General features: G+C 33.8%; 3 protein-coding genes and 1 pseudogene across 3 annotated transcripts in view; 3 read left to right on the plus strand and 1 right to left on the minus strand.

Annotated features, from left to right (window-relative positions):
• Positions 1 to 9,945: 9,945 nt before the first annotated feature.
• On the plus strand, positions 9,946 to 34,789 carry LOC134237655 (uncharacterized; annotated as a pseudogene).
• An 8,384-nt stretch (positions 34,790 to 43,173) lies between these two features.
• On the plus strand, positions 43,174 to 46,137 carry LOC134237656 (uncharacterized). Its single transcript, XM_062719791.1, has 2 exons — positions 43,174 to 43,504; positions 43,826 to 46,137. Exons 1-2 carry the CDS (start codon positions 43,283 to 43,285, stop codon positions 45,407 to 45,409), a joined length of 1,806 nt encoding a protein of 601 aa, XP_062575775.1. The 5' UTR covers positions 43,174 to 43,282; the 3' UTR covers positions 45,410 to 46,137.
• Positions 46,138 to 54,483: 8,346 nt separating this feature from the next.
• LOC134237627 (cohesin subunit SA-1-like) overlaps positions 54,484 to 72,089 on the minus strand; it is a 54,636-nt gene continuing 37,030 nt past the window's right edge. Inside the window, exon 32 of the mRNA XM_062719754.1 lies at positions 54,484 to 54,659. Coding sequence (XP_062575738.1) covers positions 54,633 to 54,659 — 27 coding nt within the window. The 3' untranslated portion in view covers positions 54,484 to 54,632. The remainder of the gene's footprint in view (positions 54,660 to 72,089) is intronic.
• LOC134237625 (uncharacterized) lies at positions 61,449 to 64,100 on the plus strand. Its single transcript, XM_062719751.1, has 2 exons — positions 61,449 to 61,569; positions 61,899 to 64,100. The coding sequence occupies exons 1-2, from the start codon at positions 61,567 to 61,569 to the stop codon at positions 63,870 to 63,872; spliced, it is 1,977 nt and encodes a 658-aa protein (XP_062575735.1). The 5' UTR covers positions 61,449 to 61,566; the 3' UTR covers positions 63,873 to 64,100.

A 72,089-nucleotide genomic window follows, 5' to 3' on the forward strand; every position in this document is an offset into this window, starting at 1 on the left:
CGCAGAACTTATGCGCGCTAGGTTCACTGTAATATGTATTTGTATAAAACATTCAGTATGATATAATAAATATTGCATGCAGTTGAGTGGAACATTGAAAATTTCCACCCATAGAAAACCAATGTCAATCTTGGCTGCGCCTTGGCTGGCAATGGTTACACTCAACTACATGCAATATTTATATAATAGCTCCCAGCTGATAAAGTATGTAAGAATATGCTCTGGGTACGACTGAAATCGGTTACTGAAGGATAATTTATATAGCAGGATTTTCGAGAATCTTATTGTACAGTATGTGGTCGTGATCTTGCCTGGAAAATAAATCTTCTGGGTCTACAGAGGATGTTCATTCTATGAGGCGCCATTTTTGTATTTACTGCCAAAAAGTGATACCTATTTGAATAGGCGATATCACTTATCCGAATAGTGATATCACCTATTGGAATTAGTGATATCACCTATTCATTTTCAATTGGTGATATCACCTATTCGAAAAGGGGATATGTATGATATGGTATCTCTTTAATTTGAATCGGTGATATCACCAATTTAAATAGGTGATATCACCTATTTGAATTTCTAACAACAATAAATAATGAATGCTCCCTATAATATATAGATTACCACTGAAACCAAGAAAATTCGGACTGGTTTTTTTTTCAATTTTTCCTAAAATTTATATTATAGATAAGTGAAATAAATTAATTTGTGAGCAAAACAAACTACAAATTCTATTGGGGTTGATTAAAATTAAATTCAAAACTGTAATCTATTGTCTGCTAAGAATGATTAATAATAAAACGAAAGTGAAAGTAAATAAGATTTAGGGACCTATAGTCTTGTGATATGTTGTTATTTCATAAATAATTTGAATAGGTATAACATCTATTCGAATACGTGATATCTTTTCAAAATTATATGGTGATATCACCTATTCGAAAAGGTGATATCACCTATTCGATTGAATAGGTGATATCACTTATTCGAAAAAGTGATATATACACCTATTCGAATGGAGTAGGTGATATCACCTATTTGAATTAGTGTTATCACCTATTCAAATAAGTTATTTTACCTTTTCGAAGGTGATATCACCAATTCAAATCAATAAGGTGATATCATTTATTTTAATAGGTGATATCACTTATTCAAAATCTGAATAGGTTATATCACTTATTCGAATAGGTGATATCACCAACTGAATAAGTGATATAACCTTTTCAAATAGGTGATATCACCTTTTCAAATAGTTGATATCACTTTTTGGCAGTAAATACCAAAACTGTGTTCCATATCATTCACTTAAGCAGATATTCAAATAATATCTAGGTTTTTGTGTTACAACATACTCTAAAGTTGTGTTTTATAAATCCTAAAAGAACTTAGAAAATTTGAATTAAGCATTTTTTTTTTGAAAAACCTACAACATCAAAATGTACACTTTTTACAACCAATATTAAAATATGGGCTTTTTGAAATCATATAGACAACTGCTTCTTCTTTTAAAATGTAACTGTGAAATGTTCACATTTGGTGATTGGTCATCAACAAAATTACTTCTTTTAAAATCACTCTGATTCTACACAACATTAGTACATATTCTGAAGTTCCTTTACGAAATGCTACCTTTAAAAGATGTTGAAACCCATGTAGCTTTAACTTATATGTAAATGTCACAGGTAACAATGACTTGTGTTTAGCTCTACTGGTCAGAGACCAGAAGAGCTTATGCGATAGTAATTTAAGATGTCTGTCATCCGTATGTCTGTCTAGCTGTCTGTCTGTCCGTTTGTCTGTAATCAATTTTTCAAAATGCTACTCCTCCTACAGTTTTGGTCTGATTTCAATATAACATGGCACACAAGTAGACTACACAAAGATACATAATTTAGTGCTTGGGTTTTGATTACGATGAACAGTTTTGCCATAGTTACTAAAAATGGAAATTTCTCTGAAATTCCTTTAAAACGCTACTTCTCCTACAATTTTGGTCTGATTTCAATATAACTTAGGAAACAATTAAACTACACCCTGTAAAATAAATTAAGTTTTTAATTTTGAGGGACGGTCTTGCCATGGTTACTAAAAATAGAAATTTCTGTGAAATTCCTTTAAAATGCTACTCCTCCTACAGTTTTGGTCTGATTTCAATATAACTTAGTACAAATGTAGACTACAATAAGATACATAATTTAGTGCATCGGTTTTTGATTTTAATAGACGATGTTGTCATGCTTATTAAAAATAAAAAAAAAATGTGTGAAATTCCTTTAAAATGCTACTCCTCCTACAGTTTGGGTCTGATTTCAATATAACATGGCACACAAGTAAACTACACTAAGATACATACTTTAGTGCATCAATTTTTGATTTCGCTGGTTATTAAAATAGAAAAATCTGTGATATTCCTTTAAAATGCTACTCCCCCTACAGTTTTTGATTGATTTCAATGTAACTCGGCATACAAGTGTACTACACTAAGATATATAATTTAAGGCATCGGTTTTTAATTTTGATGAATGGTGAATGGTCACTAAAAAGTGGAATATCACTACTTAAATAAGACAAAAAATGACGATCGAAAAGCTGAAGACATAAAAATGAGTTGTTGATTGAACTTGACGTCTATAGTCAGAAAATCATCTAAATATGAAACAGATTCTGAGCTCTCTTTTATTTCATATCTTTTATATCAAGTCGAAATATAAATAGAAAAAAACAATTGTGAATTAATAATGCGTTGTCGACATATATGAATATATTTCCATATTTATATGTTTTCTCTGAAGACATACAACCCAATGTAAGATTATATATTTGCTCATCATAACAATCTTTGAATACACGAAATGCTGAATTAACGAGACATTTGTATTCCCTGCAGCATTAACTTATCTGTTCGTCGACTGCCTCGGATTCAAAATTGAGAATACTGAGAGCAAGGTTTTGGATATCGAGTCAATTGGGAGACATAAACACCGTTATATCACTGCATAAATAAAGTTGACAAGAGAAGCAGTCATCGCGTTTGTTAAACAGTTTAGTTGTCCAATGGCCGTCATCGTCTAAAGTCAGTAAATCATCCGAATATAAAACTGATATGACAAATTCTGTGGTGTCGATTAATTCAAGTTCATTGGGACGAATCGAATCATTGGGACGAATCGAATCGATATATTTATGGAAGTAACTTAGGCTAATTGATTTAACTTTGTCAATTTATCTGAATGTCGGATTGAATTTTCTTCTCTTACAGAAGTTTCTGAATAAATTCTGCTTCATATAGGAATATAAAAACATGTCAACCAAAAAAGGAACATAAATAGTGTCCCTCGAAGTTCGAACAGTTTATACAGGTAACTCAGGTCAAAAGGATGCAAATCTGAACCATGTTCATCTTTCTTATTTTCAGTGCCTTTATTTCAGTTGAAAAGGTATCACCGGAAAAAAAAACATTACAATGTACGAGGGCTTTATATTATAAAAACAGATTTTGAAGTTTTGATTGATTTTATATGAATACAAACTTGAGTTCTGGTCTGTGGATTTAAAGAAATTAAAGTTTGTTTTATTAGTTTTCTTTTTTTTTTTTTTTGAGTAATTTAAAATTAATTCACCTCGCGAGTTTTTCAGTCAGTATTTAATTGGTTGACGATCTCATTCTAAATTCAGAAGAAGCAGTCATTTCAAAAATAAGTTGACAAAATATCATTTTCAATCGTTTGATTTTATCTTACTGTACATTACTTTCTGTTTGTTGACAACAGGCAAAATCATTGTTCATTTATTTGAAAATTTTGGAAGATTTACTTACTTTGCATGCATTTGGTATTGTATTTTGTATCATTCATCCTTCTGCTGTTCTTTTGGTTAGTTGTACCCATCATGGCTGAGAAGGTAATATTGATCACGTTAAAGAACCTACCCAATCTAGGAATTGGAGCTAAGCTGAAGACTCCTGCACCTACAGCAGAGGAAATATATTCAACTATGGAGACGCTTAACAAGTTACCAGCAGATTGAAGAAGTGGATGAAAGACTATTTAAAGTCACAAGGAGAGTCAGATGAGAATTTAGTAGCATCAGTTTCAAGTTCTTCAACCGGTACTACACAAGTAACAAAAATGCTAATGAATCATCCACCTAAAGTAACTTGGTTTTCAGGAACAGAACATAAATCAGGTGATACAACTTATGAATTGTGGCGTCAAGAAGTTCAGTGTCTGTTGGGACAAAACTATGACAGTGATGCGGTTCTCAATGCAGTGAGAAGATCATTACGCGGAGAAGCTGGACTTGTGGCCATGCGTGTAGATCTGAACGCCACTGTTAATGATATTGTTAAAAAACTAGACAGTATATATATACGAGGGTTGATCCAAAAGTAATGTCAGTGTCCATATCTTTTATGTTTGGCGTCATATTATCAAATACAATACACCAAAAGATGCACAAATATAAATCTAATTAACATTGAAAGTTTAATTAAATAATGTTTATTTGAATTTATTTTATAGATGTTTAAAACATAGAGCATAGGGGATGTCGCCGCGTCACAACGAAACGTCACGTTTTAAAGTGTATATATTTTCTGAGAATGAAAAAGACAAACATTAAAAAGATTCTAAAAAAGCACCTTATCTCCAAAATTTTTTTAAAGACACACTTCTCGTCATTTTCTAGTCTTTCATTGAAAATTAAATGACGGCATTGGTATTTGTAATCATAAAAATATTGTTTTACTCTGTTGAATTGAACAAAGGGATTGTCGAAATTGGGAAAAAAGGCTCGACGAGTTGTAATGCATTTTTGCTTCAAAATATGGGAATCATCACTAGCAACATTTTCGTTATTCAGTCAGACTTACAGAATAAAGAATGTAAATAAGAGCGACTTAATAGATGGTTTCAGCAATTTTGGGCGGGTGATTGGTCACTGAATGATTTGTAGAGGACAAGAAGACCGAAAGATAGGAGATCGGACGGACACGTTCAATGGTGTCTGGCGTTGTTAAAAGTGACAGACGTATAGAGTGACTTGTGAATTTTTAAATTTGTCTTATGCTATTGTTCAAAAAAATTTGACAGATGGCTTAATTATGAAAAGAGTGAGTGTATAATAGAACCAAGAATTCTTAAAGAAAGTGAAATTGGTGAAAGTGTTTGCGAATTACAAATATTGTTTAATGAAACGAAGAGGAAACGCTTAAAAGTATGACGGTGTGTATCCGTCATATGACGTTATATTTAGGTTCGGCGACTACCATAAACGTGCATTGATTAAAATCCGATATTTTGAAAATTATACATCATATTCCTGTGAATTTTTCAGGTCTGATTTGAAATAATTAACGCTTCCATCATGTATAATTTTGTTGCTTTACATCGATTTATAGCAATTTTATCGAAGTTGTGACATTACTTTTGGATCAACCCTCGTAGTAATGTACATGTAGACAAGAAGGAAAAATTGATGGCTGAATTATATGGAACAAGACAAAAGTCGGATTAAATTGTTACAGCATGGAGCTGCAGACTGGAGGGCATATTGTTTTTTAAGCGGTTGACCAGGAGATTTTTCAACGTAGAGAAGAGATGCAATGTTACATGCTATGTTGTGGACCGGGTTAAAACAATCACTGCAAAAACATTGCTAGACACAAATACGACACTATAAAAGACTTTGATGGACTTCGTGTGGCACTGCGACAAATTGAATATGACCAAAAACAATCAGGACAGTGTTAAGAAGGATTCAAGCCTATGCCTTTGTGTTGACTACCGGCAGCAGAACAATGTGACAAAGAAGGATAGTTATGCTCTGTCCAGAATAGAGGACTGGTTATGAAAGCTGATTATCAGATTGAAATAAAGGAATAACAAAAGGACGCGTACTGCTTTTACGGTCGGAAAACTTGGTTTCTTCGAATATAATCGTATGCCCTTTGGACTTACCAACAGCCCAGCGACCTATCAGAGAATGATGGAAGATGTATTAGGAGACTACCATCTGAACATTTGCTGTGTCTTTATAGATGATGTTATTGTGTTTGGTAGGACATTCGAAGAACACCTGACCAATCTCCAACTTGTATTAGAAAGAATAAGATAAACAAGAGGCCCAGGGGCCACATCGCTCACCTGAGCAAATCGGCTGGGAAAAACACAAATCAGATCAGAACTGAAAAGTTTACTGAAGGGGGGGGGGGGGGCTTGATTTTAATACTACTTTAGAATGCCTTCATATTTATACAGCATATGACTTTGCTGTTTTGATAAAAAAGATTTTTTAAAATCATTTTCTTCCTATACTATCACTAATCATTGCTTTGAAGTACTTGAGAAGAAGATTTTCCTATAAATTCCTGTGTAAAACTTTGAACAGCCATTGTGGCCCCATCCTACCCCCGGGGGTCATGATTTGAACAAACAATCTACACTACCTGAGGATGCTTCCACATGAGTTTCATTTTTTTTGGCCCAGTGGTTTTTCAGAAGAAGATTTTTTAAGATTTCCCCTATATACTCCTATATAAAACTTTGATCGGCCATTGTGGCCCCACCCTACCCCGTGGGTCATGATTTGAACAAACTTGAATCTACACTACCTGAGGATGCTTCCACATGAGTTTCATCTTTCCTGGCCCAGTGGTTTTTGAGAAGAAGATTTTTAAAGATTTTCTCTATATACTCCCATGTAAAACTTTGATCGGCCATTGTGGCCCCAACCTACCAGCGGGGGTCATGATTTGAACATATTTGAATCTACACTACCTGAGGATGCTTCCACATGAGTTTCATTTTTTTTTTTGGCTCAGTGGTTCTTGAGAAGAAGATTTTTTTAAAATGTCATTAATTTTTCACTAATTCATAATTATCTCCCCTTGGAAAAGGGCGTGGCCCATCATTTGAACAAACTTGAATCCCCTTCACCTAAGGATACTTTGTGGCAAGTTTGGTTGAAATTGGCCCAGCGGTTCTTGAGAAGAAGATGAAAATATGAAAAGTTAACGACAACAACTACAACGACAGACAACGGACAAATTTTGATCAGAAAAGCTAAAAAGTGTTCATTCTTCAAGAGACGCATAAAATTTGTAGGCCACATTGTATCAGAGAAGGGTAAAGAGATCGACCCAGAAAAGACGAGCAAAGTTACTTCCTGGCCAGTTCCATCTTTGCCAGACGAAATGAGACGATTTATTGCATTTGTGGGATATTATCGACGGTTTATACGCAACTTCAGCCAAATTAGTCGACCCCTCACGGACTTGATGCCAACACCAACAGGACATAAAGGAAAATCGAAGGAAAAGAGAACATGGATTTGGGGAGATGAGCAGCAAAAGGCCTTCGAGAATCTCAAGGACAAATTAACATCAGCTCCTATCCTTGGATATCCCAATTCTGGAGATCCCTATGAGCTCAAAATTCGGGAGCGTTCATAAGTCAACATCAGCAAGGGGGAAAAGAGCAGCGTATTGACAAAAGCCGAGAAAAACTACGCATCACATAAGATGGAGTTTCTCCCTCTAAAGTGGGCAATAAATGACAAATTTCGAGATTACCTTCTAGGGCAGAAATTCACATTCTTGACAGACAATAACCCACTCACTTATGTCCTCACCACCGCGAAATTAGATGCTACAGGTCATCGCTGGTTAGCTGATCTTGCCAGTTTTGATTTCGATATAAAGTATCGTCCTGGAAAAGCAAATGCAGATGCCGACGGTTTGAGTCGCCTGCCAGACATTAATGCTGATTCAGTTCGTGCCATTTGCAGCACCACTGCAGTACCATATGCTGAATCCTTAGCTATTTCACCAGATATTGGCAACAATGACTTACAACAACCGATTTAATTTTGCGAAATTTCAACAAATTATCACTGATTATCTTTTATTGACTTTAAGACACATAGCAAAATGATAAAAATCATTTTGGGGACGGTTCATACTGTTTTGAAGAAATATTTTATAGTATAAAAGAGTTTAATACTCATAGGTCACCCTATATTTTGAAAAATGAGTGAAAACAACAGCGTGTAGGAATATCCAAACAATTATTTTAAAAAATCAAAAATTGTACTTATCCACGTTTGTATGAAATTCTAACAGATAATGTAACTTAAATCCATTTTGATTTAAGCCCTCAAAACAAATTTACAATAAGATGCACTTGACAAAACTGTAAAGACCTAAGAAGAGCAAAAGAATTGCAAAAGCATAAAACCGTTTTATATGGTATTTTCTTAGATATAAGTGAACTTATTGTTCAAATTCATATTCGGGGAGGAAGTTCAATTTCTGGAGGAGTCTAGAAAACAATTTTTTACAAAAAAATGAATGGTTTATGAGAGGAAGGAAACAGAATAAGGAATTCACTACATTAAAATGTCTTCATGATGGCGTCCAAACCCACAGGCAATAAAGAGTAAATGAGTTTTGGGAATAAATAGAAAGTTAATGTTTTGTCACACCAACAAAATTTGCCTCTTTCAACAAGATCTTTCAACCTTTGACTTGTTTTATTACCTAAACTTAGAAAAACGTCTATCAGAAAGAAAAAAAAACAAGAACAACAAATCATAGGATCTGCCATATTCCAGTATTCGAAGGGTCATACTCAGAAATGTTTTCGAAAAACAATTAGAAATTGAGTGAAAATGTTACGGATATGCATTTTAATTGAAAGAGAATATTTTAAATCATTAAGACTAAGTCATAGAAAAGATTTTTTTTGTTTCTTTCCGAGCCCTAATGACATTATTTATTGAACGCCCCTAGTATTAACAATCAAACAACTTCACCCTTAGAGCTTGTATGTATAGATTACCTGACTCTGGAACAATCTTAAGGAGGACATCAATATATTAATAATAACAGATCACTTTACTAGATTTCCACAACCGATACCCACTAGAAACCAAACTGCTCGAACAAATACAGAAGCACTTTATATAATTAGTTATCGTAAATATTGTACAAATCATTTACTAGTATAACTGAAAGAAACTATCTTAAAACTAAAGATTGTTGTATTATTGTTGTATTATGTGTATTAAGAAGTTGCTCAATTTTTTTTTCTACAGAACTACAGAAAACTAGTGTTATTTATCCGGAAGAGTATCTTTGTGTACCTCATTTGAATCTTTTCATTATTTCATGAAACCCTAGAGGTGTTTTTGCATAATAATAAACAGTGATAAAATGACACTTAGGGGTTAAGGTATTGAATCTGTCACATTTACATTTACCTAATCAATTAATATATCACCTGTCTGAAATCTTTAAACGCTTTAAAAAACCAAAGAGGTAGGGGCTCCATGTGCGAAAATCGGCCCCAAATTTTTCGAATTTTCAAAGCTAGTTAATAAAATCGACTTTACTTATATTTCACAGTTTACCATCATTGCATTCCACAAATAGCAAAAGTTCGGGAGATTGACTACTTATGACGTCATATTTGTGACGTAAACCTGACGTAATTTGGCAAAAATCATCAAAATCTCATAATTTTTGCCATAAATTGATTAAAAAAAATACCTCCGCACACACCCACCAAAACAAAATTTCTTGTAAATGTTCATTATTAACAAATTAACGTAATGACGCTACTTTTTAACGTAGACGTTAACTATTAACGGCGGTCAATCAATGCCTTAATTTTCTCCTTAAATTAAGTTTTTCGGACAAATTGGTGTTATTTTTAAAAAATAGACATCCACAACATATAATCAAAAAAATAAAATTTATTTTTGAGCTGGGGCCGATTTTCGCCAATGGAGCCCCTACCTCTTTGTTGTGCTTCTCTGCTCCAAACTTTAAAACCCAGTTTTTCTTTCCCTGTTGCTTCATTCCTACTACATTGTGCGTTCAAAAATCATAGAGGCGTTGTCAAGATATTAAAATCGCGCATATCAAACAGATAAGGCCAGTCTTTTAAAATGGCGACTAACATACCATTGCATCGACTGGGCTCTCCTCAACAACATATTCCTATGTGTGACGAACACAATTATTTCCTTGATATCCAATGTGAAGACTGTGATTTATTTATTTGTTCTTCCTGTGCCAAATCGGAAAATCGGACCATAAGGAACACAACTGGGTCACGAATGCCACGGCAGCCAGTGAAAGAAGAAAAAGTATACGGGTATCTAGAGACGATAAAGAAGTAGTTCTGTCTGGAATCGATCAAGAAATTGATGAGGCACTGGCACATGTTACGGAAAATGAAAATCATTGTGATCTACAGGTACAAAAGCTACAAAAACATTATGATAAAATAATTATGAGACTGACAGTACTCAAGCACTTTCAGGAAAAACAACTGAAAGACAATATGATTCAGAAGAACAACAAATAAATCTCATGAAATCTGAATTAGAGAAGCATAAAGAAGACATTTTGGAACTTGTGAAATTTTTACAGGAGAATAATAGCACTATGTCTGATTATAGTCCGGTTGACAACCATAGAGAACTAAACAAGAGACTCTCTGACGTCAGAGTCGATATGAAGATCGGTAAAATGTCTGTGAGTTACAACACTGGGAAAATAAGTGAAGAAGTATTAGAGTCTCTGATTGGACAGGTATTGAATTCTCATTCAGCTGATTGGTCAGTTAAAATCATGCTGGTTCCTCTTTTGCTAATCTAACGCCAAAAAATAGTCCCGGTTCCCATGCAAAAATATTTGTCCAAAAAGAAATTTTAATTCATGACTGCAGAAAATTGTATCATAGAGAATACTTATTTAAGTTTGAATGAATGTAAAAGAGATCGTTTGATTGAAGTACATTTCTACAGACATTATCAGTTGATTCTAGGGTGGTATAAACTGAAACGCAACATAACTTTTCTGTTTACCATGCCTCCACGTGCCAGTCACTTCCTAGCCACATTCCCGTGAATAATTTACCCTATCTCGCTGAAGTCTCGCTAACTCTCGCCAGAGCCACTGCCAAAGCTACTCTGAACTCATTGGGTTTTATAATTTGCAGAACACCGAAAAATAAAAGGTTCCGAACACATTAGCAGGGGTGTGTTTGTTATTTAAAGGGCATTTTACAATGAAGCGCATTGAAGTGGTAAAACTTTCCGCTCGAATGGAACATTTTGAGCTATCTTAAGAACGTTTACTGTCGTCTTATGACACGCCCATTTCTTTAGAAATGGATAAAACGGTCAATTTGTTTATTCGAATACCTGTAGAACAGGTTTTCCATAAATATAATAGCGAATGAAATTGACGGTCTAAATAAATACCGAGTAAACACGTGTTCGACCGAAACATGTGTTGTGGTAGACTTCAATAGACATGATAAGTTAAAAAATATGTACATATTCGTTGCAATTTGTGTTTTACAGAAGCGAAGAGTCTCTAACTCCCTTTTTTTTTTAAAGATCCATTTCAGTGTAACTCATATTGCTTGTCGTGAAGAATGGGGTGTCCTAAAACATTACGACGAATATTTTTTTTCTCGTTTCAAAAAATATAGGCGTGTCATTATGTTGTAATTGACGTTCAAAACAGTATTTTTTAACATGTGCTGCTTTTCATACTGCGTTTTAATAGTTCTATCAAATATGTTTTGGGAGGTGGGAGATAGTATGAAGATGTTCAAAACATTACTCAGAACGTTTCATCCAAACGGAAAATTTTACCACTTCAATGTGCTTCATTGTATGTGCGACTTCGTATATATCATATAAATATAAAACAAGTTTTCAAGACGTAGAACATTTTGAATGCATTCAGTTCAAGGCTACATTACACGATTAAAATGTAAACAATCATAATTAGACCAGCACGATATTGCTGTTCTGTATGCAAAAACAGTTAACCCCTTCCATGGCAAAGAACTACAGCTCAAAACTAAAACAAACATCATCAAGTGTTAAAAACAGTTTTTACATTACACAGAAGATAATGTTAATTAATTTGTCTCTTGCGAATGATGACTGGACATGCATCCAGTTAAAGATGAATTAATGAGTTTCGTATGGGAATTTGTTAAGGCATCTCTTATTAACATGTGCTATCTATATCTCCAGGGATTAGAGATCTTTCGTCTCTAATTCTCTTGATTATAATTTATTGTCTGTCAAAGCACTTAATTACTCAATTCAATTCAATTTATTCACTCAAAACCATGTAAATGGTACATGAGGTACAAAAACATATATAACATCTCAACATATAATACAGTGGGTCTAACAGAAGGTGATAACTAAGGAGAATAGACAATATTATTAATTTTAGAAAAAATGTACATATTTTTTTTCTCAAAGAATCAACATCATTTTGGCACATGACTTCACAAAACTTGATAATATTTGGATTGAAGCAAAATTTTTGATTCAAATAAACTTTCCTCAGTTGGTTTAAAACACTACATTCTAAGATATAATAATATTTATCCCCTATCTGGTAACTACTGCATAAGCTACAATCTCTTTCATTTCTCTGAGAACCATTCCATCTACCTGTTTCAATTGGAAGTTGGTGATTTGTGGTTCTAAACTTAACAAAAGTTTTTCTGAATTTAAATGTTAAGGATGACCAGCTCTTTATTTTCAAAATGAATTTGATATAAAGTTATCAAGATTAATTTGATTTTGTACAATATGATTTATTTTTCAACAATCAGTTTACAGAGTGGCATGACACATAGTTGCAATATATTTTTTCATTTAAATAAAAACAAGAGGCCCATGGTCCACATCGCTCACCCGAGTCCTGGGGGGACACAATTTTAACAATTTAGAATAGACACTACTTCAGGATGGTTCCATGTAAGTTTCAGCTTTTATGACCCAGTTGTGTTTGAGAAGAAGATTTTTAAACTTTAATTGTTCCTATATATTTCTATGTAAAACTTGGATTTCTATTGTGGCCCCACCCAACCCCTGGGGGATCATGATTTAAACAATTTAGTATCTACACTACCCCAGTATGCTTCCACCTATGTTTCAGCTTTCTGGCTCAGTGGTTCTTGAGAAGAAGATTTTTTAATGACCCCATCCTATTTTTGTATTTTTTTTTATTATCTCCCCTTGGGAGGGGTCTTGGCCCTTTATTTTAACAATTTGAAATCCCCTTTACATAAGATGCTTTGTACTACGTTTGGTTAAAATTGACCCAGTGATTCTTGAGAAGAAGTCAAAAATGTGAAATGTTAACAGACGGACGAACGGACGGACAGACAGACAGACGGACGGATGACGGACAAAATGTGATCAGAAAAGCTCTCTTGAGCCTTTGGCTCAGGTGAGCAAAAAATGAATCCCACCATATGGCATGCCTCAACAAAGAGTGTGTTGAAATTTCAAGCATCTGCAACAAGTTGTTGCTGAGAAAACTTCGGAAAAAAAATTGTCACATATTAGATCATAATGAGTTGATGTCAGATTCAAACAGAAATGAATCCCACCTTAAGGCATGATGGTTAAACAAAAAAACTGTGTAAATTACACACTAAACTCTGATGCATCTGTTATAAGTAGTTGCTGAGAAAACTGCAACAAAAAATTGTTATACATGGTTATGCATGGTACACACAGACGCATGTTGAATTAATCTGTTAAAAAGAAAATGACAGTCCATGCTTTAAAGATTTAAAATAAGAAGTTCAGCACTAATTGTAAGTTAGGATTCAGCTGCCTGTAACTGCAATTTTCCTTGTGTAACAGTAGCAATAGCTTCAAGGTCAACTGAATAAGTTTCCTAAGCAATCTTGTAAATGTGCAAAATCTGGCCTCTTGTAGATCAAGGGGTCATAATCATGAAAATATTAATTTTGTATTTAATGCCTTAAAAACAATCTTCTAAAGAAAAGCCCAGATATATTTTTTCAGTCATATTTGAGTTCTAGATGAGATTTGACAGAATCTGAATACATTATATCTATCTATAGCTATGTTGTTTCCCTGTTTTTTATTTTTATTTTTAGGAAAGCTTTCAAACCAAATCTGACTTTGAATTAGTATTCTGAATTCAGTAATATTAAAAAGACTCATATTTTCTAGTTCTTATAGGTTTTGCTTCCTACAGCTTATTAATTTACTAAATTTTCTTGATAAAAATGATATTTCACATTTACATTCATAAATGCAATCGATGCTGAATAAAGAACACAGTGAACAAACAGAATACAATATGCACTAGTAGCTATCAAATGCACCTAGCTTCATATTTAAAATGCAGGCAAAACAAAGATGTATAAACCTAAGATTTACAACAAAGTCCTTTACCTCTGCAATTTTCTCTCGAATCTACAAAAAGAATGAATTATGTATGTATCAACAGGTACGTGGGACATGGGAGATAATACCTGGAGATCACACAACCAACACCAGGTGAAAACGTTACTATGGCAACAATCCTCACCACTGGTTTCATCCTCCTCTTCCAAATCATCGCACGTCTCATCTGCCAGAAGATCATTCAGGGGAACTAACTCCTCCTTCATCAAAACCAAGAAAATAATTTCAAGATTTGAAGAATTATCATAAAATATTTTTATTAAATACCAGGAAGTCAAATTATACAAAACCTAATCAATTCTATTATAAAATTGATGGGACACTACTCCACCTACAAGTTTGAATCTAAAAGGTATTAACTAGCTCTTATCTATTGCAACAGAATCTATATTTCCCTTTAGTCTTTAACATGTGATTCTAAGGAGGAGAACTGTTCACTCACAATCATCAAGGGGAGCTAACTCTTATATCTGTAATATATTAACTTCTCTACATCAACAGGTATATTTAAATCACATGACTTGGTAACAGGTTAACATCTAGAATGAAGATCATGAAGTAAATTGGAATATACGAGGGCCGTTCAAAAATTACGCGGACTTGTTGCATAGAAGAAATATTTGACGACATAATCGGGCAAAATTTCACAAATAATATAAAAAAAAAATCTTTACTTATATGGTCTTCAAAATTTCATGTTAAAATGTTGTAAATTGGTATTAATTTTGAGTGATTTTTTAGGACATACCATTAAGTCACGGCGCAGCAAAATCTTCGACGTCACAAGCATTAAAAAAAATATGTGATTGAGCTTTCATTTTCTCAACATTTTCACTTTAGTACCTGTATACAGTGTATAGTTACTTAAAACACCATTTCTTGTCAAGATTAAAATCTATTAAACCAGCAAAGAGTATTTTTTTAAAACCCAAAACTACTTATGAGATATAGTGTGATATTGGTGACTCTCAATCACGTTCTTTACAGTCCGGATACAGTTAACGTTTCGTCTATAATCTTCTTCCCGTCCTCCCATATAGCCTTTACAGAGGTCTAACTGTCTAAAATTTTCTATTTGCTATTTGTAGGCGAATGTCACGAGTAGCCTAGTTTACTACATGTTTTTATTATGCATATTTTGGATCTATGTTGCCGATATCTCGAGCTTTACACATATTTTAACAAAAGTGTTGTGCGCCGTCAATTCAGGAGACGTCATTTTCACAGTCGTTTTCAAGGAAATTGCATCAGAGAAAAATCACTATATTTCTGTTAGTACTTCAAATATTACGTCCGAAATCTAAATAGATAATAATAGAACAATTTAAAGTAACATTTGAGAAAATTGTTGAAAAATATCGCGAATTTTAGAAAATCAACGAGTTAAATTTTTGAAACCGCATGCTTTTGCTTCAATTTTTTTGTCGTGCGCGGTACCTCTCCATCAACGATATCAACATACCGATAATTTTTAGTAGAATTTTTTTAAAATACAGAGATTTTGCCCAAAATTTATTGGAATCTTTAAGATATATATTTCTGTGAAATTTTATAACTATATGACGCCTGTAAGAGTAAATAATAGCACAGTCCGCGTAATTTTTGAAAGGCCCTCGTACAGGATGATCTCAAATGTAGTAAAATATACCGGTATTGCTTGAAATGCTTTGGTACAAATGTACTGCAGATTACCTTGATATTAATTAAAACAAAATATAAATTAATGTCATTTTTCTTCCTAATAAAATTTTTCAAACAAGATATAAAGAGTATTTGTTTAATTGTAAACGACTGATCAATTTATATTTTCCAACTTTCATTTTCAAACTGTATGTTTAAATGTCTCAGAATTTCAAACACAAAACTTCTCTTGTTTTTGTTCAGAATTGCTTCAAGTCCCTTTAATCATGTGATCTAAGTCTCATTCTACTTTTAATTACAGGGTCATGTAATTTATTTAACCAAAACCCCAGTGATGGACCCCCTGGACAGATCTTAAGAAATCCTCCTCTGTGACCTGTGTCAAAAAGCAGCATTACAGAGTCATTGTGTATTTTGTCAGATTAACCTGTGTAAGGTCTGTGTAGGGGAGCATCTCTCTGATGCATCTAAAAGACACAATGTTGTACCATACAAACACAGAACTTCTATTCTAGACTACCCAAAATGTCCAAACCATGCCCAGAAATATTGTGAACTTTACTGTGAGAAATGTGACATTCCTGTCTGTTCTATCTGCCTCTCCTCTGGGAAACATAAAGGACACGATTTATCAGATGCTCTACAGAAACTAAGTTCAAAAACAAGTAATGATTTACAAAAAAAATTAAAAGAACTAGAGGAAAAAAATTATCCTACATTCAAAGAAATTACATTAGATTTAAACTCTGAAAAAGTCAACTTGGAAAAACATTATGAGAAACTGACAACAGCTGTCACCAAACAAGGAGAAGACTGGCACAGAGAAATTGACCTCATTGTCAACAAATAGAAATCTGAAATTGATGAGATGAAATCTAAACACCTGGTTACTCTAAATAAACAGGAAAATGAAATCAAACAGATTATTTCTAATGTAAAACAGAGCATACATGATCTGAAGAAAATACTGGACTTTAATGATGTCTCGCTAACCTCGGCATATAAATCCAGGAATGCCAAATTCAGAAGTTTGCCTCCTAGAGTCAATGTTACATTTTAATTTTTTCTCTGCATCAAATCAACAGAGAAAAGCTCAATCAAATGTTGGGTTCTCTGTCAGCATTATCCATTACAATGGAAGAAAATGGTTACATAATAAAGACATTAGAAGCTGCATCCTGTCCTCCAGTCAAACCACTGCTTGATGAACCAGAGCTCATCACCACCATAAACACCGGGTATAATCTATACAGTGTTACCTGTCACAGTGATGAAGAAATTTGGACAACTGGAAATGACAAGGTCATGAAACTGTATAACCCCCAGGGCAAACTACTGAAGTCAATTAAAACCAAGTCAGGAAACATACCAAGTGACATAGCAGTGACAAGGAGTGGAGATCTAGTTTATACTGACCTTGGTACAATAACCGTAAACATAATGAAGAAAAAACAGATACAGGTTTGACAGTGATGACAAACAATCAAAAGTTGTCCGCTAATCTGGCTCTACAGAGAAACAAATCATTCAGTTTGATAGTGAAGGTAATCCCCTGTATATATCTAGTTACTTCATCAGTGAGAACAGAAACCTGGATATCTGTGTAGGAAAAACCCCTACATAAATAAATACATGGGCGCAGACATTTTGGACAATCAAAGTTGTGCGGAGGAGAAAATGCTAGCTGGCGCGTGATTGGTCAATAAGAGAAAAGACTTGTTATGTATTTGACAAGTGAAATAAAGTTGATAAAAATCTCATATCAAGACTTGGGTTTCTTTGAGGTATATAGGAGTTACAGGTAAAAATTTGAAGGGAGGGATGCACTTTGGTTAGAGATTTTCATTTGGTGTCAAACGCACCTAGTTGTAAACAAATGGAAATTGAAAGTAAAAGTGCAGCGGCACGGTATATTTTTTCTGGCATTTTTTGTTTTCCAATATCTCGAACTTTCACGACAAAAAGGTCATTTGCCCGAAATTCAATACATGTATCAGTGAGAGGGGCTAAAGTTTGTATGGAAGTCTATGGGAAAACATTTGGTGGTGTTTCTCCTATAGAAAAGGTATGATTTCATGGATAAAAATTGATAACAGCCAAAAAATCAACCAGTTCCTATTTTTTTGGCATTGGGATTATATTTTAGTTAGTTTTGACTATTTGTTTAAAAATAAGAGGGTTTGGGTAAATTGAGGTTTACAATGGGGACTGCACATAGTGAAAAAATGCCAAAATTTTTGCCCTAGCTCTCATATTTTCAATAAAAATTCATGTAAATAATTTTAAATAAATATTTATACCGATATTTACTGTGAATATTGTAAATAATACAATATCAATATTTATGGGCATCATCAATACACAAAACATATGAATATCCCCCTCGCAGTTTGAGAAATTCATTTAAATCCATGTATTTTATGAGTGTAGACATTGGAACAGATTGAGTAATCCTCTTTCAAATTTGTGTTAATCAGAGTTGATTTAATAATTTATAACAAAATTTGACTGCTGTTAACTGATTATGTTATTTTGTTTTTACATAAGGGGCATAATCCAGCAGAAAAGCCAGTTTCAGTCATGTAATCAGTGCTGGCTTGAAATAAAAGTTATACTTTTGGTGAAACTTGGAGATTACTTGTAGGAAATTTAATTGAAATTACAGTACAATATATTTTTGCAGAAAATACATTGAAAATGCAATAAATATGCAAAATTATAACTGAAAAAAATTATGAAAAAGGTGTCTAAATATCCCTCCTCCTTGCCATATCCAATCTTGATATTCTGCTGCAAAGGGGGGGGGGGGGGGTAATTTTGTGCTCTATTCATGCTGAAAAATGAAGGAATTTTGTTTAAATTTGGTTTATTTGAATAACAATAGTCATGTTTATCTGCAGTTATTTTTTTTTCAATTTCTTTGATATATTTTAAAATAATTATCTGAGTAAATTCTATTTTAACATGATTATTTTAAAGGTATTACATCACAAATGCTTTAAAAAAATTCAAAAGATGGTGTAAATAATAATAAATTATTATATAAGCTACTAGATGCATTTATCAGTATGTTTTAATAAAATAAAATGTATTTCAGCAATGCATTATCAAGAAGGAAGAGATTAATGAACCCTACCCTCTTACAATGAACAACACATGGACACTCTCGGGATATTTCCTTTGCTTTCATTAAGAGTTCCAAGGTATGGTTTTCTTAGAAAATCTAGTTAATCTCTTAATATTTAAGTTATTTAAAACTTTTTATAGATTATCAGAAAGTAAATTTCCAGAACTGCAGTTATTTAAACACTTTGCGTACAATGGAGCATTGTATTCAGTCAGACAACATGATTTATCTGCCCTTGGCATTCAATCAATTTATTAATTATGTCAATAATAAGAAATGATATGCAAATAAATATATTTGCCTTTTATGAGAATATACATATTCAACATCAATTACATGAATTGTTCATGAAAACTGGCTAAAATGTAGGTCACCCCCCTTCAAAATTACAAAATTTTCAGTGGGGATGTATTTGATTCTCTGATGCCAGCAACCCACTGCTGATAGAATTTGTTTTAATCTTAAGTACATTTGAACTAGATATAATTCTCTTTCTTTCCATTGATTATTTCATCTACATTAGTTTTCACTCTTTCCATAACCCAGCTTTTTCTTACAAAAACCTGCTGATTTTCTTCATTTTTCATTAATAACGGGTACCTGCTACCCTGAATGATTAACATAATCTACCTTGAGAAATTATTAGAGATAATAAGAAAAACAAGCAGAACATATGCTAGATTAATCATTTTATTTTAAAAGTTTGAAAGAAAAATAGAAAAATGCTTCAATTTATAGACATCTTTTCTGTTTCACAGATGTTGGTCTGATTGACTGGGGTGTGAAATGTAACAGCCAATGGTGTACTTAAGCAAAGATTGCCAGTCCCAATATTCAAGAGGTGAGATAAGCAATGGATATGTGTTCTAAATTTACTAAATTGACCACTTTTTATAAATGTTTCTTTTACTCTATAGGAAAAACCCCTACATAAATAAATACATGGGCGCAGACATGTTGGACAACCAAAGTTGTGCGGAGGAGAAAATGCTAGCTGGCGCGTGATTGGTCAATAAGAGAAAAGACTTGTTATGTATTTGACAAGTGAAATAAAGTTGATAAAAATCTCATATCAAGACTTGGGTTTCTTTGAGGTATATAGGAGTTACAGGTAAAAATTTGAAGGGAGGGATGCACTTTGGTTAGAGATTTTCATTTGGTGTCAAACGCACCTAGTTGTAAACAAATGGAAATTGAAAGTAAAAGTGCAACGGCACGGTATATTTTTTCTGGCATTTTTTGTTTTCCAATATCTCGAACTTTTACGACAAAAAGGTCATTTGCCCGAAATTCAATACATGTATCAGTGAGAGGGGCTAAAGTTTGTATGGAAGTCTATGGGAAAACATTTGGTGGTGTTTCTCCTGTAGCTGACTACAGAGAAAGTGCAGTAGTGGTGGTTAATCAGGCAGGAAAACTCCGATTTAGATACACTGGTCCTACCTTTCCTACCAAGGAATCATTCTATCCATGCGGCATCACCACAGACAGCCAGAGCCAGATCCTGACAGCAGACTGTAACAACCAATGTATCCTAATCCTAGATCAGGACGGACAGTTCCTCTGTTACATTGATAACTGTTATCTTCAGTTTTCGTTGGGTTTATGTGTGGACACCAGAGACAACCTCTTTGTAGCTGAGCGTGACAGAGGTGTGAAGAAAATCAAATACATGTAAACAAAGTGTAAACATAAACTGTTTGTAATTGAAATAATCTCACTTTAGCTGAGTAAATTAAAATTGTGAAGATCTTCCAGTAATTGTAAACTGAATTATGAAAAAGGTATATCTTGTTACACATGAGCTAAAACTTAAAGCTGATCACGACTCGTAAAAAGGCATACGTCATTTTTGATATCATTATCTACGATACATGAAAACCAGTTGTATACGCTTCAGATTCGTCACACCTGACTGCTTTATTGTCACAAGTATTGGTGTGGAATGGTGACCCGTGTTCCTGCTGGTTATGTTGCAGTACTTTTGTTTATATATTATTGCAGTTAAGTGTATCTGTGTGTGTTTGTATACTGCACTGACCTGTACAACTATAATTGTAAGTTTCTTTAATTTGGTATCTTTACTTTCCTGCATTAGACGCAGTATTACGTTGTTATTGTCATATCAAGTGCTGTATAACATATATCCGTCTTTACTGGGGTCAACTGATTACAATGAACAGTGACAAAGTCCTGCCCTTTATATAGGGGTCTGCAGGTATGGCGATTCTCCGACCAAAATGGCGGATATATTCCTTTTACGAGTCGTGTTAAGTTTTAAATTCATTAATGTCTCAATCAACAGATAACAAGACTTAAAACTGCATGAAGTATAATCAGATGATGTTGAAAATAAAAAAAAAACACAGCAGCCGAGTAGAAAGCACTCCGAAATTGGTCAGTGACATTTACAGGTTCTGCCTCCACAGGGAATGAGTCATATCAGGAGCTATACAAGGCTCTCTGGATAATGCTAAAACACTGTAGCACAGCCAATATTGTGTTTCAACCTCTGTGTTTCTATCTCCCTGGTATCTTTAGATAAATAAAACTTTCTTGGTACCTGTATAATAGCAAATCTAGAAAGGAACCATCTCCATGAAATGCAGCAATGTATATTTGAGAATTGATATAAAATTGTAATACATTGTATACAGTAGGAGCAAGTCATGTACAAATACTGAAGACCATACAAGAGAATAAGCTAGAAATGTAAGAAATGCAAACTTTTACAGCTGATTTTTGAAGTGGACTTATTAAATTGTAAATATTACCTGGTATTGTTAAGAGTTCAAATATGCTTTGTTTCACTATACTGTGCTAAATATAGCTGAAAGAACCCCTAGTCAGCAACCTTATGCAGATTTTTGTCTTGTTATGATTGCCAGATACTTCCACATTGACTTCTTAAAGAATATACCACAGAAATTCATATTGTATAGCAATTCAGAGCCTATATTATATGTTTAAGACAACTATTAACATTTGTTTTTTTTTCAAAATATGAGACTATAAATGTCAAACGTTATGAAGCAAACCATTGTCACATATTATTATTATGACCATTCTATGTAACTTAATTGACTATGCAAAATATCCTTATAATAAATACCTTAGACTCAATACTGAATTTGTAAGCACATAATCATTACTGAGTATGAATGTTCTACTAAATAACAACATTATCAGATGCCTGCGACAACAGACAAAGTTCTGTTTCTATTCTCTGGAGAGTTATAAATGACAGAGCTACAAGCAACGTGTCTCCATTTTATCACCCTGTGTCATCAATGATGTAGTCAGCAGATATTTCCCTAAAGTTATTTTCCTTGAAAACAGATAACCAACACAAATTTTATCTCTTCGATCCAATTTAGTAATTTTATTGTAAACAAGACCATGTTCTACATGAAATACATTTACTATATTGAAGACATTCATGCTTTTTCAATTAGAATTTATAAGTTTAATGACTAAGGTTATACCAGAAAACATTTTCCCCTAATAAGTCCCCATAGCTAAGGAAAATTTTCCTCAGGGACCCAATGGTTGTGTAGTACTTTGACATGGTCAGTACCTAGCTTCTTTCTGAAACTGATGCTATAACTGGCAGCATTGTGATTCTGTAGATTTCTAACAGCTATCCACTGCCATCGAAACAAATCTCTTTTGAGCAAATAGCCTAAACATCCAAGTTTCTTCATTTGTTTGCTTCTTTATCACCCCTTTGAGAATTTTTCAGTCATATTGAGACCACCATTACTTGCCAGTGGAAGGCTGCATGCAAATTTAGACCTGCACTCATAGACTTGCAGCCTTTAAGCAGTAATGGATCTTTTTCCAACCAGCATTTACTGCCACACTGGACCTCTGTTTATATGGTCTCATCCAAAAGACCAATTCTTACTCTGTGACTCTAACAGGTCGAAGAGAATACTCGAAATCGGGTATTATCCGTGAAATCACGTATAATACCCGATATTAGGGTACGTATCGCTGAATCCGCGAAATCGGGTATTCCGTGCAACTTTCTATGAAAACTAAAGAATAAAGCAACGGCGCATTATGCCAGTTACTGTTACTTGTACATCAGTATCTTTTGGATTTATTTTTATTAAACTTAATTTACATGGTTGTCAAATAAGTTTAAAATCACACGACAAACACTGCTGGGGTAACAAAGAGGAAACAATGGCGTTATTATTTTTCAATATAATTTCTAATAACTACACTTCGTTTGTCTTTATTTCCCAATAAAGTATTCCATATACTTAATTTCCTAATTTGTGCACTATTCACAAAATGTGAAACTTTAAAGAAATTGAACGACTAACGCCGTGTTATGTATTTTTACTGAAAAATGTATGGCGTCCCTTTCACGTGATATAATTATTATTCCTAACAGTTAGAGAGTACAGTATAAGCGAGTCATATTTGTATATCTCTTCCATAATAGAATACCAACATTATTATAAAGAAGAAAATAAAATAAGATTAAATAAATACCTACGGGAAAAAGGTTGAAAATAGCTAATTGAAGGTGAGCATCCTTTTTTTATGTCAATATAGCATGGAAATTTTTTTTTAAAGACTCCGTAAATTTTTTGGTTGCATTTTAATCGATACAAGATATGCCATTTTACCTTTATTCTAAGCATTTGTGTGAAAATTGAGAGCGAGAAATCATGTGAAAAGGATTTTCTTTTTTTTTGGGGGGGGGGGGGTATAAATAAAAGTCAAATGTGTACATCTTTTCATGAGCTTATAATACATTGAATTGCGCCTTGGAAACTCTTGTCTTACTATTGGTGAATATAATTCGTCATCGGACAAAAAAATTTCGTAAAAATTATAGCCACTTCCTTTCTTAATTATACTATTTGATAGACAGGGTAGATTTTATCTTCTGTTGTCTATTTTACGCATTTTTTCACATCGCTATCTAAAAACTTCATTATAATATGCTGTACAACGCACTATCTAAATGGTTCTAGACAATCACTATGTCACAGTTTTCTTATAGTTATCATGTTCCCCAAACGAAGTTGGGGAACATATTGTTTTTACTCTGTTTCTTATTATTATTATTATTATGTTCCCCAAACGAAGTTGGGGAACATATTGTTTTTACTCTGTTTCTTATTATTATTATTATTATTATTATTATTCTTTTTTCTTCTTATTTCTTCTCCGGTACTTTTTTGTCCGGAAGTGTTCTCAGAAACTGTTCACCAAACTAAGTTAAAACCTTTTTAGGGTTAGTAGGCATGTTGTGTAGATGTGCCGAACGAAGGTCATTTTGCGCGCATTCGCATGCACGTGCGGGCGCGTGCAATGAGTAAAATGACTGATATATTTAATATGGTTGTAACTTTTATATTTTTTGATAAAATGTTTTGAAACTCATTATATAGAGATATATAAGTTGTGTAGATAAGATGACATGGTCAAATTTGCATGAACTCACGCGCATGCATGTGCGCTTTGCTCTGATTGGCTGAAACAGAAATCTCAATATCTTTTTTGTTTTATGATGAAATGCTTTGAAATTTCTAACATAGACATGCATTAGGATGTACTACAACATGATATATAAAATTTTTCATGAAATCACGCGCATGCGCGTGCGCTGCAATCTGATTGGCTGAAACTTTAAATGAGTATAACTCCCTTGGTTTTCAACCAAACAGCATGGGATTTACAACATAGATAGACATAAAGGACTCCTACAGGATGGTATGGTCACCATTCACATGCATGCATGTGCGTGCACGTGCGCTTTGCTCTGATTGGCTGAAACAAAAATCTCAATATCTTTTTTGTTTTTTTACAAAATGCTTTGAAATTTAAAACATAAGCATACTTTAAGATGTCCTACACTATGATATATAATAATTGTCATGAAAATACGCTCATGCACGTGCGCTGCAATCTGATTGGCTTAAACTTTAAATAGCTATAACTCCCTTGTTTTTCAACCAAACAGGATGGGATTAAGAACATAGACAGACATACATTGTAATGGACTCCTACAAGAAGGTATGGTCATCATGCACGTGCGTGCACGTGCAAATGAGTAAAATAGTGTAGACAAGATGATATCGTCATTACGCTCATGCAATCACATGAGCTCGCCTGCATTGCTTAAATTTGAAATACTTGGTATACTTTTGGAAAAACGTTGTTTACGTCTTAAATGCATAGATTTTGCCTTCTTTAATGAAACTTACAGGGAATATGGCACGAGAAGGGAGTTGGGGAGCGTTTGGGGAACATCTGTAACGGTTCCCGTTACAATTAGCACTAGTTATTATTATTATTATTTTTCTTCTTCCTGGGAAAATTTTGTCCACGAGTGATCTTGTAAACTACACATCTGACTTAGGTGAAACCTTTTTAGGGTTAGTAGGCATGTTATGTAGAGTTGCCGAACGAAGGTCATTTTGCGTGCACGTGCTTGCAAGAGCGCGCACGTGCAACACGTAAAATGACCAATATAATGGATATTGCCGTAATTTTTCTATTTTTTGATGAAATTTTTTGAAACTCATAATGTAATGATACATTAGTAGTATATACAAGATAGCATGGTCAAAATAGCAAGATCTCACGCGCATGCACGTGCGCTTTGCTCTGATTGGCTGAAACTAAAGTCTCAATATCTTTCTTGTTTCTCGTCATAATCCTTTGAAATTTTGAACATAATCCTACATTATGAAGGTCTACAGCATGATATATAAGAATTTTCATGAAAGCATGCGCATGTGCGCGTGCTGCAATCTGATTGTCTGAAAATTTAAATGGCTATATCTCCTTTGTTTTTCGACGAAATTCTTTGAAACTTAAAATATAGTCATGAATTAGGATATCCTACAATGTGATATAGAAAAAATTCATGAAATCACGCGCATGTACGTGTGCTGCAATCTGATTGGCTGAAACTTTAAATGGCTATATCTCCTTTGTTTTTTGACGAAATTCTTTGAAACTTAAAATATAGTCATGAATTAGGATATGCTACAATATGATATAGAAAAAAAAATCATGAAATCACGCGCATACACGTGTGCTACAATCTGATTGGCTGAAACTTGAAATTGTTATAACTCCCTTGTTTTTCAACCAAACAGGATGGGGTTTAGAACATAGATAGATGTAAGCGACTCCTACAAGAAGGTATGGTCATCATGCACGTGCACGGATGTGCGTGCATTTGGAACGAGTAAAATTAAAAATACATTTGAATGGGTGATTTTTATTACTTTTGGACTGAATGCCTTAATATACAGAATAGATGATATGGTCATAACGCACATGCATTCACTTTAGTGCAATGCTAAAATTTCAATATTGGTATCCTTCTGAGAAAACGTTGTTAAATTCAAAAATGCACAGAGTTTGTCTTATTTAATGAGGCTTACGGGGAATATGGCTTATAAAGGGAGTTGGGGAGCGTTTGGGGAACATCTGTAACGGTTCCCGTTACAATTAGCACTAGTTTTATCTGTGATACTTATTACTCATGGCAATAACTTTTCCTAATACTCATCTATGATGAAAAAATGTGTTAAAAAATAAACGTGACATTCGAAGACATATAGCAAAAAACTTCGCATTAACATTTCATTCAATGATTGCGAAAGGAAAGGTCTCTTGGACACATGCAGAACACAGTCGAGTTTTTTGTCAGGGGTGGCCAAGAAGCCTTTAGCCCCCCCCCCCCTCCCTTTTTGAAGTTGCCAAGAAATGGTAAAATATTAATGATAGCGAAATTAAACGATCAACAGCTATGTTCTCTCATAAGCTGTATTTATGAAACTATCACTGTCTCCGCTAAAATGTTGGACATATTCTGCAACTATGTATGAATGATAAAAAAAAAGATTTTAAAAAAAGAAGGAGAAAAAGGGATTTTTAGCCGAAATTTTAGACATTTTTATCATTACATTATTTATACTTTCATAAATAAATTTGATTTTATGCACAAGATGAATGTGAAAGTAATTAATGACGCATAATTAGATACGATAGTCAATCCCTTGTTTATACATGGCATTATATCTTGTGTGTGAAATGTGTTTCCGTATAATTTGATTTATTTACAAATTGTTCATGCTTGTCGTGTTGATGTGGAATTATTATAAATTCCCGAATTCTGATACTTTACAATACTGTTGTGTTAGGAATGAACATGAGGAAGATGCATAAATTTTCAACATTATGAAAAATATAAAGCAAATCGAACGCCTTTTTGTGTGCAGATAATGAAATGTAAGTGAGCTCCACGGGTATTTGTTGTCCTGAGCGCATTACACTTGACGCCCAAATTCTCACTTGGCTAGTGATACCTTTAGAAAACATTTGCATCTAGATGAAAGTTAACTCGGCAACATGCGCCATTCCATTGTTTAAGTTTTATTAGGTGATTACACCTCCTATACCCGATTTCGCGGATTCAACGATACCCTAATATCGGGTATTATACGCGATTTCACGGATAATACCCGATTTCGAGTATTCTCTCCGACCTGTCTAAAGCAAACATTCTTACAATTGCTCTAACCAATGCACAATGCAAACAACCAATTGATTTTAACAATTTAAATGCCCTTTCACCCAAAGATGTTTTTCTTTACCAACTTCGGTTAAAATAGGCCCAGTGGAGAAGAATTTGAAAATGTGAAATGTTTATAGACAGATGGATGGACATACAGGCGGAAAACTGGTGATCAGAAAAGCTCACTTGAGCTTTCAGCGCAGGTGAGCTAAAAAGGCAAGTCCAATACATCATCCAAGCTTTATTTGTGGGTATACATGTACAATAACAATCTAATTATGTGATTCCTAATCCATTATTTTAATCTAGTTTTAAAAGCTTCTCTACACCAACAGATATTAGATATCTCCAGTATTTAAATCACATGAGCTGGTAACCGGGTAAATATTCACAAAGAAGACAAGAAGTATATTTTAGTATACGGGATATTCAGGAGCCATGTTGGATTTAGAGGTAAGACAGCAAAACATATAGTAGATTTTAGTAAGTTACATGATGAGATAATATTTAGCAGATGTAACATGTTATAAGACATTATTCTGTTCCCATTGATGATCTCAAGTGTAGTATCATGTAATATATTGCTTTAAAAAAAATCATTGGTACACTTGTACTACACTGTAGATTACCTTGATATAAATTACAATGTACTACAAAATATAAATGACATTTACTACCTAATAAAACTTTTCAAATGAGATGTACAGAGTATTTGTTTCACTGAAAACGCTGATCAATATTTCCCTACTGTCATTTCTGAACTGTGTAACTGTTTCAGAATTTCAAACACAAAACTAAACTAGAACTGCCCCAAATGGACAAATACACCTGCTTGGTTTTCAGAGAAGGTCCCAAGTCACTAATACTTGCAAAAATGACCAAGGGTCAAAGTGATGACACACCTTCAGGGCATAAGCAATCTTTGTAAAATGGAAACTCACCAAGTTTATTCATAAGTAAGAAATAGACCGGACACGAATTATAAACTTTTTCTGTCAGTGACCTTAAACTTGCACAAATAACTTTTGGTCAATATTATGACACACCCTCAGATCATGAACAATGTTTGTGTAAAGTAGTAGAATCTAATGTTCCTCTGTAAGAAAGATATGGACCGGTCACGTTTGCACAGACAGACGGACGGACAAGGTGATTCCTAAGGGGTGTTAAGAAAGTTTATTCCATGATGAAATATTTCCGAAAATTTCAAAGTAGTGCTTTACTAAAGAGATGAATTTTCAATTATGACAAAATCACAAGAAATTTGCTTTAGATTTATGTCAATTCATTTCTTGCAAGAAGTAACAGGGTTTTTCTTCCATATGAAAATATAAGAAGGTTGTCCCAGAAGAAATCAGGAACTTTTTGAATATTACAAATACTATTCAACCAAAACTAAAAAACAAATAATTTTTTGCATGCTGTTGGAAAATCATCTTTTAGATATTTTAACAAAATATTTTAGGCTTTTGATTTCATATGCGTATAAAAACCGCATTTAAAGGGTGTGAAAGATGGGATGTCGGTGCACGGCAATTTTTTTTACTTTTACAAATAGCATTGTAAATGAAATTTCCTTTGTTATCAAGCTATACGGCAAGATTATGTCAAAATTTATACCTAAATATTTACATTTGCAAATGTTTGCAAATGTTTGCCCTTATATAACACTATTTTAACAAGGTGGTTACATCTTCGTCAATTTTTTTAAATTGATTGTTTAGTCATAAGCGGTCTATGTAATTTCATAGTGACATCACATCCCTTCGGGCTTCATGGGATTTGATCACGTGACCAACCCGTTTTACATTCCTATAAAACTCAAACAAGAGGCTCATGGGCCTTATAGGTCACCTGAGTATCATGCAACAATTTTACAACGATTGACTTTGGTTCATGTTTTAAACTAGACGTCATGGCATTCACAATTTTGAAAGAGGCACCATTGCTAATCATAACTATACACTTTGCATGTTTAGTTTGTTACTAAATACCCATAGACAGAGTAGGGGAACAAAAAAATGCATTTCCACAAATCTGTAATATTCAGCAATAAACAGTAGTGTCAATACCACACATGAACCCCTGACCCTTGGTCCATACATTTCACAATTTTGGAAAAGGCACCCTTGCTTATCAAAAATGTTTGATTAATAAAGTGAAAAAGATTTCAATCAATTAATTCATTTTCAGTATATAAGTAAAGCCCTCCTCTATGGTACCCTTGACCCAGAGGTCTTGAAATTCACAATTTAGGAAGAATTGGCCTTGATCATCATAGCTATATAGGTAGTTCATCTGTTTAATACCCAGGAGCAGAGTAAAAGATTTTCAAACAATTTCTTCATTTTCTCTATATAACCAATTGAGCCCCAACCTAACAACAGAACCCTTGACCCTGGGGTTATAACGTTCACAAAGGCATTCTTGCTCATCATAACTATGTACTTAGTTAGTTTATTTAATACCCAGGAACAGAGAAGATTTTTAAAGAAAGAATGTATTTTCACTATCTAATCAATAGAGCCCCACCCTAGCACTAGAACCCCTGACCCTGGGGTCATAAAAATGTACAATTTTGCAAAAGGCATTCTTGCTTATCATAAATAATTTATGTATTTTCACTATATAATCAATAGAGCCCCGCCCTAACACCAGAACCCCTGACCCTGGGGCCATAAAATTCACAATTTTGGTAGACGCATTCTTGCTCATTATAACTATATATTTAGTTAGTTTGTTGAAAACCCAGCAGTAGAGAAGAAGATTTTTAAACAAATTCTGCATTTTCTCTATACACTGTATAATCAATAGAGCCCTGCCCCAACACTAGAACCCCTGACCCTGGGGCCATGAAATTCACAATTTTGGAAAGGCATTCTTCCTCATCATAAATATGTACTTGGTTAGTTTATTTAATACTCAGGAACAGAGAACAGGAACAGAGAAAAAGATTTTTAAAGAAAGAATGTATTTTCACTATCTAATCAAAAGAGCCCCACCCTAGCACTAGAACCCCTGAACCTGGGGCCATGAATTTCACAATTTTGGCAGAAGACTCAATGGTAATTACATTCATGCTATCAGTTTGACTTGCTTGATGTCCAGGAGTAAAGAAGAAGATTTTTTAAAGATTGTATTAATTTTAGTGGTTTTGGCCCCACTCCTCAGGCCCCAGGGGGGCAGGGACCATGAAATTCACAATTTTTGTTTCCCTTCACCCATGGGTGTTTTATGTAAAATTTGGTGTAAATTGGTTGAGTGGTTGAAGAGAAGAAGCTGAAAATGTTCAAATGTTAACTCACGACGAACAACGCATGACGACGGACGAAAACGGATAGCAATAGGTCACCCAAGGTTACCTAAAAATGATACCTTTATTCTTAAATAAATTCTCTGTAATTTGGTGATCTCATGCTTAAAATTTCATTTATTTGACATCACTTTTGACAAATATATGACGATATGTGCCAAAGCGCTTAGAATTAGAAATCGTCAAAAATGGCGATGTTAACCGGTAATGTGGAGAACCAAACTTTCAAGAAACAATATGTTAAATGGGATATGACTCCTCTACATAGGGAAAAGAGATGTTAAAGATGAAAAAACACAAACATAAGTTTTGGGAAACGTGTTTATCTCTAATACATGTAGAGGGAGCTTGAAGTTGATTTGACTGGTTATCCGATAGAAGAGAATAGAGCACTTAGATAAATTAAAGACAACCTGAAAAGATGAGAGCGAGACGTCATAGGCCTACTTGAAGACCGCTGTAAAATAATTTAATGATTTAGGTTTATGATCGAGATTGTGAAATTGTCTGTTGAAATAATTGACTCCACAATCTTTTGGTACCAATAGTATTTGAGGTGTATAACTTGTTCAAAAAAACAAAATTAAATACAATGTACATCTATACATAATAAATGAATTATTTTTAAAGGCACAGGCTTCAGAACAAATCCATAGACACTACGAGATACGTTTTGATGTCGTCAGTGTTGTGCCGACAGCTGATTTGCTAGATTCCTTTAATTGAGGGGAAAATTTTATTTGTAAAGATATTTTATTTAAATTTTTAGGCATGAATAAAAAAATGTTGATTATGATGTATGGCAATTTTTAACTTAATAGTCCTAGTGTATCAAAAGATATCAAAAGAGTTCGCGTTTTTCTGGAACAACCCTCGCATATAACATCTTTAAAACACCCTAATGATAGCAATGCTGCTCATTTTGAGTGAAAATAAAGGATATTCTACCACGATTATTGCGAAGATCAAAGGAAAGCGGCGGACATTATTCTCCAATAGATCACGAACGTCATCAAAAAATTATCAGATCAGAAACACGTATCAAATCAGATTAATTCAAATGCATTTTTGGCTGTAGAATAAAATACTTGTTTAGACCGCATCGATGTGTCGTCTTTTGCAGTTTTAAACACTGTTAATTGCATAAAGTTGCTGATGAATGTCGGTTTTTATAGCTAAGCGTGGCTGGCTATTCCACAGATCTCACTACACATTAAACAACGTGATTTTAGCAGTAAAACAGGAACATAGTTTTGTTATTGTATATTCATTTTAACTGATCAATACATATTACGAACAAATGTGTAATTTAAAAAGGCTATTTTTAATGTAACAAAAGCTCACATCGTCTGCATTCCATACAAAGGTAAGCATACAAATTTTAACCCTGGTGTTAAATGGAACAGCGTAATCGAGACATGGTGACCTAATTCGTTTCTCTACAGAGGAAACAATCATCCGTAATTTAGCGATTGTAGTAGACATGGTCGAATAGAAATAAAGTCCTTGTTGTCGTGAATGATGCAGAATAACCTCCTCGGTCTCAAAATTTTGTTTGAAAGATAAAAGCCTCGGCTTTTATCTTTCAAATAACATTTCTCGACCACGGAGGTTATTCTGCAACATTCACGAAAACGCGGACTTTATTTCTTCTTTTTGTTTCTTCATAGCTCATCTTCCATTAGACAAGCTGATGAGCATAGGTATAGGATCACTTTTTAAAAGAATAGGTTTGTCATTTTGAAATTTTTCTCCGACTTGATAAATTTTGCATTGTATTTGAAAGGATGTTTTGACCTGTGTGCTTAATAATTGTCACAAATATGCGCCATTCCTATTTTTTGGCACGGACATCATCCTGTTTTAATACCTGCCCTCCCCTTATTGATTCACCAAAAGACAGTTAAAACCTTATCAGTAGCAAGAATGGACAATGTAAACATAAAATATCACACATTGTAAATATCTTCTCATAATATTTATTTTCGAAATAAAAGAAAAATGAGGAATAAACTTTCTAAACACCTTTTATATACCCCACCCCCCCAAACTTTGTTTGTGGGGGATGTAAAAACTTCTCGTTTTTATTTAGAATTGCTTCAAGTTCCTGTAATCATGTGATTAAAGTCTTCCTTTATTTTTTAATTACAGGTCATCTAACTAATTTACTTAAAAGCCCCAGTGATGGACCTGCTGGACAGAGCTCAAGTACTCCTCCTCTGTGACCTGTGTCAAAAAGCTGCATTACAGAGTCATTGTGAACTTTGTCAGATTAACCTGTGTAAGGCCTGTGTAGGGGAGCATCTCTCTGATGCATCTAAAAGACACAATGTTGTACCATACAAACACAGAACTTCTACTCCTAACTACCCAAAATGTCCAAACCACACCCAGAAACATTGTGAACTTTACTGTGAGGAATGTAACATTCCTGTCTGTTCTACCTGCCTCTCCTCTGGGAAACATAAAGGACACGATTTATCAGATGCTCTACAGAAACTAAGTTCAAAAACAAATGGTTTAAAAAAAGATTTAAAAGAACTAGAGAAAAGAATCTATCCTACATATGAGGAAATTACATTAGACTTAAACTCTGAAAAAGTCAATTTGGAAGAACATTATGAGCAACTGACAACAGCTGTCACCAAACAAGGAGAAGAATGGCACAGTGAAATTGACATAATTGTCAACAAACAGAAATCTGAAATTGATGAGATGAAAACTAAACACCTGGCTGCTCTAAATAAACAGGAAAAAGAAATCAAACAGATTACTTCTGAGGTAAAACAGTGCATAGCTGATCTGAAGAAAATACTTGACTCTAATGATGTCTCCCTAACATCTGCTTACAAATCAGAGAATGTTGAATTCAGATCTTTACCTCCTAGAGTCAATGTTACATTACCAAGTTTCTCTCCACATCAAATCAACAGAGAAAAGCTCCATCAAATGTTTGGTTCTCTGTCAGCATTATCCATTACAACAGAAGAACATGGCTACACAAAGAAGACACCAGAAGCTGTATCCTGTCCTCAAGTCAAACCACTGCTTGATAAACCAGAGCTCATCACCACCATAAACACTGGGCATGAACATGGGCTATACAGTGTTACCTGTCTGAGTGATGAAGAAATCTGGACATGTGGGTTTGAAAAAATCATGAAACTGTATAACCTCCAGGGCAAACTACTGAAATCAGTCCAAACAAAGTCAGGGAACAGACCAAGTGACATAGCAGTGACAAGGAGTGGAGATCTAGTTTATACTGATCCTGATACAAGAACTGTAAACATAATGAAGAATGACCAAATGCAAGAACTGATCAAACTACAGGGGTGGAAACCTAGAAACATCTGTAGTACCTCCTCTGGTGACCTCCTGGTTATTATGGACAGTGATTTTAAACAATCAAAAGTTGTCTGTTACTCTGGCTCCAAAGAGAAACAAACCATTCAGTTTGATAGTAATAGGAAATCTTTTTATTCATTTTGGTGACAGAAAATACATCAGTGAGAACAGGAACCTGGATATCTGTGTTGCTGACTTTAATGCCAGAGCAGTCGTGGTGGTTAATCAGGCAGGAAAACTCCGATTTAGATACACTGGTCAACCCTCTACTAACAAGAGATTATTCTCTGCATATGGCATAACAACAGACAGCCAGAGCCAGATCCTGACAGCAGACTATGCCAACAACTGTATCCACATCCTAGATCAGGACGGACAGTTCCTCCGTTACATTGAAAACTGTGATCTACAGGCTCCATGGGGTTTATGTGTAGACACCAGAGACAACCTCTTTGTGGCAGAGTGTCACAGTGTTAAAGTGAAGAAAATCAAATACTTGTTAACAATGGGTTAAACGTAAACGGTTTGTAACTGAGATAATAACTGTGGCTGAGTGAAGTAGAATGATAAAGAAATTCAACTAGTTGTAAACTCACTGAAATGTGAAAAAGGTTTTATTTTGTTACAAAAGAGCTAAAACTGAAATTCATAAATGTCTCAATTAACAGATAACAAGACTCAAAACTACATAATGTATAGCAGATGATGTTCAAAATCAAAAAACACCGCAGCCGAGAATAAATCACTCTAAAATTTGAGAGTGACATTATGGGTCCTGCTTCTTCGGGGAATGAGTCATATCAGGAGTTATACAAGTGTTACAGGTCCAATAAGAATAAGATGCGGTCAGGGTTCATGCATTTATTATAATCTGATCGAATGATCGATAATGAGCCCTAAAATTGTAAATATAAATACATGTAAATCTGCAAAACAAATAATTACAAGCATAAATAAACATACATCACATGAAATATAATGGTATGACAAAATGTTTAATATTACGCTTTCCCTCATGATAAATATGTTTTGTGATATTTTTGGATTTTTACTTTTAAATATACCAAAAACTGCACCGGTTCCTCATTTTGTTTTGAAATTATACAACTAGATAAACATCCGCACAAGCGCGGGAAATTGAATTTATATACATAGTTACCATTTGAAACAGAAAATTAAATAAATTGTATCTGTAAATTGTAGATTTTACTGATAGACTACATACTTATAGATGGAAGAAATACTTTGTTCAAAATCCCGCATGAAGTAAATGTACGCCACCATCCCACTCACTTTTTGTGAAAACTTGAAAAATTAAATGTCTTTAATTGATGTTTATGTGAAACCTCATACAATGTTTCGGATATTGCACTTCAGATGTTCTTATTTCATTTTCATGAAGGATAAAAGCATCGAATAGACACAATTTACAAATAAATTGATTTTTGGGGTTTGGGGGGAGGGGTAAAAATTCACAATATCACAGGTACTTGGGTCTTGGTTATATATGTACCCTTATCGATAAGTAAAAAGGTTTTTTTTTTTTTTTACATAAGCATAAGGTACATACATGTACATATTCATAAATCAAAACCCAATTTAGGTACATGTACCCGTGTAAAAATAAGCTTTTGCGCGCACACACACACACCCTCCCCTTGTGAATCGGCCGAGTAATTGATGCAAAAGACTTTTTTAGAGAAAAAAAAACTTAATTGTCTTTATTACAGCACAAAACTTTACAGCTTTAATTGTATTTGAACAATACCTTATTTGTAAGTTTTCTCGATCACTTTTTTTTTTTTTTTTTTTTTTTTTTTTGTAAGCAAGTTAATTACAAAATACAAATTGTACGTTGGGTTCGTTGCCACAATGCTCTCAGTATGGAAGGAAAATACAAATTTTTTTACCGATAAACTCATAAGAAAATCATACACATGCTAAATATGTATTGTAGTATTTCGATACATTCATATATTTCCCATTTTTATAATAATTACTCTTATCATTAACTCGTCACCAATTTTTAACATTCCTCGCTACCAGAATCAGATATTAGAATGTCATGTGACTATATTACACACATGACATTCAATAAATTTTTGCCATAATAAATATTAGTGGCTTTCCCGGCAACAATATGTTTCTAAAAATTTCCAAGTAAATTTAGCTCGTTTTTCCCAAACTATTGTTTTAATTGTACTGTGGTTTCATCAATTTTCGTTGTCATCAATTTTCGTTGATTGTGTAAAACATACATTTTCGAGGATACGTAATTTCGTGGACAAAAGCTTTGCCTATACAAATGTATGTCATATTTCGTAATTCAATGAACATTTGAATTCGTGGATCTGCTCAACAACGAAATCCACGAAAATTGGTGCTCAACGAATATTGATGAAACCACAGTATTTTAATTTATCTAACATCATTTGTTGTAAAACTATTTAATCAAATAACTCGTTAGTTACATTATTTACAAATATTTCTTGATTAAAACAATGAAGCAAAAGGGACATGATGTTCTAGATGCTTTCGCCAATATTGAGATCGGTGATTGACGAAAATAATTTCCACTTTTTGCTTTTTAATCGGTTAACACATCTTATTTCTTTTAAATCATTTAAATCATGTTTTGATTGAATAATTGAGTGATGAAATTTTATGAAATAAATAATCGATTGTTTGTTGTCAGTTTCATTAAAATTTGCCAGTAGCTTAGATCCGCCAACCGGAAACGCCACCATACTCACGTTGATGCTATCTCATGGCTGTTTTTAGAAAATTTAAGTAGACTTTTAATTTTATGTACGATGCTTGCTATCCGAGTGAAATCTAAATATAGTTTACGGACATCATCTTGTATGTAATGTAGTATTAGAGGAGTAAGTAAGAACTCTTGTGCACCCGTTTCGGGAGTTTATTTGCAAAATTTATTAATTTATAAGTATAGATACTGCACTCTGAATAAAGGGCAATAACTCTTAATTTCAACTGAACAGATTCATAGGGCTTTACAGATAAAACATAAAAATAAAAGTTAAAAAAATAGATTTTGGTATTTAAGCTTCAAGTTGGTAAATCAAAAAAATTTGTCAAACATACTTTATAGCCAACAGCTTCATTAACCAGTTCAAAGTAATAAAAGATATATAGATCTAAAATAAATAATACATGTTCATACCAAAGACAATGTGTCAGGAGGCTTTTAAATGAATAAGATTTTATGTATATCAAATGGGAAACCAGCACCCAGTCATCAAAATAGTATAAAAGTTCAAGGTGCTGCATACACATTTAAATGTAGTTTTCAACATTCAGATTATTTAAAACCAGTGAGACTTAATTAAGCAAAGTTATTAACTTATTCTAATCTTTAACCTTATAGATAAACTTTATATTTACTTTAAATGTCATAGTCAAAAGTATAGAGAATTAATTAAACATCGAAATTAGTAAAAGAACTCTAACCTGCTCGATCAGGACCAAGGTCTGGATAGAATGTGAGAAGCATGAATTGCATGAAATCTACCACCTGACAGACCGGTAAAGCTATACACAATGACCCTACTGACCTAACCAATAGCAGGAAAGGGCAAGGCCTCATTTACCATAATAAGGCATCACATGACACTACCAGACGGAGCAAAACACTACACACAAGTCAAATCACAACACAAGCACATGGCCAGGTAAACATTGAAATCACATTAAGGGCCAATTTGTTTCTCAAAAACTGGGTTTAGTTTTGAACCAGTTTTGTAAACCGTGCATTTGTTCCACAAACTAGTTTTAAACTAGTTTAAACCCAGAACCGGTTTTTCATTTGTTTTTGCTGTAACTGAAACCAGTTCGTTAAACCAACCAAAGAGCGGGAAGTATTCCAATATGGCGATGATGAAAGATGGTGACTATTCTAATAAAGAAAAAAAGTTATGAATAATTCTTTTTTCGAGAACAAACTCTTTTGACTAAAATGCCACATTCTGATATTTGATGTACTAAATATAAGGCTTCAGAGAATAGATAAATGCTGCATATTGAAAATAATGGTGTTTGTTCAATAATAATGAACAGAATATGTTAAATTTTCCTTTTCAAAAATACAAACTTCAATATGTATGGTAAATTGTAGAACATACTGTAAAGACAGCTTAATATTAGAAATCTAACGAGTAATTATTTATACCCAAGTGTTAATTTTTCCATGTGTTTAAATGTGGAAATTTTCATTTTGATTAATCTTTGAGGCATTAAAAATATATATACTGCACTTTAACAATAAGTAAGATAGTCAAAGAATATAAACATGATAAATACTTTATAATTTCTTAGATTTAAGCAAAAGGTTTAGATGTGTAATGTGGTTAATACATGTTGTTCTGCATCTTTTTGACGCCATCTTGTACATGTATAAACTGTTCATTTTTTTTACCGAGGTAAACCGGATTGGAATTTAAACCAGTTTGAAGAACTAGTTTTAAACCTTAAACCAAAACCTGAACCAGTTTATGTGCAACAAATTCGCCCTAAATCATATAACCAAACATTTAATATTTTAACAAATTTTTTTAAATGTGACCTTACTACACAAGGCTTTCTGGGTAAGGCAAAAAAAACATTGCAGTACAGCCGAAATTGTGCTTCTACCTCTGTGTTTTTATCTCGCTCATATCCTCAGTTAAAGAAAACTTTCTGGGCACATGTAAAAAAAACATATTTAGAATGGAATAGTCTCTCCATGAAATGAAGCAATGCATTTTTGAAAATTAATACAACGCAGCATTGTTAAGGCTGAAATAAGGGGGCGGGGCCTAATTTATACGGGAAAAGTCTACTGTGGCATCATACAAAAATACACATGTAGTTTTTTCCTCATAATACCAGAAAATGATACAATTTGCAACTTTAAACTGTATTAGCATAATAAACAACAAATGAACCTATCAATGCATTACAAATAGTTGCGAATTAAATCCCAGGTAGCATGTTATAAACAAATCACTGATCTGTTACTTACAGATTTTAGATAGTCTATTATACTAATGTAAAACCTTTGTTTTTTGCGATTATTTAATAATTATCGAGAGAATGTATTTAATTAAAAATATACTGTGCTTTTGTGTACAGGTTTGGCATATTTAATATCAAAGTGCCTTTTAATTAAATCGCCTTTTCGCAAGGACATACACTTAATAGATCTTAACCATTTTTTGAATACAAATAAAGAATATGTTCCTTTACCTAAAAAGTGCTGCTGCTTTCTTTAAATAGATAGCGTGACTTAATAAGGCCATAGAATACTTGGTGAAGATCAAGCATATTTCGACATGAGCCCATTTACATGAAATTTTAACTAATACAAGAGGCCCAGGGGCCACAGCGCTCACCTGAGCACATCGGCTAGGAAAAAGCACATATCAGAGCAGAACTGAAAGTTTACTGAGGGGGGGGGCTTGAATTTAAACCCCCCAGGTGGTCATGATTTGAACAAACTAGAATCTGCAATACCTGAGGATGATTCCATATAAATATCACTAATCATGGCTTTGAAGTACATGTACTTGAAAAGAAGATTTTTAAAGGTTTCCTTATATATTCCTAATAGTAAGTAAAACTTTGGTCGGCCATTTTGGCCCCACCCTAGCCCCGGGGGTCATGATTTGAACAAATTTGAATCTAAGCTACCTGACGATAATTTCAAATGAGTTTCATCTTTCCTGTCTCAATGGTTTTTGAGAAGAAGATTTTTAAAGATTTTTCCCTATATACCCCTATATAAAACTTTGGTCGTCCATTTTGGCCCCGTCCTATCCCCGGGGGTCATGATTTGAACAAACTCGAATCTACACTACCTTAGGATGTTTCCACATGAGTTTCATCTTTCCTGACCTGGTGGTTCTTGAGAAGAATATCTTTTAAAATGCCATTATTTTTTCTAATTCAAAATTATCTCCCCTTGAAAAAGGGCGTGGCCCTTCATTTGAACAAACATGAACCCTCTTTACCCAAGGATACTTTGTAGCAAATTTGGTTAAAATTGGTCCAGTGGTTCTTGAGAAAAAGATGAAAACGTGAAAAGTTAACGACAACGACGACAACAACGACGACGACAGACAACGGACAAATTTTGATCAGAAAAGCTCACTTGAGCCTTCGGCTCAGGTGAGCTAAAAATGTTAAAATGGCATTACAATGTATCAGTCAGATGTTTTATTTGGTTGCACATTTGTTTCATTCATTAAAAAGTATATTGAGCAATTATATTTTCACTGCAAATTTCTGTAAGAAAATTGTGAACACCTCTTAGATTCATAAAGTATTATATTGGTGAATTGTCACTTTCTCTGAAAAACCCAGCGGGGGGTATTTGTCCCTATTGGACAGTTCTAGTTTTCAGAATGACAGCCCCCTTCTTGTAAAAGTAATTGTCTAACAAAGGTAGAAAGCTTCCAACTCCAATTCTCTCTCAACTCATGGATTATAAATAAACACATAAATATAATAATAGCATAATTACACCTAAATTTTATAATCATATTGAATTGATTACTAGTAATTATCAGCATCTCTAAACCAAGGAAACTTCTCTATTCAGTAACCTTGAAAATCTGTTTAAAGTAAGTGCTTTTGCAATTTATTTTACTTTGTTTAATTCATTTGTTATTTTATACTTTATATGAAAAAGTAGAAAGGTAGTTTTATAAAAATTACTCAGTGATGAGAGTCTAGAACTAACCAGAAAACCTAAAACGTGAACACTTATTTTCTCCGGTCATCAAAGTACGCCTTAATAATGGTAAGCTTAAAATAATTGCTCAATGCATGCTTTTTATTTTTGAAATGTTACAGTTAATGTTTCATTTGTTCAAATCATAAATTAAACTTATTTAATAAATTTATAATATTCTGACATTGTCTTGAACAAGAAAAACATTGATCTGCCTCTGATCTTAGGAAGTACAATTAAAATGTGTCTGGTATTAAGGTAGGTCCGTCCGTTCAAAATTTTCTGTCAAACTGGTATTTTTTTTTCATTTGAATACCTTGAATAACTCTTAAACTAACTAAAACACTCGTAAAAGACATATCTTTGTAGATTAATTTTCATACGTGTCTCAGAGCACATACCTCTAAAAATGCAACAGCCAAAATTGAACATAAAAAAGTGTGATATCATATTATATTTAGTTTTGCACAAAACCAAATCAAAGAACTATATGCGGTATTAACCAACATTTGCCCCCCAAAATCAAACTTTGATGGAGTAATATTTAATTAAGTCCTTAAACTGGGGAGTATATGCTGACTTCAAAGCACTGAATAATTTCATAAGTAATGACGTCATATGTACGTAATGACGTCACAAATATGACGTAATTTCAGTTTTTTATGAATTTTGCAGAAAAATGTACATATTTCATCGATATTTTAAATAAAAGTCACCGAGCGCATGTGTGTTCAGGATAAATATTTTGATATAATGTGTAGAATGATAATATCAATGAAATATGTCAATATTGTTCCTGAACACACATGCGCTCTATAAATTTTAAAGCTTAAATTGTTGAAATTTTGTCCATTTTGTCCTCTTTCTGAAAAAGGATATAAAATCGGACTAGTTTGTGACGTCATAAAAACAGAAATTGTGAATACACTGCTCTGGAACTATAATATTTTCTGTTAACTTATATTTCTCGTACAATTTATTGAATTCAGCACATTTCAGGAAGTTTTCAAAATTTGACTTTTGTGGGGGCAAACATATGCAATATACCGCATATAGTTCTTTTCGTTAAACCTCATGAAAATCAAACAATTTCATTTGCCAAGAGAATATTTGAAATATTTATTGGAAACATTAAAAAAATGATGTTGAATCTGTCGATGTCTTTCGGAAAAAAAAAATCTCAAAATAGATTTATTTTTTAGAATTCTAAAAATCTAAACTGTTAAGATGCCATTTTTTGAACGAAAAATGGCTTGTAAAAATTTTGAATCAGAGTTTTTACTAATGTTTGAAGGGAATATTCGAAATTTTTATTGAATTACTGATAAATGATTTTTCCCGTTACTTATTTTTTGTATTTTCTAAAATTAAGCTATTTTAATGCATTTTTTCATAAATCTTAATTCTGATTTTACGTTTTAATTTCAAGATATGAGGAGTTTGTAACCCTTTATTTTCAAATAATCAAATATATTATGCATTTTTTTTATATATGTAATGCATATATCTGATTAAAAAAGTCATTTATTTTCTAAAACTATTTATTTTCTGTCGTCAAATGTACAAAATACAGGTAAATCCAAGATGGAATGTAATTACTGTAATTAAATCATTATAAAAACATTTATTGTTATTTGCAAGTGGGAATAGGTGGAATTGAGATTTTTAAAAAGTGGGAATAGGTAGAAGACAGCCTTTAAAACTATTAAGAATTATATCTTAAGTTAACAAAAACACATACTTTATTATCGTAAAAAAGTAAAATTAAAATAGATGATAAAGGATTTAAAAACAATCAATATAGATCTCAAGTTAGTTTGTTGAAAAAAATTAAAAAGCTTTAGGTCCATGAAATCAATTAATAAATCTGTGTCTAAGTATATCAAATGATATACTAGTAAATATAGATCCTATTGAAAGAGTGCAAAGTGCATGTGAATTACCATAAATAATGTATATAAAATGCTTTAATTATATACACATTAACAATATAATAAACAAATAAATAATTGCAAAATTATTTTCAATCATTCAAAAACATTTTATTTCAATAAACAAGTAATGGTCAGAATTTTATATAGATGTGTAAGAATAAGACCGGATCCGTAAAAGTATGGACCTTCCTTAATTCTGTATAACTTTTATACTCGGTCATTTTAAAAAGATTACTCTATCATGTTTTAGGCAAATGTCCTTCTATTCCTTGCCCTCGTCATAATCGACTCAGCGTTTGGTTTTCGATGTGTAAAGGACGAGGACAAATGTGTTGGGAGCCTGGAAATCGACTACGCCTTTACAATGATTGACCCCTTGAACGGACCAGTCTACGCCAAAGACCGTTCTCTGTTTACCGTTGATGGTGACAAGGAAGTACCGACAGAATGTGTGAACACAGCAGACGGGTGGAACTTGACAACTACAAACTTACTGACCGCTAACGGTAAAATGCCAGGACCCAATATTGTCGTTTACCAGAATCAGAAAATTATTATTAAAGTCAAAAACAAGCTGATGAATGAGGCTAATTCCATATCCTCAGCATAATCACTCTGAATACTGCAGCCCCTTAATTGCTAAGTACTGGGATTTGTATTAAATAATAACACAAGTCTGGTGGAGATGCAGTTACAGAGTTTTGATTAATAAATAGGGCGGGAGGGCGGGGAAATCTTAGGAATTGCCCGTTTATTTGGAACTATTGAGAATGTTTAACCGTCTCGTATTATTCGGAAAACGCATCTCTGCGTAGATTCGCCCCCTCTTCTTGAATGATAATTAGTGCTGCGCTTATCACGTGATTTCGCTGAGGGTATCACGCTACACTGGCACGGTATTGACCAGTTTGGATGGCCTGCAATGGACGTTACACAGTGTCAAATCTTACCAGGACAACATTTTATATGCACATTCCAGCCTCGCTTCGCCGGAACTTACTGGTACCATTCCCACGTCGGTATACAGAGAGAAATGGGGTTGTACGGGGCCTTTATAGTTCTCAGAAGAAACGATGACATTCCTCCAGAAAGACAATACATCATGCAATTACAGGAATGGAACCACTTGTACGACCCTGTCACTCAACTTAAAGCTAATTTACAAGGCGCTGGTAATGATCAAAACTCTATCCTTATCAATGGAAAAGGAGAATTCAATGGCAATAATGCACCATTATTCGTCGTTGACAAAACAAAATCTCATGTATTCCGAGTGATCCACGTAGGCTCCGCTGATACCATGCTGCTCTCCGTCCCAGGATTAAAACTGAAAGTCAAAGAAACTGACGGTTTTCCAGTCGAACAAAAAGTAGTCGACCAAATTATTATTCTTCCGAATGAACGGTATGATTTCGAACTTGATCTGCAAACCGCTTGTCAAAACAATTATAAAATTATCGTGAAAATTCTGACTGGTTCTAACTTAAAAGAAAACCCAAATATAAAAGGGTTAGCCATTTTGAGAGTCACGGGAGTCAGCTCTGGTAACAGCTTGGAATCTTCTGGACATCTAAAAGATACGTCACACCTTTCGGGACGAAAGGAAGGACAACGGGAAATCGAGTCGCAGGATGCAAAATGCCGTGAAAATAGAAGAGAGAAAACCAAAACAGTGCTAAATTGTCCATTTCAGACCTATCCAAATTCTCCAGAAAAGACTTGCGTGCCAGTCTCTGAACTTAAAACTACATTTAAAGAACCAAATGAAAAGGTATTGAGAAGCTCTGATACGTTTTTTCTAAACTTTGCGTTCGTAGGTGGTCCCTCAATTAATGGACGCAAATTTATTCCGCCAACAACAGCAGCTTTGTTAGAACCGGAAGCCGTGGATAGAAAATGTGAAGGATGTGGCGATGAGAATTCGTGCTCCTGCACTCACACCATAGAGTTGTCCTATAACAAGGAAATAATTATGATATTCCTCAATCTCGGAAAAGGGGGTAGAAAGAACCATCCAATCCATATGCATGGTCACACATATGAGGTTTTGAAGATGGCCTTTCCGAAAGTAGAAAAAGATTCGACCGGAACAGATACTCTAATACCAAATGAAGATATCCAGTGTAGCAAAACTCTGCCGAATGATGAAAGCAATTGCAATAATGCTCAATGGAAGAATGAAACATGGAATAACTACAAACTTATACCAGGTATTAACCTAGACAACCCAGTCCGAAAGGACACCTTGTTGGTTCCGATGGGTGGGTATGCTGTGATCCGAATCATCGCCGACAACCCCGGGGTTTGGTTTATGCACTGCCACGTCGACAGTCACATGATGAATGGAATGGCGCTAATGTTGTATGAAGCCATAGACCACATACCCGAACTCCCTAACCTCCCCACCTGCCGCAGTTTCGACAACGAAGGCGACGAAATGGACGGGGAATCGAAGTCACGACACGATTGGCGCCATAAAAGTGAACTCTGAAAAAATTTAATGTTTTGTTTGTATTTTCTTTTACGCTATCCACATACTTATTCCTCTACACCAAAAGGCACACCGTTACTACTGTCTGCCATGACAGATGTATCTCTTTGATTCATCTTTCTTTGTTTGATAACCACGTTGCTTTAATAACGAATTCACTTAGTTGTGTTACTATTTTTTTTCCTTTTGCGCTTAGCTCTAGTAGTATGACATACTCTACAGCATAAACTTACTAACAAACTAACTAACGCTTTCCATATATATATTACTCAAGCTGCGAGCCACTGACAAGCCCACCATACCAATCGGAGGAATCCGGAAACAAATAATTATAAACATCAAAATCCTTGTTCGCTGCCTTTATGAATTATTAAGGTATCTTGAAATTTGAAAGTGTTTCTTTGAAAATTTCTTTTCCTTGAAATCTGAAAAAAATCATAAAATTCATACATTTAGCGTGGAACCTGAAACAAACATAAAACGCAATTTATGGGGGGGGGGGGGGGGCAGATTTGGACGTTTGGACGATTCTTTCTTTTAAATAGTTGTATGAAGAACAGTACTTTTGATAGACTTTTAAAATACCGATGCTTCAAACAACGATGTTCTTTTGTCGTCTTATATCCAAAGAGTGTGTTACTGTATACAAACACTTATCATATACTTAATCGTAAATACTTTGATTCCGCACTGTGTAATACTTTATTGAAATAAACTTAGTAATATAATTTTGTATTAATTTTTATTGATTTTATTATGAAATGAATTGAGATAACGAACAGTATTCAAGCTCAAAATTTCATTGAACAATACAAAATTTGGAACAGAGTAATCACGGACCCTTAAAACATCAGAGATGGGATCAGGTGCCATGGAAGAGTTAGCATTCCCTGTCGACCGGTCACATCTGCGATGTGTTCCTTGTCCTGATAGGGATATTACGGAAAAATCCATCGCAATCCAGTGTGTAAATATTAAACAAAAATTTAGTATGAAAAACGCCAGTGAGCATTTATCTTATAAAGATTGTACGAGTATTTGCTGAAAGGTCGTCGTACAGGGTGTTTCATAATATATTTTACATTTTTAAATCTAATTATTTTTCTTACCTATCATACTTCTATGACAAACTATACATCATTTTAAACATCAAATCCTGCATTTTTGATCCATGTGAAAAAATCAAGGAAATCATACTCTTTCAATGATTAATTGTGCTATAAACTCCAATATCATAATTTGAATACCTGGGGGGATTTCTCGAAATGAACTTGACTTATCCACTCAGTGCTGAATTGTAAAGTTGTTTTTTTTTTTTTTTTTTTTTTTTTTTGGATTCATGTCGCCACTTTTCATTCAAAAGTTATGAAATAAATTTTCTAAAAGAATGGAAAATTTCTACGATGCTTATCAGAAAGGTAGTAACAAGGTTAAAGGACAGGGATGGACAATATGTGATAAATGACACAGTATTCCAGAAAGCCTAAAGACTTTAACAAGCGGAGATTTAGTTGGTGCGTTGGAGACTCTTGGTGTAGAAAACTTCTGAGAAAAGTGTCTAATAGATATTTTCAACAAATAATTCTGGCAATATCAGCATTTTCAGCATATAATAAACTTTCAAATATGATTTGAAGTTTTCAGCGTACAAATTTTCAATAATGCAAGGAATGATTTTGACCTCAGCATTTGACAATCTCAATCTTTGGGCTCATTTCTGCAGGGGTTCTTAAGGTAAAGGCTCTATAATCCTAGACCACGTATAATGAATGAACTTAAAAGTAACATGGACATTCAAATGAGTGTCTAAGCAAAAATATGTGACAAGGTTCTATACAAATTTTAGGAAACAACTTTCATTTGTTGTTGAATTAATGGAGATCATTTGGAACATGTAATGTGAGAGTTTGACGTTGTGAAATTCAACGTATCAAAAATGACGCAAATTGGAAATTTTGCCAATTTTCTATAATGTTTAAGATTTTGATCAGTGTTTAATATTTTATTTGGTAATTGTACATTATGAATCTTATGGATATGTGCATCAGTTTGATAAAAGGACTTATAAATATCTTTTTCTTGTGTTTGTCAAATTGAAGATTCAAAATTTAACATATATTATGAAACACCCTACCATGGAACTTTGGAAATTATCACTTTAAAAGAAACTGCTGATATTCTTGTTTCATCATCTTGATTGTCAATAATTTACCTCGTTTTAGAAATTGTTCATACGTAGAACATGCTCTTGCGTATCGAATCAAATGAGATATATAAACTCTGTATGCAGGTGATGAAGGTACATTGCTGCATAAGGGTTGTTAGATAACCATTAACGTCTTTTTCAAGTAAAATATCCAAATATGAAACAGATGTGTCAGACTCTGCGGTATCTTTGTCTTAAGCTCACCTGGATATATCGCATCGACATAAGATAGAAGTTACCATTGTTAACTGACAATACGCCGTCGATATATCTTAAGTATAGGTTACATAATATCGTTTTCATGGGGCGTGGAAATCGAGAGCGGGGAGCACCCGAGATTTCCACGCCCCATGGAAACCATATAGCCAATAGTACGACGCATCTATGATGTGAGCAACTTGTCACATGTATGATGACGTAAATTTCATTGATTGATGTCTGCCTCCTGTAGTGATATATGAAGGGGCGTGGAAAGTATTATCGCATATATGATATGGGATATACATGTATCACCACAGAAAGATCAAAGAAAATCACCGCAAATATGCGTACATGTCGAGTTAAAGGGAACAAATTCTGCTTCAAATGAATACAAAAATATGTCTCCTGATAAGGGGACAGAATTTGTACCCATGGGATTTCCAATAGACTGTTGGAAGTTCATGTCACCTAAATCTACATAGATGTTGTCAATCAGAAACTCGAGCATCTTTTTAATATCAATTTCAGAGTATTCGCGTACAATCAGAATCTTTTTTAACAGAATAATTTTGCAAATGACCGATGACAAGGTAGATATATTTACGAGTTGTCAAGGATATCGAAAAGCATGGAATTTAATCCACCGTGGGGAATGGTTGTATATAAATTTGAAAAGTGTAATTTTTATGTTTTTGATCTTGGTGAAATTTTGTGATTTAAAATTTTCCAAAAGTTCCTTGAAATTTTTATGTATCCACATCTGATTTACACCACTTGTCAAAAGTATTGTTGCACAGTTCTCCTGCAGTTTCTCCTTCATAACTTTTAGTATTTTAGTCTAGATGGTTTATATTGAAGAGCCAAAAGAACTTAACATTCACATCAGACTCGTAGGACGTCCTTTTCAGTTGGGGAGAGAAGCACGACCAAACATTTCAGTTTTATTTGCATTAATTTGATTTTCTGGCACTTAAACATTTCAAATAAGCTATAATATCAAATCACAGAGATTAAAGATGAAAAGATATAAAATAAAAAAAAAATTACAATTTAAATAAATGCAACTAAAAATTTACTATTTTTTTAAATTATATTATTAATTTAAATCAATTAAAATCTGAATTAATTTATTTATGAATATTTATTTCAATTGCCATTCATTAAATCATCAGACTTGGCTTATATTTTAAGCTTTTTTCTAGGGTTCATATAAAACAAACTTTAGGTCACCTGTAATTAATTTCTTTTGTTCCCTCCCTCCCCTAACCTGTACACCATTCCCACCTAGCCAAAACCAGTCACCATTTTGGCTGACAGGAAAGACACCTACGGATGTGGTTTTATCTTGCTGACGTCTGGACTTTCTAGAATTCCTTTTGATACTTGAACTTTTATGACTTAATTATGCGGCAGCGTAATCTAGTGTGGAAGTTTGCCACCTTAATCCAAATTATTCATACAGTTTTTTTTTCTGAGAAGGCCCTATCTTGTTTGACTAGTTGTAAATCCTAGCCACAGATATAATATCGACTTCACAGAAATGCAGATACCGACCTTGCAAACCGTGCGAGGTCCATGTGTACTTTTTTTGTTTGTTTGTTTGTTTTTTGTGAAGTCGATATATCTATGGCCTAACCGAATTAAAGGGCTACGTTTGTTATATCATTTTCATAGAGATTGACAAAACAGAATTTGAAAATAATAAGAACAACCACAAGTTTTCTCTTTTTTAATACTTGGAGACTGGAGATCAAAATAAATTAACCAATAGAAAATTTAGGAAAGGATAAGGTGACAAAACTATGATCTGGGGCCCCTTTGTCTACGGTGAATGATACTAAATCTACCATCATTCTGCTTATTTTCAAACAAGATAAAGATTGAAGGTAAGTGAATAGTGTCGATAACTCATATTGTTTACAAGTTTGATGAATATTGCAATATCCATTACTTTTTAGATCCTATGATAGCAAATTGTGTCAAATATGAAAGCCCTTTCATTTGTCATTCAGATTTCAGAAGTTATTTATCTTATTTTTTTTAATTTAGGTCAATCATGACTACCAAAGGGTCAGAAATCATATTATGATTTTAGATGCATGCGTATCTTGTCACAGAAAAAGCACATGTCAAATGTGAAAACCCTATCTCTTGTCAATCAAAAGTTTAAAGGAAAAATTAACATTTTTGAAAATTAGGTCAAACTTCAGTAACAAGGTTACATGATCAAGTATCTTTATACAGTTTTAATGTAAAAGCCCTATGTCTTTTCGTTCAAAAGTCATGAGCAAGGTAAAAAAGTTTTTGTAAAGTAGGTCAAACTTCAAGGTCAAGGTCACAAGGTGAAAAAATCAAAGTGAGTTTAGAAAGGTCTTGTCACAGGTAATATGAGGGCTGTTCAATAAATAATGTCTTCGGTGCTCGGAAAGAAGCAAAAAATGTTTTTCAATGATTCAGTCCAAATGATTTATCTTAAGATTCTCTTTAAATTTAAACACAGGTCCGTAAATTTTTTATCCAGTTTCTGATTGTTTTTAGAACTCATTTTGGGGTATGACCCTTAGTATACTGGAAAATTGCAGATCTTATTATTTTATTTTCTGGACTTCTGAAAGGTGTTTTTTCAAGTTTGGAAAATGAAATAAGTCAAAAGGCGAAAGATCTCGTGAATATTGGTTATATGAACAAAAATTAACTTTCTGTATATCCCAAAAAATCATTAAATTTTACTCTTCAGGGCACGCGGGTTTGGACGCTGTCATGAAGAAATTTAATGTAGTGGATTCCTGATTCTGGTTTCTTCCTCTCATGAACCTTTCGATTTTTTTTTGCAAAAAATTGCTTTCTAGCTAGACTCTTCCAGAAATTAAACTGCCTCCCTGGATACGAATTTGAACAACAAGACCACTAATTTTTAAGAAAAGTACAAATAAACCTGTCTTTGTATTCCTGCAATGCTTTGCTCTTCTCAGACCTTTGCTGGTTTTGTCAAGAACATCTTATTGTAAATTTTGTTTCGAGGGGTTTAAGAAATATACAAGTTTCATTATTTGTTTGAATTTCAAATATATAGAGAAATTCTGTAAAAATCTTCTCAAGAATAGCAAAGGCATCAATGATTATATTTATATAGAAGCATAGATTCAAGTTTCTTCAAATCAAGACCCCCCGGGGGTAGGGCAAGGTCACAACAGGGAATCCAAGTTTTACATAGAAATATAGAAAAAGTCTTTAAAAATCATCTTCTCAAGAATGTTAAAGCCATGATTAGTCATGTGTATTTGGAAGCATTCTCAGGTAGTGTACATTTCAGTTTATTCAAGTCATGACCCCTGGGGGTAGGGTGGAGCCACAATGTAAGTATAACATGTAAAGGTAAATAAATCCACAGGTAGTCAAGGAAATATGCAAGCATCCTTACTTAGTGTAGATTCAAGTTTGTTCAAATCATACCCTCTCCCCTTTAAGGATTGGCTGGGACCACGTTTGGGTTTAAACTTTTCATTAAGAAACTGATTTCTGCTTCTTTTTTTTGTCTTAGCCACAGTGCTCAGGTGAGCGATGTGGCCCATGGGCCTCTTGTTGAATCTATAATGAATTTATAACAATTTATGTGACTACTTTTCATCACATAGTTTCATTGTGAGAAGCTGAAAAACAAGGGCTATTCGAGACACTGCATTAAAAATGAATATTAAAGAATCAGTAAACTAGAGTGAAATTAAACGCTTCATTAAAGCTGCTGTAAAACTCATTTAGAATACCAGAGAAACATTCACTTAAAAATGTAAAAATTACGTCAACAAATATCTGTTCTATAGACAAATGATCAGGTGGATTTCAATGATAAACAAGAGGCCCATGGGCCACATCGCTCACCTGAGCATTGTGGCGATGAAAAAGTAGAAATTGGTTTATTATTGAAAAGTTTAAATCCAAAAGTAGTCCCATGACCAATCATGGCTTTGCTATTCTTGAGAAGAGGAGTTTTAAAGAATTTTCCCATATATTTCTATGTAAAAATTTGATCGGCCATTGTGGCCTCGCCCTATCCCCAGGGGTCATGATTTGAACAAATGTGAATCTACACTACCTGAGGATGCTTCCATATAAATATGGTCATTCATGCCTTTGCTGTTCTTGAGAAGATTTTTAAAGAATTTCCCTATATATTTCTATGTAAAACTTTGATCCGCCATTGCGGACCCGCTCTATCCCTGGGGGTCATGATTTGAACAAATTTTAATCTACACTCATTTGAACAAACTTGAATCCCATTCTCCCAAGGATACTTTGTGCCAAATTTGGTTGAAATTGGCTCAGTGGTTTTAGAGAAGAGGTCGAAAATGTGAAAAGTTTACAGACAGACAGATGGACAGCTAGACAGACGGACAGACAGACAGACGGACGCCGGACAAAATGTGATTAGAAAAGCTCACTTGAGCTTTCAGCTCAAGTGAGCTAATAATACGAAAAATTCAAGCTTAATGTCATATGATATCTGTATTGTTTGTCATACAGTTCAGGACATTATTTATTAAACAGCCCTCATATACACGTTAATTATGAAAACCCTATTTCTTCTCATTCAAAAGTTATGGCTAATTCAAAGTAATGTTTGATTTTTTTTATAGTAGGTCAAACTTCAAAGAAACAGGGTAAAAAATCATAATGTATTTAGAAAGGTCTTGTTACAGGTAATACACATGTGTAATATGTAAGCCCTACCTCTTCTCATTCAAAAGATATATGACCAAAGTTAAGTTTTTGTGACAGACGCACAGACTGAAAGATGGATATACGAATAAGCTTTAATAAGCCCTGGTTTTCGCAAAAGCGGGGGACAATAATATCTATACATAATAACTTATATAATAGACATCCAGAGTCTTAAGGGACTCAGAGGTGCTTCAAGGTTCTTTGAACTTCTCAGAAATGTCTAATTAAAAGTAGAAATTTTTATCCCGTAAAAGCATTTTTAGATACTAATGTTTATTAACATGATATGAAATTAAGTGTGTTTTATTGAGCTTTGCAAAGAACATTGAAGCACATTGAGAGGCATATAATGAAAATTGTTGCATGAAAAAATTTAATTTTCAAGCTTCATTTAAAGACTTTTTGAATTAAATTATAAATTAAAGAGTTGTCCTTCCTGGCTGAGGGTCGGAGTCCCTTAAAAAGTTTAATTTTTGTGACAATTCCATTCAAATGATGAATAAATATCATAATACATATGAATAAGGATCAGAGATCTCACTGAATCAAAAAAAAATCCCACGTGGTATTACTTTATTTAAATGAAACAACAGATTGATGCAACATTGTTCTAATGATTTCAAAAAACAAAATATATCTAACAACACCCAAACAAGTATCATGATACACTTGTCAATACTCTCTCAATGTCTCATTTTATAAATAATTCACAAATACAATACAATTTACATACATACATCATAATACATGTATAACATTACAGGCAAATGTTTCTCATAAATGAAACAACACAATAAAGAAACACGCACGCTAACTCTCGATTCCCGCCTACATTTTGGAACCAATTAATTCAATATGAATAGCAATTTGGCCATAAAATCTTTGTTTAATACAAAGAACAGTTCAATAATAATTGAAAAATCGTCCTAATACCAGCGCTAAACAGTCAATTATCCATAATTCCAGCTCTTGAAAAAAGGGGGGTAGACGATATTTTCCATTGAAATCGGAGTTTCAAGCATCACCGAATTTTGAAATAGTCTTGGATATGATTAAATGTTCCTTATATCTTTTCTTATGTTTTAGGCAAATAAATAAAACATAAATATTTCAATAAAATATAATGTTTCAGTTGTATATCGCTTTGAAATTGGTGGAAAATAAGCATTTTTATCGTTTTTTTTATCGTTTTTTGTCAAATCCCATAAAGCCCGAAGGGCTTTATGGAAGATTTGATCATGTGGCAACCCGTTTTACATCTCAATAAAACTCAAAAAATGATACCTTATTACTTATATTTACATTTGTGACTTATTCATACTTTATACTGATTGTTACTTTTAACGTGTGAAATGCGTTAATTTTTCAAACCCAACGGCATGTATGTAATCCACTAAACGCGCGTCGACCCTTTATGACGTCACAGAGAAATTACGTCGAACGTTTATCCAAACGCACATCTATGACCTCTTGACCCCATACCTGTATTTACACAGTTATAAAAACGCTTGCCTTCAGTAGTGTTATATAAAGGAAAACATTTGCAAATGTAAATATTTGTCAATAAACATATGTTCCCCCCCGTGTCACACAAAAGGCTTTGGTATGAATTTGTGAAATACCATTCCATATTACCTGTAAAGAGGAATTTTGTGACACGGGGGGGGGAAGATGTTTTAAAAATATTTTCCTTTTTCCATTGATTTCTATAGTGAAAAACACAAGTTTTACCAAAATTTTAGAGTTATCTCTCTTTGTTTTCCCAAATAAGTAATGTTTTATGAAAATCCATATAATTATCTATAAAAAATATATAAAAAAAATCATCGAATATGTTAACTTTTGAAAATTGACTTGGAGGTAGGCGGGAGAACAATACTATCGTTCGCAGTTCTTCCAGCATTCACGTTTTTCACGTTTTTCACATTTAAATTTTCATGATTGTTTACTTGAATGTTGGCTGAATACTCTGAGATCATTTTGGTTTGTAGAAGTCTTTCAAATAAATAAACTGAATTTCTAGGATCTTGACAAAAATTTTCTGGGTCAACGTCATAATCTCCTAGGCAACATCTGGTGTTCAAGAGACTGTATTCCTCAGTATCCATGATGTCCGATCTCCGACTGTGAAATGAAATCATAAAGAATTTGTTAGTAATTTGATTGTGATACACATTATGATACAACCAGTGACGACACCTACGCTTACCTGTGAATGAGCCTGGGTCATGTGTTGCATGGCCCCCGAGTGCTTAGCATTAAAATAAAGAAGGAAATAAATACACACAAAACTTGTACGTGACATGAATATGTCATTCGCCTTTGGAAAGAACTTTAGTACCAAGTGTGTTAAGAAGCTATATGCATACTGATGGATCCTCAATGTATTGTGAGACGTCTCCATTGTAACCAGGTGGCATGACCTGAGATCGAGGACTCTCGAAGTCTCTAATGCTGGCGTCACTACCCTCAGATTCCAAGGGTGGCCTAAAAACGATTGAATTCCCATCCTTAGGGGGGCTTTAATATGATCGTTTTTTATGTCCATAAATACAGCTGCTCACAATGTGTATGGGGCCTTAGATAAATAATCTGTGTGAAACCACAGCACTCACAACAACTATGTCAATTCATTAAATGTATGTGTCTCTGTTTTGCCTCTGACTAGAATAATGCTCTGTCTTTGGCTGAAGGACATTATGTGCCTACCTTAAATATGTTTTTGGGCAGTTAAGTAGCAAAATTTGTTATGGCAAAAGTCATTTAAATTAAAAGATTGAAGAAATCATGCAAGGGCTATCTTGGCATTAGATAACTTGCTCAATGTTGGAAATCAGCAGTAAAGTGACTAATGTACAAGTTATAGGGTGTAACGAAATAACTTATAAATTGGCTACCCTTGGTAAGAAGGCTTATAAAATCTAGTGAGATATCTTACAAGATAAATTACAAGTTGCTGATCTAATTGAGATAATTTACAAGTTGTCGGTTTCTGGTGAGATAACTTACAACTTGCCAATCTTTGTGAGATAAATTTTGAAGTTGCTGGTGTTAGTGAGATAACTAACAAGTTGTTGATTTTAGTGAGATAACTAACAAGTTGTTGATTTTAGTGAGATAACTAACAAGTTGTTGATTTTAGTGAGATAACTAACAAGTTGTTGATTTTAGTGTCTGTGAGATATCTTACAAATTGTTGATCTGAGTGAGGTAACTTACAAATGGCTGGTATTAGTGAGATAACTTAGAAGTTGTTCGTCTTAGTGAGTTAACTTACAGGTTGTTGATTTTAGTGAGGTAACTAAACTTGACATGCATAGTCCACGTATTCCAGTCCTTTTTTTTAAAAGACATCATTTTGTTTTTAAAATGATAAACGTATTTTTTCAATGTACGAGGGGTGTTAGAAAAGTTCGCGGACAAGTTCTATTGTGAGCGCGCTATTTCCACGAAACCGGTCAAACTTTTCAGATGAAATCATAACCTATTTTCCAATAAATATTCAAAACTTTGGTGCTCTCCGGTGATCATTGAAAAATATATAGCTGTTTTATTTTGATAAAACTTGCTTCACGGAGCATGCTACATTTTGGCACGTTTACATCACAAAGACTCTTTATCAAAATTAAAAATTGCACAATTGTAGCGCAAAGAGATTTGTGATATTTTACCTGTCGCTAAAGTATTCATGAAACGTCACTTGAAGAAATTTTGAATCAAATTGGAGGTTATATGACTGGTTTATAACCATTTATAAATGATCAACGTGTAAAAACACAGCCAAAAATCGGGACGTCATTGAGCGTCATGGAGCACTGCACTACGTAAAAATTATGTGTGCAGACAGGAAAATGCCTATAAAGAGATTAAAATGTTCAAGATGCTGCCGGGAATTTCCTACACATACAAAGGACAAAAGTTTTCAAATGGTTTATAAGAATGTAAGGATTAAGATTTTGAATGATTAACTCCATCGATACTTCAATACCCCCTTATTGCATGGATGTTGTGCCTATATGGTTTTGTATAGTTTCCATACCTGACGGATTAACTGCATAGACTTTTTTTTAAAGATCTCAATATAATATCCGAATCAGCACAAAAGACATTATAGTAGAGAAGTAGCATGTCTTGATATAGATATTCAATTTTAGAGTAGAAAAAAGATAAGAAAAACATGAAAAAATGAAAGATTTAATGAACTGCGACAAAGCTTAACGTGTTGAAATCTGGTTGTCACGTCGCCTTACGTCATGTGATTGCTCCGTGAATCCCATGACCTCATAGTAAAAATCGTTGTAAATTTTCAAGATTTTAGTAAATGGACCGGATTTTTTACATACTAATAAACAAAATGTAGAAATTTATTCAGACATAGGTCATACTTCACAGTACACAATAGATTTTCCGTAATTCAATGTGTCCGCGAACTTTTCTAACAACCCTCGTACATGATATAGTTTATGTTTTATTTGTTCAGATCATAAATCAAACAATTAATAAACTTTAAAAAAAATATGAACATTTTACAACATATTAGTCCCAACGCAAATGTTTTACAATTAAATCGCATTGATTTATAACGATATCGTCCTGAACATAGCCTCAAGAAAACAAATGATGTTAGGAAGTACAACTAAAATATGTCTGGTATAAATTCTGTATACATGTAACTTTCATACTCATTCAATTTTCAAAAGATTACTGTATCATATTAAAGGCAAATGTTTATCAATGTCGGTTGAAAGTGGTTTTCTTGGGGTGAAAATTTTAAATGTTACACTCAACTACTTGCAATATTTATTTTTCTTGGTGGAGCATGGGAATAGCTCAAGATCTTTGTATTGTTTAGGTGTAATTAATAACAAATATCACGACAATCGTTTTTATACTGGAACACTTTGACAAAACCTTCCGAATTACTAACCACAATGAAGAGCCACAGAGAGATAACTTGTGGGAACAGTTGGTTTCTTTTTCTGTCAGTAAAATTTTCAGGAACTCCCCCTAAGTGCTCAGCAGATGGATGCAACCGGTGTTTAAATCAGAAACAATGATGTTGTAGTGGGAGTCAAACTCCATATCACCTGGATATAACACTGTATGGTCTGCAAAGCCTCTTTGATCATGTTGATGGGTGAACTTTACGTGACCAGAAAGAGACATGATCATCAGTTCAACTATATCCTCGCCGATATAGTTTATAATGCCTATGTCAGTATTTTTGTTTTGTGTGACTCTGTGTGGGTCACAAAAAAGTCTGTACTTCCCATCTTCCATGTATTCATAGTCACAAATTACTTGACCAGTCAATGTCATGTGTCTTAACAGACGCATGTCTCCCTCACCTTCTTCGTTATGTTGAAGCGTGACCAATAGATTTCCCTCCACAGTTTCACATATACCCGATGGTGACCAGGGATGCATGTTGGTGATCGTATAGACAGATCCTGATGAGGAGAGAAGGCTAATAAGATCATTCTCCATCTGCGTAAAATAAATATCACCACTAGCAGTAACACAAAAATCTTCAGGTACAATACTAAATCTACGTATCTTCTGGCATTGTTTGCTAAATTCTTCGAGATATTCTGTTTCATAGTTTGTAATGTAACAAGTGTCTTCACTGAATGTGTTAAGATTATCTAATTCTTTTGTACCACACATAAATGAGTCTATTTCACTAGCATTAAAATCATCTAAATTCAATATCGGTTCCATCAAAGATTCCAGTAGTTCATCAGTGATTTTCCATATACTATATCTCATTGACATGTATTATTTAGAGTACGAGTTTCCTACTGTATCAGAGATACAGGGCGGGGCTTGAGGCGAGAGCGATAGCTCGAGCCGGGCCCCGCACTGTATCTCTGATACAGTAAGAAACGAGTATTCTAAATGACTTGTGACATGACCTTTCCAAGGACCTCACTAATTTACATGCGTATTTGGGTACATACCTCCCAACCAATCATGCAGAAAGATTTTGCAGAAAGTTGATTTAGTATCCCATTTTAAGCATTCGCAACTGAAATGCCGAGTGAGATGGACGTGCAGGTATCTATCATTTTAAAATAATTATTTAAGGGATGCATAAATTAATTTGTTCTCCAAAAATTTTATTTAGATTTGATTGCGCAGGGTTTTTTTTCTCTATGCAGCTCTTGCTGACATTTTTTTTTTCAGTTTAAGCTACGATTTAATGCAAAACATTTTGATATATAAGAATCATGTGGGAATATTTTTGAAACAAAAATGCTTCGGGAGATCGTAGATTCTGAGAGAAATGTCCGACAATGTCCTCCACCGGTCGTCATATACAAATTGAAATAAGCAGATGAAAGGAAAAGGGGGGGGGGTATTTTACGATCATGTTTTCATTAAAATGTATATATATATAAAAATATATAATACAGCACTCACTAGTGCCCCCATCCCACCTCCTTTGAGTTTTTTTTCTTTTTCGCTTTCGTAAATAATTTTTTTTTCCTAATCTTGTATACATACGCTTTTTAATTCGTCAACAAGTAACGAAATGACGCACATAGGTGTTGGTTGATTATAAATATAACCCCACGGAATACGATTTTCCGTTTTTTTTTAAGGGGGGGGGGGGGGGGGTCAAAGTAATAATTTGTGAACTTCCCCACTCCCTCCTTTCTAAAATTTTTGAATCCGACAATAATACCTTTACGTTGTAAAATTTTATTCTTAATTCACCTCAATTTTTGAGTAAATACTAACAGTTCTATGGCGAATTGAACGATTGGTATGTCTGTATATGGATACAGCTTTCCGTCATCGCTAAATATAAACCGTACTGTATCGTTGATATTTTGCAGATACAGTACAGTTTCTGCTCATTTGCATAAGAAACGCCCACAAAAAGTGTTCTGTATCGCAGTTACAGTATGCTTGACTTCAAAGGAAAACTCACCGGGTCATGTCACAATGTACAGTTAAACACATCGGCGTCGACGTCAGATAGCTTCCTCTTTAGTTCTCCATGGTTGTCAATCAAACTATAATCAGACATGGTACAGTTATTCTCCTCTAAAAACTCCACCAATTCCATAATTTGTCTCTTCTTCGTCGCTAACTTGGATTTCAGGGGCCCGATTTACAAAAGGACTTACGACTTAAGACCAAGTATAATTATTCATATAACTTTTTAATCAACATTATATCGAAAATTATTTTAAACATTTTAGAAAGAATGTGGTAAGATATTTTTACACAGACAAAGAGAATTATTAATTTTGCAAAATTTTACAATGATCTGAAGTTTTTCGTCTTAGTCGTAAGTTCTTTTGTTAAACGGGCCCCAGTCGATTTTTGAATCAGATTCTCTTTCAGTATTTTTTCCTGAGATTCTCTAAAGTTTACAAACCGTGAACTATCATTAACAATTCGTTAACTATAGTTTTCATCTGTAAAACTATATTTAACGGTTGTTAACTATAGTTTACGAATGCTAATCAAAGTTTATCTGTTTGTAATAAAACGTTTAGAATAGATTTTGTTGATAAACATAGATTCACGTCTGTAAACTATATAATTTACAATCGTGAACTATAGTTAAGAGTTGTTGATCATAGTTTCACAAATCGTGAAACTATATTTATCAGATCTTTAACTTATTGTTAAGAGTTGTCAACCATAGTTTACAAATCGTGAAACTGTATTTATCAGATAATCTATGTTTTGTAATCGCAAATGATTGTTTTCAGTGTAAAGTTTAGTTTACGGTTCTGAAACATAGATTATCGCGTTAACTATGGTTTACGAATGTAAAATATAGATTAACGTTGTTAACTGTAGATTACAGTCCGTAAACTATAGTTTACAACCGATAAACCTAGTTTATCGACTGTGAAACTATGTTTAGCTCATTTTTGTGAATTTGGCGTGCCATACACGACACTGTTTGTTTTGTTTTTTTTGTTTGTTTGTTTTGTTTTAAATCGCGATATCAGACGGGGCGATGCAATATATATATATATATATATATATATATATATATATATATATATATATATATATATATATATATATATATATATATATATACACGAGGGTTGTCCCAAAATTCCTTAGACAAGCGTTGTTTTCTAGGAACCCGATGTCAAATATTAATGAAATTTTGTACATATAGATTAAACCAACTCTAACTGTTAACTTTATGGACAAATAAGGAGTTACTACACAAATTAACCCTATTTAAATGATACAGTTCATTGTCTGGTGTAGGAAGGTGGCGTGAATTTCAATTAAAAATCGATACATTATATTTAAAATCCGATTGGAAAAGTAATTACTACTCTGTATTTTTTAAATGGAGATGCAAATTCTTAATATTTTATTATCAACTATATGTCCTCAAATTTTGATGTTCGTGCTTTAACTTAATGTGAATTTTATAACATTTTATATACACCGGGGTGAAATCCGACTCTTTGAGGAAAAAAAACGGCTGCGTTGGTACAGGCGGCGCACTGGACTTCGATCAAACATTTTGATCGTGAATTCACTCCAATAGAATTGTACATAATATGTCATTAATGTTTGGTAGACAAGGTAATGCTTTCAGGTAAGTATTTCAAAATATAGGCTAGCTGCAGAACTGTAGCTCTCCAAAAAAATATTTAATTTGACAGACCGGAGAGCTACAATGTTACGTTAAATAAACAACATACAGACAGACAGACATATACAAACACTAACAAATACATACAATCAATGCAGAAGAAACAATAATTATGATTTGAAGAGAGAGGCGACCCATTTTACATAATATTGACTGAAAACGAATTTACAGAAAACAGAAACATAAAAAAATGTTAAAAGTACTTAATCTGAGGTTTTTTTTATGATTACATGTAATCAAGCTTGTGGTTTTTATATTATAACGTAACATAATAAGTTAATTTTTCACAGAAACATGATGCACACAGGATACATGCTGTATATAAAAATGAAAACCTAAGAACTGAACACTTATTTTCTCCGGTCAACAAAGTGCGCCTCAGTAATGGTAAGATTAAAATAATTTCTCCATGCATGGTTTTTATTTTTGAAATGATAAACGTATTATTTTAAAGTTAACGATATAGTGTAAGTTTTATTTGTTTCGATCATAAATGAAACCTATTTAATAAACTTAAAATATTCTGAACATTTAATAACATATAAATCCCAAAGCAAATATTTTTCAATCGAATCACATTGATTTAATGACTTGATTTTGAACATAACCTAATAAAGAATTATCCTAAGATGTACTCTTAAAATGTGTCTGGCATAAATTCTGTATTACTGTTTATACTCATTCAATTTTCAAAAGATTACTTTATCATGTTTTAGGCAAAGATCCTTCTATTCCTTGCCCTCGTCATACTCGATTCTGCGTTTGGGTTTACCTGTGTTAAGGAAGATGACGAATGTTTTGGGAGCCTCGAAATTGATTACGCCTTTACAATGATTGATCCCTTGAACGGACCAGTCTACGCCAAAGACCGTTCTCTGTTCACTGTTGATGGTGATGAGGAAGTACCAACAGAATCTGTGAACACAGCAGACGGGTGGAACTTGACAACTACAAACTTACTGACCGCTAATGGAAAAATGCCAGGACCTAATATTGTCGTATACCAGGATCAGAAAATTACTATTAAAGTCAAAAACAAGCTGATGAACGAGGCTATCACGATACACTGGCACGGTATTGATCAATTTGGATCACCTGCAATGGACGGAGTGGCGTTCGTTACACAGTGTCCAATCTTACCAGGACAACATTTTATATACACATTCCGGCCTCGCTTCGCCGGTACTTACTGGTACCATTCCCATGTCGGTATACAGAGAGAAATGGGGTTGTACGGGGCCTTTATAGTTCTTAGAAGAGACGATGACATTCCTCCAGAAAGACAATACATCATGCAATTACAGGAATGGAACCACTTGTACGACCCTGTCACTCGGTTTAAAGCTAATTTACAAGGTACCGGTAATGATCAAAAATCTATCCTTATCAATGGAAAAGGAGAATTCAATGGCAATAATGCACCATTGGAAGAGTTTGTCGTGGACAGAACCAAATCCCATGTATTCCGAGTGATCCACGTAGGCTCCGCTGATTCCATGCTGCTCTCCGTGCCAGGGTTAAAACTGAAAGTCAAAGAAACTGATGGTTTTCCAGTCGAACCAAAAATCGTAGACCAAATTATTATTCTTCCGGCTGAAAGATATGATTTCGAACTTGATCTGCAAACCGCTTGTCAAAGTAATTATAAAATTATCGTGAAAATTCTGACAGGTTCTGACTTAAAAGAAAACCCTAATATAAAAGGGTTAGCCATTTTGAGAGTCACGGGAGTCAGCTCAGGCAACAGTTTGGGATCTTCTGGACATCATCTAAAACATAGGTCACATCTTTCTGGACGAAAGGAAGGACAATGGGAGATCGAGTCGCAGTATAAAAAATACTGTGAAAATAGAAGAGAGAATACCAAAACAGTGCTTAATTGTCCATTTCAGAAATATCCAAATTCTCCAGAAAAGACTTGCGTGCCAGTCTCTGAACTTAAATCTACATTTAAAGAACCAAATGATAGGGTATTGAGAGGCTCTGAGACGTTTTTTCTAAACTTTGCGTTCGTAGGTGGTCCTTCAATTAATGGACGCAAATTTATTCCGCCAACAATAGCAGCTTTGTTAGAACCGGAAGCAGTGGATAGAAAATGTGAAGGATGTGGCGATGAGAACCCGTGCTCCTGCACTCACACCATAGAGTTGTCTTATGACAAGGAAATAATTATGGTATTCCTCAATCTCGGAAAAGGGGGTAGATTAAACCATCCAATCCATATGCATGGTCACACGTTTGAGGTTTTAAAGATGGCCTTTCCGAAAGTAGAAAAAGATTCGACCGGAACAGATACTCTAATACCAAATGAAGATATCCAGTGTAGCAAAACTTTGCCGAATGATGAAAGCAATTGCAATAATGCTCAATGGAGAGACGAGTCATGGAGTAACTACAAACTTATACCAGGTATTAACCTAATCAACCCAGTCCGAAAGGACACCTTGTTGGTTCCGATGGGTGGGTATGCTGTGATCCGAATCTTCTCCGACAACCCCGGGGTGTGGTTTATGCACTGCCACATCGACAGTCACATGAAGAATGGAATGGCGCTAATGTTGTATGAAGCCATAGACCACATACCCGAACTTCCTAACCTCCCAACCTGCCGCAGTTTCGACAACGAAGGCGAAGAAATGGACGGTGAATCGAAGTCACGACATGCTTGGCGCCATAAAAGTGAACTCTGAAAAGATTTAACGATTTGTTTGTGTTTTCTTTTTAGCTATCCTCATACTCAATCCTCTACACCAATAGTTCTTCGTTACCATTGTCTGCCATGACAGATTTATTGTACTCTTTGTGTCGGCTCCCTTTGTTTGGACTCACATTTTTTTCCTTTTGCGATTAGCTGTAGTAGTATATGACATACTGTACATCATACACTTACTAACAAATAAAGCTTTCCATATATAACATTTCAAATTACTTACTCAATCTGTTATTATAAACCAAAATCTATAGATATGTCATATATCAATCCGAGGGTTGATATAACATAGTTTTAAGAATAGTCTGATTATATATATAAATATATATCATGTGAGTTCAAATAAATACTTCACATATGTAATCATTGTGACAAGGCTTTCCTACGATACCAACAACTTTGACCCTTTGACCTTGACCTAGGAGTCTGAGCAACTTTTAAAAACTTTAACCATGGTCCGTATAACACTTACCAATCCAAATTTCTAAAATGATTTTCAATTTTAGATTGTTAATATATTAGTTCAAATTTCTTTCAAAAACTCAAGCTGATTTGGTATCTTGAAATTTAATATTTTGGATCAAAATCTAAATTTTCAAAAAGGTTTTTGAATTTTAAGTTTTTAGATTTTTACCTTAAACATTCAAAATTTAAATTTCCAAAAACAATTTTTTTTAATCTATCGTTCCTTCAGAGAGTTTACGCTTAACAATCTAAAACTCTATAACATTTTTTTGTCTTTTGATTATTTGAATATTACTTCAAACTTCCAACTTTCAAACGTTTTAGATTCTTAGAAATTTAGAATTTTGATTCAAACACTCAACATTTAAATACCAGTAACCAAAACACTTTTTACATTTTGGGTTTTTAGAAGTTTACTTCAAATATCCAAAATATCAAATTCCAAACTCAGTTTAAATTTTGCAACTATGCCAAAAACGCTCTGGTCAAGTAAAATAGCTTTTCGATATTAAGAGTATTGGATTGATACAGACATAGTTTCAAAATTCGGATCGGGTTTTGAAATAAAAACCTAAAAACTCAAGTTTTTTTTTTTGTTATTTGAAATTTGAATTTTTGAATCAAAAGTCTAAATTTCAAAAAATCTAAAACGTCTGAAAATTGAAATTTAGAAGTTTGAAGTTATTTTTGAAATATCAAAGTCGTAAAACTTTACTAAACTTTAGATTGTTGAATGTAAACTTTCTAAAGAAACGGTAGATTAAAAACTCAAAAGTTTAAAATACTAAATTTGTTTTTGGAAATTTTGAATATTTAAGGTAAAAATCTAAAAACTATAATTCTAACATCGGTTTGGAAATTAACTTAAATATTAAATTTCAGTATACCAAATCAGTTTGGGTTTTTGAAAGTTAGAAATTTGAAGTAATATATATTAACATTCTAAAGCTCAAAATCATTTTAGAAATTTGAATTGTTAAGTGTTACACGGACCTTGATTCAAATTTCAAATATTTCTCAACACCTTTTACATTAAAGGTTTTTAGGGTCCGTGTAACACTTAACAATTCAAATTTCTAAAATGATTTTGAGTTTAAGAATGTTGATATATTAGTTCAAATTTAGAAATTTCAAAAAATCTAAAATTTCAAATTTCCAAACAGGTTTTACAGGTGTTACACGGACCTTCTAGTCTTTCACTTCAAATATCCAAAATATCAAATTTCAAACGTGGTTTGAATTTCAAACTATTTCAAAAACTCTTTTGGTAAAGCAAAAGAACTTTTAGATAGTTAGAATATTAGTCCGTGTAACACTTAACAATTCGAATTTCTGAAATTCTTTTTTATAATCTAAAGTTCAGTACAGCTTCACAACTTTAGATTGTTAAGCGTAAACGTTCTAAACAAACGGTAGAGTAACAAGAAGCCCATGGGCCACATCGCTCACCTGAGCAATGTGTGGCAAGGAAAAAAGCATAAATCAGTTTATTGTTGAAAAGTTGAAACTAAATAGTGGTCCCAAACAATCCTTAAAAGGAAAACGGTATGATTTTAACAAACTTGAATCTACACTAACTAAGGATGCTTGCATATTTTGTTGACTACTTGTGGCTTTATTGCCCTTTACATTTTAACTTACATTGTGGCCCCGCCCTACCCCCGGGGGTCATGACTTGAACAAAATTGAATCTACACTACCTGAGAATGCTTCCTATGAATAGGACTAATCATGCCTTTGCTATTCTTGAAAAGAAAATTTTTAAAGATTTTTTCTAAATGTTTCTATGTAAAACTTGGATTCCATGTTGTGGCCCCGCCCTACCCCCAGGGGTCATGATTTGAACAAAAATGAATGTCCACTACCTGAGGATGCTTCCATAATAATATGATCATTCATGCCTTTGCTATTCCAGAGAAAATTTTTATAGAATTTTCCTATATATTTCTATGTGAAACTTTGATCGGCCATTTTGGCCCCACCCTACCCCCGGGGGTCATGATTTGAACAAACCTGAATCTCAACAACCTGAGGATGCTTCCATAAAAATTCATGCCTTTGCTATTCCAGAGAAGAAGATTTCTAAAGAATTTTCGTATATATTTCTATGTAAAACTTTGATTGGCCATTGTGGCCCCGCCCTACCTGCAGGGGTCATGATTTGAACAAATTTGAATCTACACTACCTGAAGATACTTCCATATAAATATGATCATTCATGCCTTTGCTATTCTTGAGAAGAAGATTTTTAAAGAATTTTCCTATATATTTTCTATGTAAAGCTTCGTCATCGATAACAACGTTCCTGGAGAAATTGCTACCGAGGTACGTGAACTTGTCCACTACATTTAGCCATTGGTTGTTGATGGTGATGGTGATGTTGGTCTCAACATACGGTTTGCCTGGTCCTGGCTGGTGCGTGACTTCGGTCTTCTTTGTGCTGATAGTAAGGCCAAAGTTGTCACAGGCATCAGAGAACTTATTAACGCTGTGCTGCATATTTACCTCGATCGGAGGTAGAGTTGAGGGCAGAATCAACAGCAAACAGGAGGTCGTTGATGGTGTCCGATTGAACCTTGGACTTCGCTTGTAGTCGTCTGAGGTTGAAAACTGAGACATCAAAGCGCCATTTGATGCCAGTTCCGGTGTCCGTGCCATCGAAGGCATCAGTCAGCATGGCGGAGAATATCAAGCTGAAGAGCGTCGGGGCGAGGACGCATCTATGCTTCACTCCATTGGAGACAGAGAATGGCTCTGAAGATTCGCCGCCTTCTTGGACTCTCGCCTGCATCCCATCGTGCAGCTGTCGAACGATTGTGATGAATTTTGTTGGGCATCCGTACTTCGCCATGATTCGCCAAAGGCCTTCTCTGCTGACAGTGTCAAAGGCCTTGGTCGGATCGACGTAAGTGAAGTACAGGTCGGAGTTCTGTTCCTGACACTTCTCTTGCAGCTGATGTGCAGCGAACACCATGTCAATGTACCGCGATTCTTCCGGAAGCCGCACTGACTCTCGGACCGGAGGCCATCCTCAAGGTGTTAAATGAGACGGTTAAGTATAACCCGCGCTAGCGTCTTGCCTGCAATGGAGAGAAGGGAAATTCCACGATGGTTGTCGCAGGCCTGTCTATTTCCCTTTCGCTTGTACAGGTGGATGATTGAGGCATCTTTGAGGTCTTGAGGCATCTTCTTTTGGTCCCAAATGATCTCAAACAGATTGTAGAGTTTTTCGATTAGAGCCATGCCCCCTTCTTTGTTAATCTCAGCTGGGATGGAGTCTCCGCCGGGTGCTTTGTCAGTTGACAGCAGACTAATTGCTTTCTAGATCTCTTCCAACCAGTGAATGGCGTCCAATGACTGGTTGATGGGAACCTGGGGCAGTCGGTTGATGGCTTCGTCGATAATGGTAGGGGGACGGTTCCGAACGCCCTTAAAATGCTCCGCCCACCTGTCGAGTATCTTTTCCTTCTCTGTGATGAGTTTTAACCCGTCAGCACTGAGGAGAGGGGATGAGCCTTATGAAGTTGGCCCATAGACTTCCTTCAGTCCACAGTAAAATTTCTTCATGTCATGAGAGTCGGCGTAGCGTTGGATCTCGTCAGCTTTGGCATTCAGCAGGAGTCCTGCATATCTCGAAGCTTTTGCTGTACTGTGCTGCGAGTGTTCCTCAGAGCGTCTTTCTTGGCTGTGGAGGTGGGATCATTTATATGAGCCTTGTAGGCGCGATGCTTGTCCTCTAGAAGCTGTGTGATCTCGTCACAGTTCTCATCAAACCAGTCTTTGTGTTTTCTGGTGGAGGGCCCCAGACACTCGAAGGCTGTATTGTACACTGAATTACGAAGTGTGCTCCATGCTGCTTCCACGTCGTAGTCATCCAGCATGGTGGAGTTAACGGTACGTATAACACCTGACAATTCAAATGTTAAAATTTTAAATAACCAAAACACTTTGAGTTTTTAGAACTTTACTTTGAATACCTAAAATATCAAATATCCGAACCCGTTTTGAATTTTGAATATCAGTTCAATATTCTAAATACCTATTTAAAAGATCTTTTGCTCGACCAAAAGAGTTTCTGAAGGGTCCGTGTAACACTTAACAATTCCAATTTTTAAAATGATTTTGAGTTTTAGAATGTTAATATTTTAGTTCAAATATCTAAATTTCAAAAACTCATACTGATTTGGTACATTGAAATTTAACATTTTAGTTCAAAAATCCAAATTTTCAAATTTCCAAAGATGTTTTTAAAAAAATTTAATATTTTAGATTTTTAACCTAAAAGTTCAAAATTCTAATTTCCAAAAAAAGATTCTTGTATTTTATACGATTGGGTTTTTACTCTACCGTTTATCCAAAAAGTTAACAATCCATGATTCGGTAACATTTTTCGTCTTTTCATTATTTAAAATTAACCAACTTCTAAATTTCAAATTTGGAACGTTTTAGATAAAACGTTTGAAAGTTGAAATTTAGAATTTTGAAGTAAGATATAAATAATTAACAAAATAAAAAATAAGTTAGTGAATTTTGGATTATTAAGCATAAACTTTCTGAACAAACAGTAGATTAAAACGCAAGAGTTTAAAATACCAAAATCCTTTTTGGGAATTTGAATATTGAACATTCAAGGTTTAAATCTAAAATATAAAAAAAATTAAAACCGGTTTGGAAATTTGAAAAATTAGATTTTTGAACTAAAATATTAAAGTTCAATATAAAAAAATCAGATTGACATTTTGAGTTTAGATATTTGAACTAATTTTTAACATTCTAAAACTCAAGATCATATTAGAATTTTGAATTGTTAAGTGTTACACGGACCGTTAGGCTTAACTTTCTGAACAAACGGTAGATTAAAAACTGAAAATTTTAAACTCCAAAAATCCTTTTTGGAAATTTAAATACTTCAGGTAAAAGTCTAAAAAAAAAATGATAATAATAATTTAAATTAAAAAACGTGTTTGGAAATTTTAAATTTTTGAACTAAAATATTGAATTTCAAAATACAATAACAGTTTGAGTTTTTGAAATTTAGAAAGAGTATAATATTAACAATCTAAAACTCTGAAACATTTTAGAAATTTGAATGGTTAAGTGTTATATACATGGACCCATCATGTCCATATTTTAATTACTTATTTTATTTCTTTGTTGATTTAATGAAATATACATATTTACTACATTTTTCAAATTCTAGATAGTTTATACTGAAAAGTCAGAAGAACTTAACATATATATCAGACCTGTAGGAAGCAATTTTCAGTTCGGGGGAGGGACATGACCAAACATTTTCAGTTTTACGGGCACAACCAAGCAAAAATTCCTTGACAAGCTAAAAGAAAAACACATCACACTTTATATCATTGAAGAGGCAAAATTATTTGGGGTAAGCCCCCCCCCCCTCCCCTCTGTTCCCACGACCATGCACAGATATTTCATCTGATGATAATGCGCACTATACAGTGCAGATATAAAGGATTTGACCATTTAGTGGATTTTTGTCGATACTCACACTTTACTCTGGGGAGACAAATCGTTAAATGATGTTGAAAATGAATACCTATTTTCTATTGTACAAACTTTTATTAAAAAGTCAGGACGATTTGGTTGATACAATAATTATTTCTAATTGTAAATCTTATACAGCATGATTATTACACATGGAATGTATTCTATTGAATGTGTTTTACTCTGATTATTATATATTATGTTTTTCTGTGTGATTTCATTTTAAGCTGAAACCCATGTGTGTAAATATGTTTGGTATAATGTATATGTAGGGAGAGGGCGTAATAAGTTTTTAGAAAGTTTGCCCAATCCCTATTGTAAAGTATATACAATAAAATATGTTCATATCAGTGGATTTCAACACTCTGTCTGTTTTCTAAAAACAATATGTGAGAAACGATAGACGAATAATGTGTTTACTAGAACAGTAAAACTACATCAAATTTTACCGTCATTACTTACTGGGAATTCAAACATCTTTAAATTTTTTCACTAAACATGTTTTTTTAAAAGTATACTGACCACATGATTAACCTTTTTCGAAACAACATTTGATAATACTCACTCTTTTTGAGTGGCTTTACGATAAACAAGAAGTTTACGGATGTTGTGTTGTTAACTTGCTGACGCAGGGCCGGGCTTCCTAGAATGTACTGTAGCCGACATTCTTTTTTGATACTTGAACTTTCGTGACTTAATTATGCTACAGTGTTCCAACCTAGTATGGAATTTTACCATCTTACTCCAAATTATTCATACAGTATTTCCTGAGTAGGCCCTATATATTTTGTTGGACTATTATTGTAAATCCTATCTCATTTCGAGGATTTGAAACCCCAGGCACGTAGCAACAGGGGTCCTGCCCCCCCCCCCACCCCCACTTTTTACTTTTTATCCCAACATCACCTTTACTATTGAAAATGTCCATTGAAAGGTTGGTTGCCCCCCCCCCCCCCCCACTTTTTACCAAAGTATAGTGATATAAAGGAAATGTAGTATTGTATGAAAGAAAATTGGAAGTGGGCCTTGAAAAAAGTTGGTCACTACATCCCCCCCCCATTGGATACCAAGAACTTTGACCCTTTGACCTTGGAGTTTGATATACTTTTTAAAACGAACCTTGACCATAACTTTCGAAGGGTTAGGGCTAGGGCTTTCATACATTACATAATTAATTCATTTGACAAGACCGTTTATTGGATACCAAGAATGTGACCCTTTGACCTTGATCTTGGAGTTTGATCTACTTTAAAAAAATCAATCCTGGCCATAACCTTTGAACGGTAAGGATTAGGGATTTCATACTTAATATATGTACTCCTTGTGTTAGAAACCAACAGTTTTGTCCCTCTGACCTTGGCCCTGGAGTTTGACCTACCTTTCAAAAACTTATTCTTGGCAATATCTTTTAAAAAGGTGGTGCTAGGGTTTTCATGTTTCACAACTGGGTACCAACATATTTAATTTGCATTTAAGAAAAGTTTCATCTTTGCTTTAATGCCATAAGGGGGCAATAGCGTTTCACAAACACATCTTTTTTTAAAATAAAGTACTTTCATTGATGAACAATCATAAGATATAAAAGAATGGAGGCGTACAAGGCGAGGGCAATCCCCCGCTCTGAGAAAAGATATTTCTCAATTCTAAAAGTTCATGAAAGCTATATTTTTCGAAATTATATTGTTTACATTATCTTTTACACATTGAATTCTGTTTTTTTTTTATTGTTTTAATTTTTATTAATAATTTATTTTCACTCATGTTTTTAAGACATGTGAAAACAAAAAAGAACAAGAGGCCCATGGGCCACATCGCTCACCTGAGCACTAAGGGTAGGAAAAAGTAGAAAATGGTTTTTTATTGTAAAGTTTAAATCCAAAAGTAGTCCCATGACCAATCATGGATTTGCTATTTTTTAGAAAATGATTTTTAAAGAATTTTCCTATATATGATCTTTGAAAACTTTGGTCGGCCATTTTAGCCTTGCCCTAGCCCCGGGGGTCATGATTTGAACAAACTTGAATCTACACTACCTGAGCATGCTTCCATATAAATATGATGAATTATGGCTTTTTCATTCTTGAGAAGATTTTTAAAGAATTTTTTTTATATATTTCTATGTAAAACTTTGGTTGGCCATTTTGGCCCCGCCCTACCCCCGGGGGTCATGATTTGAACAAACTTGAATCTACACTACCTGAGCATGCTTCCATATATATAT

Source organism: Saccostrea cucullata, unplaced genomic scaffold (assembly GCF_032062105.1).
Source record: "Saccostrea cucullata isolate Sc308-1 unplaced genomic scaffold, CSIRO_AGI_Scuc_v1 ctg347, whole genome shotgun sequence".
Lineage (NCBI taxonomy): Eukaryota > Metazoa > Mollusca > Bivalvia > Ostreida > Ostreidae > Saccostrea > Saccostrea cuccullata.

Bases quoted from the DNA above. Each gene is read 5' to 3' on its own strand.
- LOC134237656 (XM_062719791.1), top strand. From the start codon at position 43,283: ATGATTGACCCCTTGAACGGACCAGTCTACGCCAAAGACCGTTCTCTG. The intron at 43,505-43,825 runs GCTAATTCCATA...GGTATTGACCAG, and splicing joins AAAACAAGCTGATGAATGAG to TTTGGATGGCCTGCAATGGA.